Below are 72,089 nucleotides of genomic sequence, written 5' to 3'. Positions count from 1 at the left end.
ATTTCTCATTTTCTTCATGATAAATGCACTAATCATCTTAGGCTAATGCACTTGCTACAATAACATACGAGAACATTTTTATGTAAGACAATGATAGCACATTGAAATTGTCTTGATTACATATCGACTCGACGCCTTTGTCAAGTAAACAAAAAGAGAATCATCATTTGAGGATTTGCGACTTACACCTAAAATCTATTTGCACAAATTATTTCTTTACGAGTTCAATCACAACCATCAACTTACTCAAGCCAAATCTCTTTATATAAAAGTCAATTATAGAAATGATTGATCGTTCACCTTTTTTTAAAGTTTTTACGGACAAATCGACTATTTATTTTCCATAGTTGGCTAAGGCATTTGCAAAATGGAAGAGAAATCAAATGAATAATCATTACCTGTTTTCTCTTCCTACAATTTTGAAAGACCTATGGAAATGACAAATACGTACCATCATTTTCCCGCGTGTACCAGGGAATATACTGGGCTCTTGTTTGGTTCAGATAAAAATTTAAATTTTAATAGATTTTGTAGTTAAAATATTGTAAACTCTATAAAAATATGTGATTAAAATTAATTGCTGACTTTAACTTAAATTTTTATCTAACTTTTGAAATGACAGTGTTGGCATTAGGAAGACAAATTAAGGTATTTTTGGATCACTATTTGGGCCGTGGTTCCGTAATTATTGGGCTTCAGGCTTTGGGCCGGATTTAGCCCGTTGATGAAAGAGTGGGGGGCAGGAGAATGAGAAAAAAAGAAAAAGTAAATGTGGCTGGTGGGATTCGAGCCCAGGTCTCCACGGCCACAACGTGGAATTCTTACCACTAAACTACAGCCACTTTGTTGTCTCTTGGCTTGATATTATTTATTTCACACATTTCCTCCTATGCATACCGTCATTAACATCGTTACTTTCCGCAAGACTTTGTTATCCTTCCCAAACCCATTTAAAGAAATTGAGACCCAACATCTTCACCTTTCAAAATCAATGTAAAACAAGTTCCCTTCAGCTTGCTTTCATCCCTCCAATTATAGGACAATTTACTCATTCACTCTTGTCTAGTTGTTTATGTCAATGTTCTATTTTTATCTATTCCTTTCATTAATCTGTGGCATTTGATGGGCGCAGTGCATTTGTATTTGATATATGAGAAAATGTAAAATGTATATACGTAGAAAACATAAAGATGGAATACAATACATAAACACTGGTTGACTGATGTCACCCAAAGAAAACAGAAAACATATATAGAGACTGAAATGCATGAAAATCACAAAGGAACAAATCTCCTTTTACGCCAGCATGAGGTCTGTCTATTCTAATCATAGCCACCATGGGAGCATCGGGAGGTATCGAGAAAATACTACTGACAGTTTACTTGGAAGGTGGTGGAGACAAGACAGGGATGGTAGGAATCGAAGGGATGTTTGGGATGGAGGGGAATGAAGGCATTGGGGGCAATGCGACCTTGGGCATGCCGGGAATGGTTGGAATAGTTGGCTGTGTCGGGATGGCTGGAATGGAAGGCATTGGTGGCACGGCCAGTTTTGGGAAACTCGGGATGGTGGGAACTGGTGGCATTGGTGGCAAAGTTGGCTTTGGTAATGTTGGAATAGTTGGCATTCCCGGTAGAGGAGGAGGCAATGATTGCAGGAGAGTACGCGCAGCCTCGCATTTTTTATCGCTGGTGACGGCTATAACCGCGAGGATGAAAATGCAAGTGTAAAAGCTTCTAGCCATGATTGTTTGAAGATTAAAATGAAGTTTCTTTATTTTTTTTTTCCTTTATCAGTTGGGAATAGAGAAGTTTTGAATTTGATGATGGAAAACAAACTGCATTTGGAGTATTTATAGATGGAGTTCAATCCCAGGGTTGAAAATTATGTTTGATATTGGTGAAAATAGGTTCAGTTTGGTTTTGACTTTGATTTTTCATTTTGTTTTATTCTTTGGTTATGACTCTGGTTGGTTGTTTGGAAATTCTGAAAATAGCTGCTGATATTGGTGTAGTTAGCTAAATCATTTTTCCTATAAATAATAATTAATGTCTGATCGATGGAGACTTTTATTATGTTGTTAAACCACCAGTGAAATATGAGAATAAAAATTAAATAATTCTTTCTATAAATACTTTAATTTTAGTAAAACTTAAACCCAAGTTGTTCTTGGTAATAAACAATTTCACTTCTTTTACAGTATGATGTCTTTTATTATAAATTCTTTAACAAATTTTATATGCATGTTTTAAATAGTGAAGTTATTTAATAAATTTTACTTTCTATTTGGTAAGAGACAGTTAACAATTAAATTTAACTACATAGTTCACACAATTTTTGTAACGATCCTATTTTTATGCCCAAATCTTTATATCATACGTATTGTCCGCTTTAATTGGACATTTGTCCATTTATCCCCTCACGACTTTTTATCTAGTCCTCCAAGATTCAAATGTGAAATGTGTATGATCACATAACAAAATATTATACAAGCATTACAACAATCAATGCAAGTAATACAATATAATGTTACATAAAAGGATACAACATATAAAATGACGTGAAACATTACATAAGATATACAAAATTACTTTTGCCGGAAAAGATGTTAACTAAATCTTGTTATTTGAACTCGTAGTTTTTTTATTATTATTTAATATTAGGTTCATTTACTTTGATGAAAGGAAAGTAGATTGCTCGAATTTAACATATATCGATTTTAAAACCTACATCAACTCTAAAATAATTTTTTTTACTGAACACTCATTTGATTCTTTGTCTTACTTATTATTTTTTCAGTATAGTTAAAGCCGATTCTCTTAAAGTCTATCTTGAATTTGTTTAATTATTTTCTTAGTTTAGTTTTTAGAAAAACAAAACAAGAAATTACAAAATATATTTTTTCCCATGAAAGTAAAAATTACAAGATAAAGATATAAAAAAAAACGAAATAAATAAAGTTGAAATAAATGGAAACACACTTTTTAAGATTCAACTTCATAAATAAGATTTTAAGTTTCATCTTTCAAACTCATGATAATTAATTATTTACTATTTATTAAATAAATGCTATATTAAAAGAATAAAAATTAAAAACAACTCTCTCTCTCTCTCTCTCTCTCTCTCTCTCTCTCTCTCTCTCTCTCTCCCCCCAAGAATAAGAAAAAAAAACAACTCTCTCTCTCTCTCTCTCTCTCTCTCTCTCTCTCTCTCTCTCTCTCTCTCTCTCCCCCCATTCTCTATTTTGGTGGCACAATCATGCACTATCGCCATAAGAAGTGACTTTACCTTCATGCAAAGTGGCATGTACCTTCGTCGATGCCCTTGCTTTTACTGGATTCTGCAACTGAAAAACAAGAATAAGATTTTCTAAACATCGATTGAAGGCTATTTTGGTTGATGTTTGTCCATGGTTGAGGTCGTCTTGGTGTGGATTAACCACTTGTAGTGGTTCGTGATCATGGGCATCTAATGGAGGCCTAATTTTGCACAAATTTCTCTTCAGTCCTTGGTGGCTGATTTTAGCTGGAATAATGTTTTGGTTGATGTTTGTCCTTGGTTGAGGTCGTCTAGGTGTGAATTAACCAATGTAATGGTGCACGCGATCATGGGCATCACTGTGTAAGCTGGATTTTGCACAAATTCCATCCTACTCTTGGTGGCTAATTCTAGTCAAAATCTCCTGCAATTTGAATCAATTGTCGCTTTGGTGGTTTCTTGGTTGTTTTAGTCATTGGTGATTTGCTTTGGTCCTTGATAGTTTTCTTGTTTGCAATTTTGCAAATGGTGGTCGTGGTGATGATATAGTGGTCATTATGTTAGAGTTTTGGTGGTTTTTTTATTCGATGAGCTATGGTGGTGTTGACGGTGCAGGTGGTGGTGATGGCGTTGGATCTAAGTTGAATTGGGGTTGTATAAGGAGGGTTGGCGACCAAGGTCAGAGGTTCATTGTGTATAAGTCATCAATATATTTCCACATGTCAGATATCAAAGACGGTTGGGTTGGATTGGATTGTGGTTGTACAAAGAGGTTTTGTGACCAATTATTTAGGTCATTAGCGTCGATGGTCACAGGTCATTATCCATGTGGTTGATCTTGTTTTCTTTGACCAAATTTGTTATATGTGTTGGGTTTTTGTTTCTCTGACTAGATTTATTGTGTGGATGGTGATGGTGTAGGTGGCGATGTGGTGCTGGTGTTGGGAGGTTATGGGGAATTTAGGATTTAGGGTTTTAGGTATTGGAATGAATTAGATTTTGATCTAGAGTTTTGGTGGTGGTGGACTGGTGTCGACGATGCTATTGGTCATGTTTTAATTTGCACATCTACTAGGTCACATATCATATAGTCACAAATCAGTGTAAACAAGTTACATATCAATTTTAATTGGTCCGATCTGGTCACAAAACAAATGTACATTTCCAATGATAACAAGTCACATATTCAAATGTATGGTCCACAGTACATGTTATAGATCAAAGACAGAAGTTATCAAGTAGCGGGTCATATTTTATTGGTAACGGATCATTGTCAACTAGTCATAGACCTAATGGAATTGGTCATTGGCCAACTAGATTGATATCACAGGTAAATGTACAATCACCTATCAAAAATTTGACAACCACTATAGAATTTCGGCAACATCTCACCATTATCGACATTTGCACAACACCAACAACCACAAAAAAAACCCCAAATTTGGACATCATCATTGGGACAATCGTCGACAACGTGGTCGACATCATCACTAGAGTCATCATCAGAGCTGCCGCCGCTGCTATCGAAATGAAGAGGGGGAGAGAGAAGAGAGGAGATAGAGATAGAGAAGACTGTCTCTAAAAATCCAAATATGGTAATGGATGGAGTGGGCGTAGGGATGGGTGGGTTGTATATTAATTTTTGTATATTAATTGACTTTAATAATATATAATAAACAATGTTAATCATCTATTTTTGAAAGATGGAACCTTATTTCTTAAAAATGAAATGGTGAATTGTTAAGATCTTATATTTGAAAAAGGTACAGGACCCATCATTTAGCGGGCTCTTACCGAACCAAACAATATGGGCCAGCCCTTCACGAGAAAAAATTGCTTAGGAAATTAGGGTATTGAACGAAATAGCAGCTAGAAGAAATAATTCCGTTCCCTTACAATAACACCGCCAGTCTCATCTGTAGGATCGGCGCCAACAGGGAGAACCAACATGAGAGCTAAGGTTAGCGGAAATTTCCCAATTATTTTCAATACAGTCACTCTTAATGCACAGTCACTATCAATTATGTCTTATTTTTTTCTTTTTTTTTTTGTAATATAATTATCGATTTCCTAGTGTTTTATTAATATTTTTTTCTTACCGTGATCGGTGATATTTTGTTTCTACTTGTAATTTCTTAAAGATGGTTTATAGTTTTATTGATTAATTGGCTTAGAACGTTCTTGTTCTAGTTGTGCGAATGGAATCGGGCTTGTTGTGCTATATGATGTTAGACTATTCTACTTGCTAGTGAATGCGATCTATTTCATATCCTATACTATAGAGAACATATTTAGATTTGATTATTCCAAGTGCTTTTGGATTATTTACCATTTCTTGATTATGCGTAGCTCTACGTACTAATTTGGCTAGCTTTTCCCTTCTCAATCTAAAATAAGGTGTCTTTACTGGAGAAAAAAGAAGTAAAATGAGAGCTAAATTAAGAATACGTTTCACTTTGAAACTGGAAATACGAGATGTAGGTTTAACTAGATGAAATTTTTTTTTATTGCGGATTATTAAATTTTGAGTTGTTAACAATGATACTGTGGTTGGTTAGCTAAAAAGGTTGTAAATTATGTGATAGGAACAGTAGGATAATGTTTTGTCATGAGCTGGCTCTCTTATAGCTTTAGCCTTTTGTGGATGCTAAGCCAAGTTTTCATTCATTTTATAGTGGAAGAAGAAGCGAATGAGGAGGTTGAAGAGGAAGCGCCGAAAGATGAGACAAAGATCTAAGTAGAGGAGGATAGTGAGAAGGCTTCTTTTGCATGAACCATTTCTTCTTAACTGGCTGCCTAACGACCAAGAAAAGTGGAAGAAAGTTCTGTTGATGGGGCTGTCTTGTTTGTTCCTACTCTCGTGTTTTGTAGTTTCATCTTTGTGGAAGTTTAGGTTAACTTGCGAGCTTTTACTGTCTACTTTCATGTTACCGAACTAAAAGAGCACATGACATTTGTATTAAATCCGTTTATGAATAGATGCATGGGCGTTTCGGATATCATTTGTGGCTTCGTTCTTTCATTTCATTCCTTTTTAAGGCCTGTGTCGTTCTAATTTCTGATATTCTGCAGTGATTATGTCCTATTTCTTTCTTCATTCTTCCCTTCTTCCCTACTCCTGTTAGTGATTGTTTTGACTATATTAGCAAGAAGAGATTGGAAGAAGCTACTATGGTAAAACTTTAAAATGAGTGTCAATTCTGCAAATTCTTTGCGTTATAACATCAACTGAACCAGAAATGATCATCGAAATATTCTTGTTACAAATCTCTCCATCTAGCCACCTACATTTGCAGTTGTAGCGATACCATGATATAAATCCAGTGTAATCACTTGCTTCCTCTCCCCATGTTGCTTTCTGCATTCGAATTTAAAGGTCATATTGCATAGAGATCCCTTCTACTGTATCCTGACTCATGACTTGTGCTACAATTTTAAGGTTGTAAACCCAAGTGCAGGTTGTCTCAAGTAGTAAACTTGGAAGTCCAAGGTTGAACCACAGAAAAATGGAAGGAAATAAAGTAGTCTATGAGTAGTTAATAGTTGATGAAAATACGATGAAGAAGAACTAAAGCGTTGGGGATTCAGTTTGCATAAATGAGTAGAAATTACTCTTGATCTTTTATTTAACTGATATGAAAATCAACTAGGGAGTGATCTCATATGAAAGATAGAACATTGATCACAAGCATGCTAAAAGATAGTTCGTGATAATTGTTTGAGAGAATATGTCAAAATAAGTTATTGATAGGTAGAGATTATATAAACATTTGTTGTGCCAAAATTATCAACAATAAATCAAAGTTTCTAACAAACCAAAAACATTTGTAGAACATTTATTTCAACCAAATAAGAAGATGAACATTGAAGAACAAAGTGAAAGATGAAAGACAAGATTCATCAAAGTTTCACCCCTAGCTTTAGCTAAAGTTTTAGAAATATATAATGAAATGTTACAAAGAAAATGAAGGAAACTAGAATATGACAAAGAGGAATTGATGCCCCCAAACTCTTGACCAAGATCTCATTTTATAGGCAAAGGAACATCCAACATGCAAGTGAACAATGCAACTTGTTTTTGTTCAGCTTGAAGATAGCTGGAACATGCAACTTGATACCAATTTTCAGATATTGTGCAGCGAATTTGGACTTTTAATCAAAAGATAAGTTGTTGCTACTTGAGTTATTTTTCCATTAGTGCAAATATCAGGTTCATTGGATCTTTGCAACTCCAAATATGGCAAAAACAATGAGTACTGCTCATAGGTAAAAAAGCTGTATTCGACTGGTAACAACTTGGATTTTGCTCGGTAATTTTGACTACCCTATGATGCGAATTTGACTTCTTGCGAAATATAAAAGTTTTAGATACATATTTTATCTTTCCAACCCAACTTGAATCACCTTGGTTCGATAACTACAGCTCAAGTTATGGTCATTTAACCGAAACAGTTCCATCTTTACTCGAGACAGCTCACCATTCTTAACTTTCAACATTTTTTCCTCCACTTGCTCCATTTGTTCTACATTGGAAATACATGTGAAATATATCAAATAAATACTCTTTCAAAAGTATAATAGTCATGCTGACATGTATATAAATACGTATTTAGATTAATTGCACTTTTTAATCATGTATTTTTTTTATGCAAATTGAATTCATTACAAGAGAATTGAAATTACAGACTAACACTAGTGAATTTATACAAAATGAATGTAAAATGCCTTGTAAATGTTATATCTTTAAAACACTTTTGGACATTAATCAACTTGTTTTAGATGCAGCTTTTTCAAAACGACTGCCCATTTCCTTTTCTTCGTCGTGAATGATTTCTTCCACTAAAATCGTATAAGTTGTGTCATTAGGCATATAGCCCTTCTCAATTGTTTCGAACACTTCCACAGACAAGTCTGTTTTGTGAGATTCGCATAAACGGTAAACCAAGCACAAGTGCATTGACATTGTCAACATCAGGCTGGTAGCCACTTTCTTCCATTACCCTAAATACATCCACGGCAGCACCCAACATTCTCCCCATGCACAAACTTCTAATCGAAGACGAATATGTGTAAGAGTTGGGATTAAATCCAGATTCTGCGATCTCATACAGAAGCTGAAATGCTGGATAAGTGGTCTTTCCTGCATAAACTTGAGATGACATTTATGTAGAAGCCATGAATAGAGGACATCTGTTTATTTCTCAAAGTTCGGATAATTGAAAACGCCTTTTGCACCATTCCCTCCTTGCATAGCACAGCAACAGCATTATATGTTTCCTCATTAGGACTACAATGTCGATGAATCATTTGGTCCAGACTATGTAACTACCCCGTCTACCTCTCTCTCCTTGCAAAGACTAGCAATAATTGGGTTATAACTAGCTGCAGTGATTTTGAATTGTCCATCTATATATAGCCGATCAACTACCTCAGAGTGCCTCATCTGTTCGCACATGAAGCGCAAGGGAATAAATCAATATATTACACGTGACTATAGATGGCTCGCGTTCATCTCTAACCATCTGTGCAAGATGTTCATTTTGCCACCTCCCAACGCCCTTCATTGCACAAGCTCCTAAACAATCCATTATGATTTTGTAAGGTTGCTATCTTTCACTAGATTAGCTCCTTTTTATTATCTTGAGATTATCAAATCATATGATCATCATCTTGAGATCATATAACCATAAGATTGCACACACTATATCGCTCATTTATTGTTTTCAGACCATATATGAATGACTGCAAATCGCAATTTTAACAACCTTGTGTAGATGTTCCTTTGGTGTGGCTATAATAAGATCTTATTGCTTTCGAAATCAAACAAAAACAACATTAGGATTCAATTAGTCTACTGGAATAGGAATACATGAGCAAAGTAGAAATAATGAACTTATCATATGCATTATAGTAACAAACACCTTTTCGGCAACCTTGCAACCTAAACGCTTGGCAATATGGGCAAAACTATCTGCAACTGTAAATTTCTAACCTATAATTCCCCATTACTAACAGGGATGCAAAGCAGAGCATCAAAATATGATCGCGAGTTAAAATACTGACAACACATTTCGTCAATGGCCTACTTAAAACTTCCACCATCGTGCCAGGACCGATGTCCCTTTTATCTTGAAAAGATGTAAAAAGAAAAACTGAAACCTTTATCTTGAAAAGATGTAATAAGAAAAACTGAAACCAGCTGATATGTCGAAACCATGACCTTGTCTACTAAGTAGCCTGCAATTTACTTCATTTCACAGTGGAATGGGCACCACGACACTATCAAGAGCCACCACTCCCTCCGCCCTGACCCCTAAGACCCAACATGGGCATGGACCGCTGTGTGAATTCCAATAACAGTTTTCTCTGAGGCTCGCTTGTATGAGGGAGACTTGCTCGTAAGAGCTCAACCGGCATCTCTCTACTGATGGCTCTGGTTGCATCAGACCCAAGAGTAGCTGTCTCTAATGAGGCTTGGGCGAGGAAGGATTTCATAACAGAATCATATTTATTAAAGCAGTATTTCGTGAGGAGACCAAAGAATGCATCAAAAGAGGCCTGCAAAAATTCTCTGTTAGAAATGCAGCAGTTGGCCGCAGCATGAGGGTTTGTCAGGAGCTCAGTTGCCCTCTCGAGAAGAGACTTGAGAACAATAGATGCCCCATCTCTATTGAGGCTTCCAATGGGACGCAGAGGAGGATGCTCAGCTGAACAAAACCACGGATGCAAGGCAGGCCTCTCCATACTGTGGACACAAGATGACACGACTCTTGCAAGGTTGATAGTTGGTTCAGAAGCTCTAGGATCATCATGAAGGCCACCAAACAAGAATCTCAAATGATGTAAAAGGGCCATGCAAACTACTCGAGTGAGTTCGTCACCTGGAGAAAGAAGTTGAAGATACCTTGATAGGAACTTCCGGCCCTTAGGAAGAGAAACTAACCTTAAGAGGTCAAGGTCATCTTCAGGAGCCAAGTCCACTGTGTGGCCATTTTTCCCAGGAGGATCAATAAGCTGAAGGGATAATGCCAAACCTTCTAACAGGATGTGCCTCCTGTTGTCAGAAATTCGACTAACGCAATCAAAAGAAGAAATAAAATAAGCAGAAAAATAGACAGTAAATGAAGCGAGGTATGCCAATAAAGTAAGCAAATCTCCTTAAGACAGATTTCGCCCCCCAATGAAGTGCAAACGGGATTATGGACGTCTATCTCCCAAGATACAACGCTCCTTCCAAAGTCGATACTGCACAATACCAACCTTGTCGGTCGAACCAATGAATGATCGTACTTGAACGGAATAACGACGGAAGTATAAGAGATTTTTTACGAGCAGAATATGGAGATAGAAGAATTTAGAAATCAATTGAATTCGTAATTGATTTGGTGTGTCAAAAAACGAATATGGGGGTCCCTATTTATAGAGATTGAAGTGTCTCATGGAACAGGTGTGTGACATTTCAGGAACTGGTGCACCACTTGGTCTGATTCGTCTTAGCCATTGGATCGCACTATTTTTATGATCTGACGGCCTAGAATGCCTACTCATCGAGCCTTGTGCTGCCACGTCATCGAACCACGAGTCCATTTCCGAAAACTATAAGGCTCCCCAGCTCCCCGCGACGATGCGTACGTGCGAAGTGCCAAGTGCGCCTCTAAAGCGCCCAATGCGTACTTTGCGACGTGCGCGTGCCGGGACCGGGTCCGGGGAACGGTGCTAGTGGTGACTAGCCTTTGGCTAGCTAAAGTTAGCCAAGTGATAGGTAACATATTAAATTATATATTATTTACACAACCCACTATATAAACAAGACTATTTTCTTGTAAACTTTCGATGTGGGACTCCTTTCCATATAAAAACCACTTAAAATGGGCTTATCAACATATGGGCCTATATTGGAGACTTTTCCAATTCACTCAAATTAATTGCAATGACCCATATCATTAAATATTACATTTAATATTTTAAACCCAAATCAAATTCAATTAATTCCAACAATCCTTTGCCTTAACTGGGCACCACCATCTTGGAGCTGATTAAATTGTAGGAATCTATCAATATCATCAACAAGAAGGAGAAGGCAAATGCCATCCTCAATGGTCACTCTAGCCGCAAGCATTGGCTCCTGTTCCAAAGGGTTCTCAAACAGTTCAGCATTACCACTACCAGATGAATTTGGGGAATCAACTTCAAGAAGTGGATGGGGCCTGCGTATTGAAGAGAAGGAAAGCCTCCCAAGAGCATCGATCTGGAGAAAAGCATGTGGCTCTTTGTTAGAACAAGCTCCGGAAAATTTATCACGCAGATAAGATGGGCAGAAATGGTGTTTCAACTTTGCACCGGAAGATTTTTTGGCCAGACAAGCTTGATAGTAATAATCATCAATATAAGGATCATTGCTATGAGTAGTAGCAAGCTGCATTCTCACAATGTTTTCAATTTCATCGGCTGTCATGTACTTGGACTTGAACTTTGGCCACCCACTAATTCTCAGCATTGACATAGCCCTTGCATCTCTCATATCAGCTAATCCAAGCATCTCAGAGTTATTTATCAAAGGCGGTGATGCAGAAATGTGAGGATTGTGAAGTTGAGGCAGCAACCCCGATAGATGGAAAAAGGATGGCTGAAACGGATGCTGAACTCTGTGTGGCTGGGAGTGCAGCTGTGGAGGCATTAAACCATTTTGATGGGGTAACTGCTGTTGCTGAAAAATCTTGTTTGGGCCAGGACGCTCTACAGGATATAAACTAGGTTGGTTCTCCCACTGGTTCTGGAGTTGACTATTAACTGGCTGGCCATGAGTTACCTGAGGAATATTTCCTCCATACAGTGACCCGTGAGATAAGGCATTCGCATGAAGCTGAGGATTAGAGAAAGAAGAAATATTGGAAGAAGCAGCTGCCATTTGGTGCCCACCTGGGCGATATGCAAGATTAGGGTGGCTAGATTGACTACTTGCTGAAGCCTGCTGTGACCTGCCATCTGTGGGAGGATATGAAGTGAACGGCATATTTGGAACAAGATTCGCTTCAATAGAATGGTGATGTCGTAGGCGTTGCCGTTCAGGGTGTGACGATGTTCTGTACAAAGATTTGGATTCCATGAAGCTGATAAAGGAAGAATATGGCTGTGATGACCATCTTTTGCTTTCCTCAGTGCTTGCAGCATCAAAAGCATGCTGATCAAACCAAATGGGAAAATCGGACTCTTGGTCCTTTCAGTAGCAGATGAACCTGAAACTTGATAACGCGAGGGAAAATTGACAATCTTGATAGACCAACTAAACCAAATAACTACTCTTGATTCATATGTCAGATGCTAACATTTGACTTTTCTCCACCAAGTATGAACTTTTCCAAATTTGTTTCATTGAATTCCCTCGCATTTAAAGATGGCCTATAGACTATGCCCTTGTTTGTGCCTCATTTTTTTGAGAAAATCTTAAATAGTGTTTTGACATCATTTCAATCACATATTATTCAATAAAATAATATTACACGAAAATCTAAAACTTTTCTTTATTTTTTAACCACACATTTCACATCATTATACTATTCAAAAATGGGGCTCAAACAAGGGCTATATTAGAACACAGTTGAAAATTTTGCCCTATGATATAACCACACTAACATAACGTAGCACTTCGGAGAAACAATGAGCTGGCCAAAAGGCAATTATTTCATGTAATGTAGAGTTAGTGTCTTGCACATTCATACAAACTGTACAGAGAATTTCATCAACCATGAGAAATGCAACTGCAGAAATTCACCCAAACAATATTAATGCGTGTGATACAAAATTTGACAAAAAGGAAATACGTAAGCAAACCAAAGTTTCATGTCCCATTTGCACAAAAAGATAACTAAAGGAATATAATTAAATAATATAAAGCCTAAGATTTCCCAAGGGAGAAATTCAACATAAAAAAAGAAAAGAAAAAAGAGATATCAGCCCATCCATTATATGGGCAATAATAGAACTAAGTAATTATACCACAAGTAAATCTATCCAAAAATGTAACTAATTATGGCAAATATTAGAAAAATAGCAGCAGGTTTCATGACACAGACACACAATTACTACAATTGAAAATCAATTTGGTATTTTGAAGTAACAAATAAAAGGTTAGACTTCTGCAGGGAAGTCAAACATTGGTATGTTTATAGTAGGAAAAAAGCTACAGGATCAACAAAATTGTAAGATGTTTACTCAATCCAGATCTCAAGTAGATCAAAGTCAGACAAAGTTTGGAATTTCAATGTGATGAAACGTCAGATAAAAAGTGATGCAAATTCAACAATACTTTAAAATGATTCTCTTAATTACAAGTGCACAAACATGAATAATTCTACATATACATTATGGTATCCATAAGAATGTCCATAATGTACATGTGGAATTCCATGATTGGAGGGTTGAAAAAATGTTTTTCAACTCTCCAATAATGTTATGTCACTTATACATTATGGACACCCTTGTGGACACAATAATGTATATGTAGCATAACCCTCACAAACATAAATACTCTACCACAACAATTCAAAACATAAGCAAGCAAAGGAAAAGATCCTTCAGGAACCAAAAGAAGAAAGGGTACGCCATCGCACCTACTAGTGCCAGGCTCCGCTCGCAATTGAAGAACGAAGAAGATTTCCCAGAAGTAGCAATGATAACCGTTGGCAGGCAGAGGCCAGTAAAGCAGAAAGTTTCTCATTTTCAGAGCTTGATTCTCTATGTTATGGAAGTCTTTGATTAGATGGAGAAAATATATTAGACGAAACAAGAATGAGTTCTTTGTACAGCAGCATGAGTACAATTGTTCTAAAAAATCACATCAAATCAAAATTACTGAACATTGGAACCAGAAAGATCAATTTTTAGAAAATTTTGTTTATTTATTTATTTAATTTGACAATATTGTTAAAAGATCAAGATGAGGAATGATAATGAGATAAACAGAATGGTAGCAAATCAATGCATGGATAAAAAGAGTATCTAGGTATTCTGCGAATTCTTGAGTCCACTTTCTCTTTGGTCTGGAGATGATATTATCAAGTGTAGAACTGTAAAAGAACTGTTATTGAGTGCAGAAGTTCTATCCTCTTTTACAAAGAGACCATGACATTTATTATCAAGTCCATGCAGAATTCTCAAATACACACACACACACACATATATACAAAAATGAATCTCTTTATTTATTTTATAATATTTATTGAAGTAAAAACCAAATCTCATTGTACGAAAAAAAGGATAAGATTCCTATATAGTCATCCGTACAATGCCCCACCAAGCGAGAGAAAAGAACACAAGAAGGCAATGACTAGATAAATGTCGAAGACCAAAATTTGACAGTCAAAACTGATTTTAATCAATGGAGCTACGCCAACAAATTTTTTTTTTTTTTTTTATAAGTAATCAAATATTTTATTAATCATGGATAATACACAGGAAGTGTATTATCAATTAATACAAGACAGAAACGACATGAAATTGGACAACCCGTCTATACGAGTAATAGCCACATCATTAAACCAAATATACAGTATCAGATAAAACAATTCTTTAATCTGCTTTGTTGTCCGTGTATTATTGTCGAAACAGCAACTATTTATCTCCCTTCAAATACACCAGATAATGCATCATGGGACAAGGTCCCAAACAATCTTATTATCTTTATTACGAAATCTTCTTCCCCATGCCTTCAAAACATCCTTTATACGCTGTGGATATACCCAATCCATGTGTTAAGCAGCCAAAATATCGTTCCAAAGGGTGCGAGCAACGTCACAATGAATGAACAAGTGGTCAATCGTCTCTCCATTCCTCCGACACATATAGCACCATTCCATAACATAGAAACCCCTGCATCGGAGGTTATCCACCGTTAACACCCGTCCCCTCACAATCGTCCATAGGAAAAATGCCATCTGAGGGGGCAATTTACAACGCCATACCTTCTTCCGTAGGAATGAACTCTTCTCAGGTTCCAATAAAGATTTAAAATAAGAGCTTACTGAGAAAATGTCATCGCGTGGCAACCTCCACCTACTACGATCACTTTCGCCCACCCTGACGTGCACCTCATACAAAGAAGTCAGGAGTAGTGCATAATCATCCAATTCCCAATACTGTAGACCTCTCCCAAAAACAATGTTCCAGCTGGGATTCACATTATGCACCTGTAAGACTTCATACACCATAGCTTGCGGCATCAAAGTAATACGATATAGGGAAGGATACTCCGCTCTTAATGGCCGATTTGTACACTAACAATCATCCCAGAATCTGATAATATTGCCATTCCCCACCTCATACATTAATCTATCCTGAAATTCTCTCCACCCTCGTCGTATATACCTCCACAAATTCACCCCATAAAAACCACAATTCTCGGCTGAGCACCATCCCCCCTCTAGAACACCATATTTCGCCTCTAAAATTTCTCTTCAAAAGCTTTCCCTTTCCACACCGAATCGCCACATTCACTTACCTAGCAAGGCCTTATTAAACAATACAAAACTCAATTCGAGGCCCCCCATTTTTATGGAAGAACACACTACGCTCTGGTTAACCAGGTGAAGTTTCCTCCCCTCCCCTAAACCTCCCCATAGAAACTCTCTTTGAATCCTCTCTAATATTTTTACCACGGTAACAAGGATAGGAAACAATGACAAGAAGTAAGTGGGTAGATTCGATAAAGTGGACTTGATGAGTGTAAGATGGCCTCCCTTTGAGAGGTACATACGCTTCCAACCCGCTAACCTCCTCTCCACCCTTTCCATAATACTATTCCAAATGTGTATGTTTTAAAACCGTACTCCTAAGGGAAGCCCAAGATAGGACATAGGTAGTTGCGCAGTCCTATAACCCAATATGGCCGCTAACTCATCCACATTAGCAACATCCCCAACTGTGATGGCCTTAAATTTTCCCAAATTAATTTTCTATCCAGATACAGCTTCAAAGCATAGTAACACACAGCGCAAGTTCCTAAATTGCTGAGCCTCTGCATCATAAAAGATCAATGTATCGTCGGCAAATAGCAAATGGGATATCTGTAACTGGTTAATCATAAAGCCCCTTCAACAGACTTTCTCCCACAGCTTTCTCAATCATCCTACTTAAAGCCTCCATGACAATGACAAACAATAATGGAGACAACGGATCTCCTTGTTTCAAGCTTCTACTACTCCGGAAATAACCCTCAGGAGTGCCATTTACTAAAATCGAATACGAGACCGTAGATATACAAAAGTGAATCCAACGGCACCACTTGTTCCTAAAGTCACATCGCCTGAGCATATACAAAAGGAATCCTCAGTTTACGTGATCATAAGCTTTCTGAATATCAAGTTTACATAAAATCCCTGGAATCCCTCTACGCAATCTCGAGTCAATGCATTCATTTGCTATAAGTACAGAATCTAATATCTGATGCCCTTTGACGAAGGCATTCTGAAATTTAGACACCACCTTTTCCAACACCTCCTTTAATCTGTTAACCAGCAGCTTTGCAATAATCTTGTACACCCCGCTAACTAAGCTGATCGGACCAAAATCTTTAATATCTGATGCTTCTAATTTTCTTGGAATCAACACAATGAATGTAACATTAGAACTTCTCAAGAATTTGCCACACTGAAAGAAATAAGTAAGAACGTCCACAATGTTCGATCGTACCACTTCCCAACAAGCCTTATAAAATGAGAATGAGAATCCGTCCAGACCTGGTGCTTTATCATCATTCATGCTGAATACCACCTCCCTAATCTCATCCTCCTCAAATGGTCTCTCTAACCAACTTGCATCCTCCTCAGTAATAGTAGAGAAATCTAACCCCTCCAACTCTGGCCTCCAATCAAACTGCTCACGCTACAAGTTTTGATAGAAATTCACCATTTGGGTCCCTATCTTGTAGATCTTCATAAGTAACTCCGTCTACCACCAGCATGGTGATAGAATTGTTATGCTTGTTAGAATTGGCAACTCTATGGAAAAACTGAGTACATTGTCACCCTCCTTCAACCACTTAACATTAGATTTCTGATGCCAGGCTATTTCCTCCATCTCCACCAACCTCTCTAACTCTCCCCTTAATTCTCCACGTCTCACCCTTTCATCCCCTACCAATCCTTGACTCTCCTCCCTCTTATCTAGCTCTTCTATATCTAACATATATTGGTTTTTATGCCAGTTTACATCTCCCACCACCTCCTCATTCCACCTCTTTATATCCCTCCTTAAGGCTTTCAATTTTTGATCGAACACATAACTGAGAGACCCCCTGAAATTGTAAGATGCCCACTAGTCCCGTACACGCTCCCTAAAGCCTTCTATTTTTAGCCACATCTTCTCAAATCTAAAAGGTCTTCTTACACTACACCTCGCATTCCCAGCCAGTAAGATAGGGAAGTGGTCAGAATACATCCTCCCTAATCTTCTCTGGGTAACCGCTCGGTACTTCTCCTCCCATTTCCCACTAATCATGAACCAATCTATTCCCGATAAAATAGGCTACTCCCGATTAGAAGACCAAGTAAAGTCTCCTCCAATCAAAGGCAAGTCCACCAACATATTTTCCCTGATAAAATCTGAGAACTCCTCCATTGCCTTTGTTAATCTCCCACCACTTGAACTCTCAGTAGGAAATCGAGTCACATTAAAGTCACCCCCAAAATAAGTTGGAATGTTCCATCAAGCCATCATCCTCACTAATTCATCCCACAATCCACTTCTACTCTCGTCATCATTAGGCCCATAAACTCTTATAAACGTCCAATGAAATCCATTCTCAACATTTCTGAACGAAAGCGATAAAGAAAATAGTCCTTCACTAACCTCCTCCATATCAAGAGTTCTCGTGTCCCACATGACTAACACACCTCCTGAGGCCCCTGATGATTCCTTATATTGATACCCAACATGCTGTCCTCCCCATAAACTGCTCACAATAGCCCTCGAGACGAACTCCAACTTAGTTTCTTGTAAACAGACTAAGTCCGCCGTCCATCCCCTTAGCAGATTTCGAACCCCTAATCTTTTCTCTGCTACATTAAGCCCCCATACGTTCTAACTAATTATTTTTGGCATCATCTTAACGCTTTGTCATCCCTCCCAAGCAATCCTTTCTTTGACTCGACACCCTTGCCACTAATTTATTGACCATTCGAGCCACTTAAGTTCACGGTCACCTTTTCGTCTTGTTTTACCGCCTAGTATACTCATCCCCTGTCCCCTACTGGCCTCCAACTCCGTAAATAATTGTAACAGTCTACTTTCATAACCATCATAGGACACACCAACCAGCTTGTTGAAATCTTGAATTTTTTGAAGAACCCAATTTGAAGGTGGAGGACCTTCAATCGCATACACCTCCGTTGTTTCCTCTGCATGATGATATTCTAAGAAGTCATATGGGTATCCCTCTACTTCTTCCATCCGTTCGATATCACCATCAGTTCCTCTATTCTTGGCGCCATCTGCCCACAACACTAGATCTTTGTCAGTCCCTAATTCCTTTTCTTTTAGGGGCTTCAAATGCCTTCAATTATATGTGTTCTAAACTAAGGTGTTTGAACATGTCTCCTCGTACTGTTTCAGTTCAGTCAAAGCTCGACCATCGACTAATGTATTACGCCCCATTTCATACTAGTCAAAGGTCAATATTAGTTATTCAAAGTCAAATGTTTGACTGATCAAAGTCAAAGTCAAATAAGGACTTAATTGAAGTAAATCATTTTAGTGGGACGTGAACTGACCAAATTATTTTTGAAGGTTTATTTTTCAAATTGACACCATTTGAAGGTTTAAGATAGATAAAATTAAATTTTGGGAATTTACTTTTTATTAATGGAAGTTAGATGACTAAATGTCATATTTAATTGAAGAAGAGGGACTTCTTTGCAAAAATGGATTGGTGGAGTACAAGTGGCAACTTACTAGCTAATCTCCCATTTTCATATGATATATACACACCAAAGAAGGAGAGAGCTGGGAGACAGGCAGGAATAATCGAGAAAGAGAGAGAGATCGAGAAAAAAAAAAGAATAATTGCTGGCCGGATGTGTTGGAGGTGAGATACCCTTATTCAAGTATGGGGTTTTCTTTCATAGCCTCATTTCTTCTACAATCACAAGTGGGTAAGTTTTATACAAACTTAAATTTCTTATTTGGCTCCAATAAGTTATAAAGAAGTTCAATTTATTGACGGTTTAGTATGGGTAAACTATTTTTGAAGCTTTTAAGTTATGTGAATCAAATATTTATAAATTTTGGGGTTGGAGCTTTGTGAATGAAAATTTTAGCAAGTAATTGGGTTAAAATTGAAATTTAAATAAAGAAACCAAAAGGCAAGTGAGGATTTGGGTCAACTAATGAATTGTTTGGCACACGTATATGTCTAGTGGCTGAAAGTATTAAGAAGGGAACATACCTAATTGCATAGCTTGATGCCAGTGTGGAAGTAGTAAACTGATGAAGAAGAGATGAATTGTATTTAATTGGAATTCAATTTAGCCTAAATGTGGTAAGTTCTTTATTTAGTAATTTTAATATTATAGAGTAAATAAAAAGGGACAGTATTTATAGTGTAAATTCAAGATGTTGGAAGGTAGTATGTTATTGTGCCAATGTAGTGGGAAAATGAATGTGAAAAAGATATTCTGTAAATAAATCTGTAAATGGGAAATTATGTATATATTGGCATATGGATATGTGTGCCCACTTGACTAAAATGGGAAGAAAGAAATGAAGAAGTAATAGTTGAGATTTTGAGGTTTCCTATCCATGTATGGGTTAGGAAATTGGATTCAATAGTTAATAATTTGAATAAATAATTCATTTTTCAGGAGATAGTGAGATTGGGAAAGCTTGTTGGGGGAATTAATCTTTGTTCGATACATAATCCAGTGAGTGGAAAAATATAAATATTTTTAAAGTATTTATAAATTAAGTATATTGTCAAAGAACGTGCAATTATATGCAATTATGTGTTCGATTACATGATTATTTTGGAAATATTCTTTCATTATGATATTTGTGGAACTCAAAGATTAGATATGAAAATATTTGTAATGTGGAATGTGAGACATGTGATATTGAGATCGACCAGAAAAGTACTCATGATTACATACTTCTTCTAGTTCACTGAGTGGGCCTTGACCGTGTTCTATCTTACACTCAGGGGTCGACTGGGGATGAAGAGATCGTGACTCTGTACATATAGTTCACCGAGTGGGCCTTGGTCGTGTTCTAAAATTGATTACCAGAGATTTTTGAGACCGACTTTTATTCACGGAGGGGTCAAAGGCCCGTGGCGAAAGTTCTTAACTCGAGGGGCGGATTACAAATTTTAGTCAGAGGGTACATTTTTGGTGATCACATGTGATGTGATGAGATGATGATATAGATATCAACTAATGACTATATCGTGGATATGAGATGATATTTACAGAGTTATGAGAATGTCTCACTTTTTGTCTATATTCGTATGAGGCTATCATGTGAAATATTAAATTATATGAACTTGATGTTTGATAAAAATGTTTAAATGAGAAAGCATAATTATTTTCGAACTCTTCCACTCACTGAGCTGTCAACTCATATTTTTCTAAAATTATTCTTACAGGTAATATTGGTCCTTGATAGCTTGAGGAGCCTGGTGATTTCAGAGTTAGAGCTACATGACATATTGATGAGTCAATTTGATAAAACACGATGTAATTTTGGGCCCACTGCACTATGTTTTTATAAACATTTGATTTTTTCGTATATTTTATAGTAATTCATAGTCAGCTTTGGTGATAGATTTGACATCTAGTTAGCATCTATCATCGGCGCACGTCACATTTCGGGTCCACTGGGGTGATTTGGGACGGATCGTGTTAAGTGGTATCAGAGCATGGTTTATAAAAATTTGAAACCCTTCATAGTACATGCATTGGCATGTCATGCATATTCAGTGTGTATAATCACATGTCGTGATGGCAGAAATCACAGGCTCTCAAGCTCGAAAGTATGGAACCAAAAGTGATAGAAAATTATTTTTAACAGATCTAGAAATGACTAGTATGTAATTATGATAGTTGCAATGATCAGATGGTTGGAAATATTATAAGTTGTTGGGTTTATACAGAGGTGTATGTAATCTATTAAGAATTGAACGGATTATTAATTTGAAGTGAAAGTTTTGATGGTTCAGGAGATTGTTTACATATAGATATTCGAGGTGATAGATAAATGGATTGATATTATGTGTAAATCATATGATGAATCTTAATTGTCTTGGAAAACTAAATGATCATTAGCATCATCGGAGATTGTGGTAATTTGTAGCTACTCATATGTAAGACTGATAAAATTTTGGTGATGTGTCTATTCATATGATAAGAAAACTTGTGGAGGATAAATGATGATATTATACTGTATATTGATCGATAAAGAATAATATGTTATTATGTATATTATTCATTGAGGAAATTGACACTCATGTAACTCCGATCATTTTGATTATTTATGGGTTATATGATTAAAAGAGATGTGAGAAAGATATGGATAGATTTCACAAAGACTACTTATTGCCGGGTAAGTTGTTGTTGAAAGAAAAGAATTATTGGATTCGTACATTTATGTAAAAATAGGGTACAAATGATATGAATGAAGGGAGTCTACGAAACTCATATTGATTTTCATTTTTGAATTATAGAAAAGGAATCATGCATTGAAGTAAAGGAGATGAAAAGGAGTGATTAGTATAGCATCTTTCACATATAAGCATGTATGGTTTGAAGAATGAAGTGACGCTATGTAAATTATTAAGAAAAGAAGAAAAGAGTTAAGAACTATAAAGTTGAAATTAATGGAGATTGAGAAATTAGAATATGAAATCTTGATGAATATTGATATGTAAAAAGGTTCGCGTGATAAATGACAAGGTTACATGATCATAATATGATATGGTGAATAACAAGTAAATGAATGTAATTGTTGTCCTATAGCGAAATAATGGGATGATATATTTAGGTTATTAAATTAATTGGCCTTGCCAAGACCATTTGTTGGATTATTTTGTTATATTATAATAAAACCTGGAAGCTTTGAGCTAAATTTTGAAATTAAGGTGAATTTATTGAAGTTTAAGTGATTTAAATTTTGAGTTAATTTTGATTGTGTTCTTGGATTTCACAAATAAAGAATTACATTCTTCATAAGATCTATACGTTATGGAACATAAGGATGATATGTTGGATAGTTTAAAGTTTAAGACGATCATCAAATGTAAATTTTATTCATATTGTGGAACAGTGTCTTTAGGTTATAATTTTAATTGAAAGTTTTTGTGAGATATACAAGAAAGCTTATGCATTGGTGATAGGCTAATGGCCTCTTCATGGAATAAGAGTATGGAATTACTATGGATTGAATATTATAATTGTCTCCTCGTAGGAAGAAAGAGCACCAAAATTGTGTGAATTTAAGAATGTAATAAGTGTTGTTATTAGATTATATTTTAAGGAAACATTTACTCTTGTATCTAAAGTTGATGAAGGTTTGATTTGTGATAATGATTATGTTAAGGCTTAGAAAGTGTCCTGAAGTAAAATGATGAATTATGGATTATATTGTAGATTGTTGAAGGTGCTTGATTAAAACATGATTTATAATTGGGTATTTTGATGTTGAATTTAGGAATTTTGGTGTTATAACATTGCGAGGAACATCGATATTTATCTATTATCGGAGTTTAAAGTATATTTTATTAGGAATTGTGGAAATGAAAATTGCGTATATATTATCATTAGGTGATATAAAATTAAGGAAAAGAACACCATATTAAGTTATCTCAATTGTTTTGTTGGGGCTACCTAGAAATTTTGAAAATTTATGATCAATTGAATTTTTGGAGATATTGTTAATTTAAAATGGAGGTTGTTACCCTCAAATATTTTTCATTTGAGGTTTCAAATACACAGAATGGAGATAAAATGATATTTGAATCATTGACGATAAATCGACAAAAGTTACAGGATTATTTTTAAATAATACAATCAGTTCAAGAGATACGTTAATAAATTATTTATGGAAAGTCAGTGATTTATATGGTGGAGTTCGAGTATCTATCTTTGGCTGATATAGGGAGTTACAGAACTAAAGTACATTTTGCAATTCCTTTTAATAGAATGCCAGAGAATATGAAGACAAGTTCAGAAGATATGTTACCAACGCATGGTTGCTATTTAAAGGAAACTGAGATACCTATTTATTGAGACAAAAGTTGGAAAAGAAGTTATTAAGGTGAATTGGAGAATTCATTCAAGATGAGGCATTATGGGAGATTAAATCTGTGCGCTATATATTTATTGGTTTGAATCCTAGCTGAATGAATTTTAAGGACGAAATTCTTTGAAAGAGGTAAGATTGTTACACCCCATTTCATACTAGTCAAAGGTCAATGTTATTTATTCAAATTCAAATGTTTGACTGGTCAAAGTCAAAGTCAAATAAGGACTTAATTGAAGTAAATCATTTTAGTGGGACGTGAACTGACCAAATTATTTTTGAAGGTTTATTTTACAAATTGACACCATTTGAAGGTTTAAGATAGATAAAATTAAATTTTGGGGATTTACTTTTTATTAATGGAAGTTAGATGACTAAATGTCATATTTAATTGAAGAAGAGGGACTTCTTTGCAAAAATGGATTGGTGGAGTACAAGTGGCATCTTACTAGCTAATCTTCCATTTTCATATGATATATACACACACCAGAGAAGGAGAGTGCTGGGAGACGGGCAGGAATAATCAAGAAAGAGAGAAAGAGAGATCGAGAAAAAAAAATGGAGAAAAAAAAAAGAATAATTGTTGGCCGACGATGTGTTGGAGGTGAGATACCCTTATTCAAGTATGGGGTTTTCTTTCATAGCCTCATTTCTTCTACAATCACAAGTGCGTAAGTTTTATACAAACTTAAATTTCTTATTTGGCTCCAATAAGTTATAAAGAAGTTCAATTTATTGATGGTTTAGTATGGGTAAACTATTTTTGATGCTTTTAAGTTATGTGAATCAAATATTTATAAATTTTCGATTTGGAGCTTTGTGAATGAAAATTTTAGCAAGTAATTGGGTTAAAATTGAAATTTAAATAAAGAAACCAAAAGACAAGTGAGGATTTGGGTCAACTAATGAATTGTTTGGCACACGTATATGTCTAGTGGCTGAAAGTATTAAGAAGGGAACATACCTAATTGCATAGCTTGATGCCAGTGTGGAAGTAGTAAACTGATGAAGAAGAGATGAATTGTATTTAATTGGAATTCAATTTAGCCTAAATGTGGTAAGTTCTTTATTTAGTAATTTTAATATTATAGAGTAAATAAAAAGGGACAGTATTTATAGTGTAAATTCAAGATGTTGGAAGGTAGTATGTTATTGTGCCAATGTAGTGGGAAAATGAATGTGAAAAAGATATTCTGTAAATAAATCTGTAAATGGGAAATTATGTATATATTGGCATATGGATATGTGTGCCCACTTGACTAAAATGGGAAGAAAGAAATGAAGAAGTAATAGTTGAGATTTTGAGGTTTCCTATCCATGTATGGGTTAGGAAATTGGATTCAATAGTTAATAATTTGAATAAATAATTCATTTTTCAGGAGATAGTGAGATTGGGAAAGCTTGTTGGGGGAATTAATCTTTGTTCGATACATAATCCAGTGAGTGGAAAAATATAAATATTTTTAAAGTATTTATAAATTAAGTATATTGTTAAAAGTACGTGCAATTATATGCAATTATGTGTTCGATTACATGATTATTTTGGATATATTCTTTCATTATGATATTTGTGGAACTTAAAGATTAGATATGAAAATATTTGTGATGTGGAATGTGAGACATGTAATGTTGAGATCGACCAGAAAAGTACACATGATTACATACTTCTTCTAGTTCACTGAGTGGGCCTTGACCGTGTTCTATCTTGCACTGAGGGGTCGACTGGGGATGAAGGAGTCGTGACTATGTACATATAGTTCACTGAGTGGGCTTTGGCCGTGTTCTAAAATTGATAACCAGAGGTCTTTGAGATCGATTTTCGTTCACGAAGGGGCCAAAGCTTCCCATACATATAGCATTCGAGATCCTCGAACCCCACTCTGTCATCCTAACAATGCCGAGATTATTAACAGAAACTTGAAACTCCCTTGCCTCCACTCGAAACCAACGATTGAATACCAAACCGTATGCTTCCGCAAACTTTCTCCCCTGACTGTGTGTGAACAATACATCGGATGGTATTGTAGGCATCATGGCTGGTCTAAAAATGTTCTGGCGAAGGTTCTGTCTTTCTGGCGTCGGCGCGTGACGCGCCGCCACCTACCTCTCACCTCGGAATCGCCTGCACTGCGCTCCAGTCAGGCGCATCTGCGTGAATGGTGGCTAGATTTTGTGTGATCTGGTTTGCATCCCAGGTCGGTCCATCTGGGTCCGTCTACCAAAAAAGTGGTCGACCGGTGGCGATACTCCATCCCAGGTGGTTGCATCTCTAATTCCAGCATGAACTTGAGCGGCGGTGCTAGGGTTTCCACCTAGGGCCGCCGCCTGAAGGTGTGGCTGTATGTGTGGCGTGGGGCCGTATGAGTTAGGGTTTCCGTCCGACACGGTATTGCATTCGTCGGTGAGAGGAATGGTCGGAGGTGGATCGGCGGTGGATTGCTGGTCATGGGTTTGGATATTAGGGAGGTCATGGGTTATGGCAGGCTACACGCCAACAATTTTTTGTATAAGTGAACACCAAACTTTGAAAATGTTTTGGCTAGATCATCAATTTCAAATAAAGATCCCATGGATTCACCCTGAAAATAGAACACAAAAACCGCACAACATTAGCAATAAAATACTTAAAAAAGAAAACCACTAAACTTTAAAAGCTTAAAAAGCAACCTCATCTCTATCAAGTTGAAACCCTTTTTCATCGAATGCAACTGCAGGGCGATCGTCCTCTTCATCTTCTAATACCCCAAGATCAACTTCCCCGACTAAATTCATATTGTGATGCATCGAATACAGCTTGTCCTGCTCCACCAAATAGATTTGAGTTAAAAATGGGGAACTTCTAAAATCAATTCTCAAAATTGTTAAGCAATGTGGTAATAATTCATGTACAGGAAGGAATTATGGATAATCTTATGATATGTATCATTATAAGATCGACACTTAATTTCTTGAACTAAATTTGGAAAGTGAAGCCGTCTTATATTTTGCCATAATTTGCAAATTATTGGGAAATAAAGATCATATCCCCATGATTAAAATAAAAATTATAATGAAACAACTTAGACAATAATTAAATGTACCAATTTGGAAGCCAAAATTAACTTACAAGTTGGGACTAGCAGCATTTTTGGCTAAGCTCAAAGTAACTTAAAAGTTTGCTTTAAGTAATTTTTTATATCCAAACACGTTTAGATGGGTTCTCATGTTCATTCTTGTAGACTAAAAAAGTTACTAATTTGGACAGTGAAGAAGGGATTACGTCCAAAACATTGTATTGCTTTAAATATATATTCCAGCTTTGACCAATAAAGTGATCTATCTATTTTAACGGACTTAAGTAAGACTAGATCGAAATACAAAATATATAAAGCTCAGATATCCTGTTGGTTAAAATGGAAAAAAGATTCCTTCAGGGAAAAGCATAATATAACTCAGTTGCTCACGATAAATTCAAATAGAACAATTAATGCAGCCGATGACAAGAAATAAATAAAAATAAAACTTAAACACGTTAGATATCAATAATAATGAGGAGTTGGCTGTTATGCAATTAATTTATAGCTAGAACGAAGGAAATTTGAAGACCTTTTTCCCAGTTCACAGAATAAGCAGAGCTAAAGGAAACCATTAGAAATGAAGTAAACAAGCAGATAATTGACGAGAAGCAAATCTATCAAAAGCAGTGGCGGACTTGGCTATAGGCGAGATAGGAGATCACCTAAACCCCACTTTGGTGAGGACCCAAAGTATGTAAGGTTAATTGATTGGAAATAAAATTACATTTATGAAATTCTTTAAAATAGAATGATCAATATGCAAGCACAAGAAACTAATAAAAATTGAAAATACAAAAATCTTTAGAGAAACGTATAAATAGCATAAAGCTTATCACATCATATAAATATATCCAAACATTACTCTCTCTCTCTCTCTCTCTCTCTCTCTCTCTCTCACAGTAATTTGACATTTATCTTCAAAACATCCAATTTCTTTTCTTAACCAAACAAAAAATGTCTCTTTATCTCTTCAAATTTCACGTCCAACAGTGGCCCATCATAATTTTTTTTTTCAACCAAAGAAGAAATAAATTATGTTACGTTGAATAAAAATTTTGAAGATTCAATTTAATGTCTAGTATTAGGCTGTTATTATTATTGTTTAGCTGTAATCTCATTATAATAGTTTTTTTGATGTTTGTTAAAGGTACTTTGAATTTAAAAATTCTTTATCCATGCTTATACTTCTTATTTTTAAGTTGATTTAGTATAAATTAATATAAAATTAGACGCTCATTTGCATTTGATCATTATTTTGTTATACAAACTCTCGCAATCAACATTCTCCGATTTTGTACATAAATCACTCAAATACATGTTCAGTTTTATTTTAAATAGTTACAGTGTGAAAATGATCAAAGAGACGAACAGAGCCCTTGCCATTACATTGTAGTTCTATATACCAAACTTCACTTTTAATTTGTATTGCATGTTGAATTTTTACATTTTATTATTTTCCTCTTCAAATTTTGGAGTTTAATTGTCAGTATTATATTCTTCATGATTATATTAAAACTCTATGTAAAAAGGCTCAACTAAGAATACAATGATTTTTCTTCAATAGACCCCATATTTAAAGTTAGCTTAAGGCCCCAAAATATTAGGGCCGGCCCTAATCAAAAGTGAGCTCAAACATAAAAGATAATCTCGCAGGTATATAAAAAACCTGTTGGATTTGCACCAAATGGTTTACAATCCTCAAGTTTGGCGGACTCTTCATTACTGCCCTCATCTCCAAATCTATCCATTCGAGAAATCTTCCGCTAGAAAAAATACTTTAAACCACATAAGCATCTCCACTCTCAATACAACAAGGATTCAAGAATTAATTTTTTGAATCAGGATATTTAAAAATAAAACCAGATACGAAAATTTTCAGATTTTTATAAATCTCTGAAATTTGGAAAGAAGAGCTGAAATTACAAAAACCTAACTAAGAAATGAAATTGAAAGAGCTAACTACAACAGAAGAGAGACTAATCAATTAATAACAAATAAATTTTAGAGTTTCGAAGATCTGTACATTTAATTTAGGTGCAGAAAATTACAAAACCCTCTATTCCTAAATTCGAATCTACGAATTTTTATTTCTATAGAGAGATCAGTGGAAGTTGCGTCAGTGATATATGTATGGCACTGTGGGTGGTTAAGGTTGGGGTTGGAGGGCGAGGGGATATGCCTCCTCCCACAAGGGAGACAGAAAGATTATAAAGCTATTTGTAGTCTTTCACTTACCCGTTTCTTTACACGCTGACGTGGATGGTGGGTTATAAAAATAAAATAAATGGTTTAAGAACATTGCTACATGTACACTTTGGTATACACTTTAATTTACACTTTAATACGTGTCATTATCCTATTGGACATTTTAAATTTCAAACAATATTTTCATCCAATTGACACTTGACAACAATGCAAGTGTCAACTAAAGTGTCAAAAATCAGTGTACAAATAGCAAAATTCAATGGGTTAATTGTCTTGGTCTTGGGTTTGGGGAGACCCATTTCAAAAGACTTTGGCTGAAATTTAACTTTTCTATTCAAATCTTGCGTGAATTCCTTTTCTTCATTTCTGCCCGCGAAAGTGCTACTCTTCTCTTTGCCGCGATTTATGGCGTGCCATATTTTATTGATAAAGGGAAAATTATCTGACACCGGGTTCATTCCTCTCGGCCGAAAGCAATGGGCATTCAAAATATGGGTCAACTTCACTGATTTCTCTCGGCTGCGAGTTCTCTTTTTCACGATTGGCGTTGCTTGAAATATCCAACATTAGGTTCATTTTCGAAGCAAACTAGAAGTCGAAATTTGGTTTGATTCGAAGAGATTACGGACAAAGGTATTCCCCTTCCCCATTTTAGTTTGATACTGGTTTTGGGTTTAGTGACAAAGGTATACTCTATGAGATGAAAGTGTAATCATAAAAACCTCTTCTTCTTTTTTGCTTTGTTTGGAGTAAATCCTTGTTAAATTGAGTCTCAAAATAGAAATGGGTACACATGGGGAAGCTCCTCTTTCACAAACTACATAAAGCAATGTGTAAGAAAAGTGCAAGAATTTATGGGTTCTCATTTTATCTAGATTTATGGGTTTACTTATTTCTCGGAAATTAGAATTATGTGTCCAAATTTCTAGAAAAATCTCATTTTACCTAGAATTATGGGTTCACTAAAAACCCAGCAACCAAAAATTTATCTTATTAACAATAGAGGAAAGGCCACGAAATTAAAGTTGTAGTATCAAGAAAGTGCAAGAATGTTAATAATCTGCATTCAAATGTGTATTTCAAGGCCATGTTTTACAGGATATTTTTATTTCCTTCACTAGATTTGAATAGAATTAGGAATGAGGTTCACATATATAAAAGAAGGAAGATTTATATGTATTTCAAGTGTGTTGCTTGCAATTTTTTTTTGTCGCAGCAAAATGAATTTCGGAAGAAGTAGAAACGATATTTGGTTAGAATCAGATAACGAGAAGATGTTGAAAAGTGTGAATGTCATGGACGATGGAATTGTAGGACTAGATGGTATGATTGTGCCCGAAATAGGTATGAAGTTCAGCGATGAAAAAGAAGTGTTTGATTTTTACAAACTATATGCGTACAACGTAGGCTTTCCGGTCAGGAAAAGAAATTCGCAAAAGGATGATGATGGAATTGTAAGATATGTTGTATTTACATGTAGCCGTGAAGGTCGTAGAAGTAATAACACAAGCGGTTCTATGAAACTGCAAGCTACCATTCAAACGGGTTGTAAAGCTACTGCATCATTAGATGCGTGTGAAGTATGAAGAATTAACACAGTCAATCTTATTCACAATCATAAAATCAGCCCTTCGAAGTCCATGCTGTATCGTTACAACCGAGAATTGAGTGCCCATGTCAAACGACGGCTTGAAGTGAATGACATGGCAGGGATTCCTTTGCATAAAAGTTACAATTCAACGGTTGTAGAAGCAGGGGGTATGATAATATGACTTGCATCGAAAAGTATTGTCGAAATTATGTTAAACGAATGAGGTGGTTAAGACTGGGAGAATGAGATGCCATAGCAATTCAGTTATACTTTTCGAACATGTAAGCAAGGCGCTCAGATTTTTCCTTTAGCATGGATTTAAATGAAGAGTCGCGATTAAAGAATATTTTCTGGGCAGATAATAGAAGTAGGCTGGCATATAAGGAGTTTGGGGATGTTGTGACATTCGATACCACATACCTAACTAACAAGTATGACATGCTATTTGCGCCTTTGTTGGAGTTAATCATCATGGGAAATCAACGCTCCTTGGTTATGATTTGTTGTCGAACGAAAATACATAAACATTTGTGTGGCTTTTCAAGACTTGGCTTCACTGTATGCACGGACAAGTACCCCTTGGTATTATTACCGATCAAGACAGGGCTATGCAGAATGCAATTCAGATCGTGTTCCCAAACACAAAGCATAGATGGTGTTTGTTGCACAAATTGAAGAAGTTGTCAGAGAAGTTTGGACACCATAGTGACAAGGGTGAAATCTTTTCTGCCACACATACTGGTGTATGATACTAAAATCGTTAACGAGTTTGAAGAGGGTTGTAGTGCAATGATAGAGAAGTATAACTTGCATGATAATGACTGGTTGTCGGGATTGTACTCGAACAGGGGCCGTTGGGTACCTTGCTATTTGAAATGTATGTTCTGAGCTGGAATGTCAACTACTCAGCACATTGAAAGCATGAATGCATTCTTCGACGGATATGTGCACTCTAAGACGTTGCTGAAGCAATTTATCGAACAATACGAGCGAGCTTTGAGGAATAAGGTGGAAAATGAGTTCCAGACAGATTTCAAATCTTATTCACAGATGGCTCCATGTGCAATGAAATACGAGCTAGAGAAGCAATTTCAACTAGTTTAGACCATCTCAAAATTCAGGGAAGTTCAAGATGAGTTCATTGGGAAGGTCTACTACGATCTCATATCTTCGTCAGAGTGCTTTTCAGGGATGAGGTATGAGGTATTGGAAGATGTCATACTTGACGATCGAGTGAAGAAAAAGAGCTATTATGTCACTTTTCAAAAAGAGAAATGTGGAATCGTATGTAGTTGTCACCTCTTCGAGTTCTGAGGAATAATTTACAGGCATGCGATTGATGTACTTATCCATAATAACATCACCTCACTGCCCGACTCCTACATATTACGGAGATGGAGAAGAAATGTGAGTAGGGCCCACACCAAGGTCGCAACCAACTACGATGGTTTGAGTAGCAGTCCAGCTCAGTTGAAATATGACAAATTGTGTCAATCATTTGCTTCTCTTGCGAACTTTGTTGTAGAGGACGATGAGGAAAGCTGTCAGGTAATAGAGTGGATAGATTGCAAATAATGAACAGTTAACATGATGTGGTCGATTGGTGGAAGTAATAACTTATCGCAGCGGGCTTTTCAAACAACATTGGACGATAGAGCATCACAGCAATCTGTCAAAGGAAGTGTACATGACGTCAAATGCTCGAATAGAAAAGGTGCACCAAAGAAACTCCGAAGGAAAAGCTGTTTGGAATTGAATTCCAGTATAGCAAAGGTATGTTTGCAATTTATTTTGTTTTGTAAGAAAGTGATTAATGGTAGTAATTATTTATCTGTTATGTAGTCCCGTCCAACTTCAATTAAGGAAAGAAGAACTAAGGCAGGCCCAAGTAAACTGGGAGAAGTTGAATCGGTCTCATACTCCATGCAGGCACCATCTCATATTCACAACTCCTAATGGTTCGTCTCTTTCCATTGATAACTGAATATGATTTGCACTTTTCACTTACGTTATAATATAGTGCAGGGTGCTGGCGAAAGTCATGCATTTACACAACAACAATTGTTTCCCAATTTCATCCCATTGGATCCGACAAATGCTATGTTGTATGGTCCAGGTGATGATATGGTTTCACTCCGTTATTTATTTCAAGTCATACTTCGTTTGCGAAATAACTTTGATTATTTTACAGTTGGAAATGCAAGGCCTAATTACTATCCACATGTACCTCACCGACCTGGAGCGAACTTGTGATGCTAGATGAAGAGAAAGGGCTTATGGGCTATGGCTCGTTCGAGCAAAACATTCTCAGAACTGATCAGTGCTGGTTTGAACTTTGGACCGAACATTATTGTCATAATTAAGGGCCTTCGAATATTGGATTATCTTGTTCTTAATTATATATCCATAAATACTTGATCCCAATATGTTTTACTGGTTTGCTTGCTTAGAGTTCTATGACTCACTTTGTTTTGTTGGCTAACTGAGACTAATATTTTGCTAAGAAAAGATGGAAACTGTATCAATTTGATGGTCCGCATCATGTATTTTTTGTTCTTTAGTTCATTTTGTTTCCTATTTCATCCACTTGCTTAGTAATATTGTAGTTAATCATTAAAGGTTTGTGATCAATATTAATTGTGTTTGTATGTTACATATCTTGTAATTAAGGGTAATTCACACTTCTTTCTGGGAATCCTCATTCGAAACATATGACCTCAAAATGGCTACTTATAGTAATAGACTGGGAATCCCATGTAAGTGCTTGTTTGGGGAAGTTTAAAACTTGACTTTAATTTTGGTCTCGGCTCAATGGTTGCTTGGTGTAGGTTTGCAAGGCTCGAAGTTCCCTTTACAAGGCTTGGAAGAACTTGAATTTACATTACGTGTGTTGTAATATATAATACTTGGAAGTTGAAGAAAGTGCATGTAATTCTAAATGGTGGCCTATGAACAACTATATTGTTTTTCAGTGTATTTGATGCTTTGGTTCCCAATTAGCAAATGGCAGGGCCTATGACCTTTGTAATGACCAATTATATTTAATATGGTGAATTTCACTAATGTTGCTTTTTATTTTGTAAAGTGTGTTTAACAATTTACAATGTTGCCTTATTTACATTTACATGTGTGCATAATTAAAGTTGTAATAGGGTCAATTTCTCTAACTTGTCCCTTTCAGATTGTGGTAGTGGATGTAATGCTGTGATTTTATGTGGGTCATAGGAAGAGACTGGGAGTTGTTAACACAACAAAAAAAGCTCTACAATGTAAACACCAACATCATTAACATAGCGACTCAAACATCAAAAGCGAATATATTACAATGACTTCTTCAGTTCAGCAACGAGACATACTATACATCAATTGCAGATAACAGAATACATCAACTACACTAATCACTTATTCAGTTAACCACTAATCATGTTGGCCCCTTCCCTTTCACATCCATTTCTCTACTTTCGTTGGCATTCCTTATTGTCACGTTCAAAGAAATCTCAATGTTTCGTTCCTCGGAGACAACGTGACAAAGAGACTGGAACATGCTAGAGAACTGCTGAACATCTTCAAGTGCTGCATGATTATTCGAGTTAGCAGTAACATTACTTGATCCACTGCTTGATTCTCCATCACTGACCCATGCCCAATATTTACAGTTAGCACTACAACAGTCGAACAATCTTCTCTTGTTCTTTGTCTCCCTCTCATCCTCAAAGCACTTTACAAATCCACATTTACACAAGGGGCATCGCCTTTTGTTTGGGCAATCTGCAAACAAGTGGCCCTTCTCTCTACAGCTATGACAAAGTCCAGAGTTCTTTCCCGGCATGCTACACACAAACGACACACATATTACACTGCATTAAACAACTAAACAACATTTTTAACGAAATTCCCTTGCACAGTGTAATCAAGTTACTCACAAAAATCGAATTTAAAACCAAACATAAATATCAAAAACCATATCAACAGCAAACAGAAAATTCAGAATCTGTTCACTTTAACACAATTTGTGCCTATGTATATAATTCAAAACTAGCAATGATAACACAATTTAATTCAAACAGCAAACAGAGCTATTCCCATTATTAATTCAACAGTGGGTTAACACAGTTATAATTCAGAACCTCTATTACTTCAAAATTTAACACAATTTAACAGCAAACTGTCTAATTCAACACCTTATGTCTTCACAGCCGTTGGCAGTAACATAGGATTTAGAAATGACAACAAACAAGTGCAAGTTCAAATCAACAATTTCAGACAGAGATATTCCCATTATACCAAGTCCAAATAGAGTTCAAATGTCCCATTGTCTACCCCTAACCACACATAATATTCCAATGCCAACGATACCCAGATTATCATATATTCAAAACTTGTTGTTCCCACGTTCATAACAAGTCGTCGACTCTCCAACCAAGTATTCGAGCAAAGCGTACCGGAGTAATATTTAAAATTACTAATTTGGTAGTGAAAGAAGAACGATTAAATATTTATATAAAATTATCTCCTTTTAGTCGTTATGATGTCCTAATTGCTTCATTATCACATAAAGTATAAGAAATGCACATTCAAGGTCTTGCAAATGATCGTGAAATGAAGAGGCGAAGCTAAAATTTGACGAAATAGAGGCGAGGCTGGAATCCCTAGAGTTGGATATTTTGCCGGAGAAGAAGGCTTCAGCGACGAGTGATTCTACTGCGTACGTTGGGCTTCAATCTTGCGGCTAAAAAATATGGTGGAGTGCAACCTTAGATCTCCTCGCATGAGTTGATGCGTGAGAGAGGTTTTCTGCATTTGGGGGCAAGGCAACTGAGAGTGAAATAGAGGCAGGGTTTCTTCAATTTGGGCCGATTCAAGAGATTTGACCCATTCATTTATTTTTTTGTCATGTCAGCGTGTAACCTTGCAAGTCAAGTGGCATGTACGTGTAGTGGGATTGTTATGGATTAATCACTTTATGGCTTGTTCAAGATTTAGAAGCTGTTTGGAAGCGATTCTCAGTAAAATTTTGACCGTTATAGCAAAATTTGGGCCGCAATAATTGACCATTTTTTACAAAATGACTCAGGTACCCATGTATATTTTATCCATTCCATTTGAATGATGGGCATTTATGGTAATTTGGCAAATATGCAGTTAAAAATTACAGCCGACAGAGGGGACCCACATTCCTAGAACGGTCGAAATTCTCGTTAACATTTTGTGAAAATCTCCTCCAGACAAGCACTTATAATACGAAAAGAATGGTCCCACAGTCAGAAACGTTGGAAACATAAATTTAATTGTTTCATTGACCACTGTACTTTGCCCATTGTCATGAATTACCCACTAAACTTTACGATGCTTCCCAATAGCCATTGAACTTATCTCCGTTTCACCCAAATGGCCATCGGATGGATTCCGTCCATCAAAGTGTCCATGTGGAAGACAGTAGGCTGAGTTGTCTGTTAAAATGCCACTAAATGAAACAATTAACTCCAAGTCATCCAAACACAACCCTTCTTTCTATCTAATCTAAAATAAGAAAAAGAAGTAATCCAAACACACTGCCCTCTTCCTCTTTCTCCTCCCCAAACCCTAGCCCTGATTACTCTTTGCAAATGAAGAAAAACCCCAGCCCTAGCAGTCGCCCAAAATCCATTTCATTTGCAAAATGTGTTTCGCAATTCGAATTGGATAGCCCATAACAACGCCATGAAGAACCATATACTTGAAATCCGATTGACAACCCATTTCGATTCAGGTTCTGCTAAGGAAATCGCTAAACAAATATTAAACCCAAACACTCTCGGTAATCCCCAATTCCATTTCGAACCCAAACACCAAAATCATTAAGGAACCTCCATCGACAGCCTTCCAAAATAATAACTTACGAGTTGCAAGGTGTTCTACTGTATCAGAGGCGTGCTGATGGATGAAAAAAGTGAAGGTAAATTTCGTTCAGAAGTTATAATTTATAACTTGTTGTTGGTGGTGTTACAAGCATTTCGTATTGCAGCAAGTTGTTATTGTATTTTTATAGCATTCAGTTGAACAGAAAAACCAGTTCACACATTTTTGTTTTCATTATGTGACAGGTAATGACGAGGACCCGAATTTTGTAGATTCTGATAACGATGTTGTATCTGATCAAGACGACATGTTATATGATAGCAATGTAATAGATGGGATTGAAGTGGGGTTGAGTGGATGCGAAAGGGGAGTGGAGGACGAACCGATCGAGGGTAATGACATTGAAGTTGATGATTTAGAATATCCATCGTCGGAGGAGCTATTGTCCCAATGCTCTTTCGATGAAGATAGTGGTTATCGATTTCCAGAATTTTCTTTCAACTCAGGAATAAAGAATCCACATTTTGAGGTGGGACAATTATTTAGTTCCGCAGTTGAGTTTCGAGCAGCAGTGAGAACATATGGTGCCATCAATAGATATAACGTGGAGTTTAAGGTGAATGAGGATAGAAGAGTACAAGGGGCTTGCAAAATAGGCTGTACATAGAGGATATGGGCATATGCAGTTGATGCTTTTGAGCGACTACAAGTGAAATCTTACACGTTGGAGCATACATGTTGTCAGGATCAATTTAACAGACATTGCAATTACATTTTTTTTAACAAAACGTTACATTAAACAATTCAAGGTGGAGCCTAATTGGAGGATAGAACTTATTCTAGCGATGGTAAAAAATGATTTGCATACGAATATTAGTCGAAATGTGGCATGAACGATGAGAAAATATGCTAAAGAGCTTTTGGTTGGGACTATAGAAGAGCAGTTTAGGCTTCTGAGGTCTTACACAGCTGAGGTACTATGCACGAATGTTGGGTTAACAGTGATTATCGCATTGCAGCAACAGGTGTTCCAAGGGATCCACATTTGTTTCAGTTGTTGTAAGACAGGATTTAGGTATGGTTGTCGGAAGTTGGTTGGAGTAGGCGGTTATCACCTACGGGGTTGTTTTGGAAGAATATTGTTAACTGCAGTTGGGCTTGATGCTAACGCCTGTATATATCCGATTGCACATGCTGTTGTTGAAAGAGAGAACATAAGCACTTGGAGATGGTTCATGAAGTATCTTGCTGATGATATTGGGATTGACAATGGTAGAGGTTGGACATTGATGACGGACAGACATAAGGGTTTACAAAACATGACAGAGGAGTTGTTTCCCGAGGCTAAACACAAATTCTGTGTACGACATATGTATACAAACTTCTTCAACCAAGGTTATAAGGGAAAAATTCTAAAAAATTACCTATGGCGTGCAGCGAAATCAGTAACTGTCGTTGACTATCGACACTGGATGTAGCAAATTAGGAAGCTCAACGAAGATGGGTACAAATGGTTGATGGAATGGCCTCTGTGAGAATGGAGTAGGTTGCATTTCTCCGTTCATGCCAAAAGCGACATCCTTTTAAATAATCTTTGCGAGGTGTTCAACAAGACATTGCGAAGTGATAGGGAGAAGATGATTATTACAATGCTTACTTCTATGCAATTAAGCTTCATGAATCAGATCTGTAAGCGTCGAGACACCATGATGAGATGCATGGGTCGTTTATGCCCTAAGATCAAGAGAAAACTTCACAAGAATGGGGATAAGTCCCGAGAATGCACATTGCAACATTGCACTTATCTGGTGGCCTAAATAGCAGGTTGATTGCAACTTCGAAACATGTCATCGATCTACAGGAACAAACATGCACTGTAGAGAGTGGGAACTGACTGGGATTCCTTGCATACACGCAATTCTGTCATAAGAGAGTGTAGGAATGATCCAGAAGATTACGTTGACAACTGCTACACAGTCGAGACATATATGAGATGCTATGACAACATCTTGAATCCCATTAACGGGATGAGATTATGGCCACTTGTAGAAGTCATGGACATGATTCCCTCTACGTGGACTGTCCCTCGAAAGGGAACGCGGCAGATAAACAAGAAAAAAGTGGCGGATGAAGATGTGGTAGTGCATTCGCAGGGAAAATCTTACGTTCGAAGAAAGGGTTGAGTGAAAATGACATGTTTAACATGGGGAGCACGCGGTCACAATAAACGGTATCAGGATAGATCAGATGTACCTGACGTCGATGTGGGTAGAACTTTTTTGTTTTTCATTGTCACGTGCAAATGATGTAATTGTCTTCTTATTGATTTCTCATGTAACACGGATGGTTCGGAGTAGAATTAGAACCCGTGGACAAATATAGCAATTTAGTGGGTAACGAACAAGTAGTACTTTTCTAATATTGATGGATTAGTCGTTCATAGTTTTTTAATTGCCATTGATGTTCTTTCTCCACAGCACTATACCTCCACATAATTACAAAATGTTGCTATTGCCTTGTGACTGAAAGGTCATGGTACAAAGGTTGCATTCGATGTAGACTAACAAGTACTAAAATGGTTTGACATGATTCTATGATTATTTTTGTACTTTAGTTAGTTGTTAAATAAAAATCATGACTTTCAACCTTATAATGAGATGAAATAAAAAGTAAAGATTTGGCATTTTAACAGACAACTAAGCCTAACGTCTTCCACATGAACACTTTGACGGACGGAATCCATCCGATGGCCATTTGGGTGAAACGGAGATAGGTTCAATGGCTATTGGGAAGCATTGTAGAGTTCAGTAGGTAAGCCGTGACAATGGGCAAAGTACAGTGGCCAATGAAACAATTAGCTCGAAACATTAGGCTAATTTTCGCAAATAGTCCCCAATTTAATGTACAAGTACAAAACCAGAACCTAATCTTCCATTCTTAGCATGACCATCTTTAAAAAAAGGTTTTTTTTTTTTTTGAAAAGTCAATTTATTTATTTTATCAAAAAGACTATTGTTCACTTAATTTTAATAAAATTAAATTAAAAATAAAAATAAAGATAAAAATGAAATAAAATCGCATATTTTCTTAATCTCGACTTGGCTCAACTCATATCCATAGCTTTAGCCATTTTGCCCACATGAGCCCATGCATGAAAATAAAACAAAGGAAAAAAATTATAAATCGGGTATATAATTTATACCAATTCAAAAGTGATGTGTGTGTTTGAAAATTCAAAATTAAGGTAAATATATGATTAACTAAATATAATAAAAATCACAACTATACAATTAACGGTCACAAATACAGAATTATAGGTCACAATTTATTTGTTAGTTACATATTATCAAATTAATTAGTCACAAAATATTTCAAGGTCACAAATCAAAAATTTTATAGGTCGCATATTATTTTAAAGTTACAAATTAAAAATTTTATAGGTCACAAATCAAAAAAATTATAAGTCAATTTTTTTATCGATCACATATTTTCAAATTTGTTGGTTACAAATTAACGAATTTTAAGGTCGCAATTGGTCACAAAGAACCAAATTATTTGTCACGTGTACCAAACACCCTAGCTCCATCCCGATCCACCACCAATACTTGATCATAAATCAATCAAATAGTTAGTCACAAACACTATTCCACCTCGTCCCCCGCCATAACACCGCCAACAAAAAAAAAAGACCACCACCACACAATCGTCGTCTGTACCACACCACCACACAATTGCCGACCACCACCTCACTGCCGAAACACCACCTCGCCACTAGTTCCACTACCAACAAGAACCACCCAAATCCCCAACAACACCACCAAACACAACGACCACCACCACTCCAACAATAAAAAAGCGTACCACCATTACCACTTGCACCACCACCAGCATCACCACTACTCCCACTGTTGCGCCATCATTTGTAGAATAGAGAGATGGAAGGGGGAGAGAGAAGAGCGAGAGGAGTGGGGATAAAATAAATTAGGGAGAGCCGATGAATGATCATCGCTGTGAATTTGGCGGTGGTCTATGACAGTGCACGACGGCGCCGGAGGATGGGTAAAGTGGAGAGAGCGGGGAGACAAGATAAAGTGAAATGAATTTGTATTGTAGGGTTTGGAATTGGATTGGGATGAAATTAGATTGATATGTTTTACATTAATATTATTAATATTAGTAGTCAAATCAATACCTGATTTATGCTTAAAACACATTGCCTCCTGATGTTTGCACTGTATACTTGAAAAGGCCTGGACTCATATAATTTCCACTAAAACAAATAGATAATTCAAAATAAAACACATTACTCACGAGCCAGTGCATGAAAATAAAATCAATCATGCTACGTGTACAATCTCACATATACTTTTCTTTACGCTATTCTACATGACAATATCTACACTCTTGGTTTTAAACTCATCAATCACACCACCTCATAGATTTCGTCTACATAGGGAGGAATGTCATCCAAGTGGTAAGGAAAAATGTACAATTATTCAAATAAAATGGTTCTCGACTCCACTTGTTTACCATTTCTTGAATGGATAAAACCTAGCAATTCTAAAAAATTAACAAAATGATCGAAAAAATTGAGAATATAAGCCTGTTTGAATAGGATTAAAATAAGATTTTAAGTAGATTTTGATAAAAATCGATCAAATGTGTGGTTAAAATTATCGTTGTTTGATGATCATTATTTGGGAAAAATAATGTTTTAAATAATGATTTTTAGGAGAATGTTTGGTTAAAAAGTAAGAAAATTTTTAGGTTTATGTATAATATCTTATTGTGTAAATGTGTTCTTATATGTGGAAAAAAAAAAAGGAATTTTCAAATAATGGTTCTCAAATAGAAGCTTAATTGTTGACTTTGATTTAGGATTAAAATCTTTATTTTAATCAATACCAAACGAATAATGTTACTCGCATGTGAGCAATTACGTAATGATTTACACTGAGATGATTTATCGAAGAGAGTGTTTTTTCAATTGGTTGAAAAAAAACTTAATTCTATGATATCTATCTCACTACATCACGTGTATATAAAATATTAAGTAAATTTATTATATACATGTAGCACGACATATACCAAACGGGGGACTGAGTATTAATTTTTAATTTTATCGAGTAATATTAATAAAATTATAAATTATTAATAAAATTAAAACTTGAAGAATGCCAACATATATCATCTGCCGCCGCTAAGAATTAGGAGCCACCACATTATAATCAAATTCTGCACGCTCTCAGCCCCATTTCTCACCATTAATGGCTAGAATAGTATGCTCAAATCTCATTCCTTCAATTACATCACTACCATTGAAGCCTTCACTCCTCTTCCAATGGCCAAATCTTTCAAATTCTTCGCATTCGATGCTTTCCATGAACAGGCGATTTTCGTCAGCGAAAATAAGCATGAGCTTGAAAGCCGGCATTGTTGGCCTCCCCAACGTTGGAAAATCCACTCTATTTAATGCCGTCGTATGTCTTTTCTGATTCTCGATCAATTGAATTAACTATTCTTTCCTTTTCGTGCTTGTTCATTTAGGAGTAACTTTTAGCTGGAAGTGTTTTTTTTTTTGGTTAATTGTGCTGAGATATTTTGTATATAAAGTTTGAATTCTCTAAAATACTTACTTTTTTCTTTTTAGTTGAGTTAATTATATTGTTTGTCTGTACGAGTAATTATAGGATAACGAGAATTTTGTTTATTAGGTAATAAGAAATAACTGCAGAAATGTTCCTGAACTATCTTCTATTTTTAGGTGCAGCATCTATAGATTTGCTGGCAATTATCAAATGTATGCTGCTATTACAGCATTGTTATCCTTGTGTCTGTTATACTATTTATTTTTGCTGCTTCTACTATCTATGCCTAAAATATCGCATTAGAAAATAATATTCCTCTCAAGCTTAAAGAAAAGTTTTTGTTTGATGCTTTTTATTCTTACCTGCAAGAATGGCTACATTCTCTCAAGCTTTTATATTTTTTCAGATCTAATTGTATTTTTCTTACAGGTTGAGAACGGAAAAGCTCAAGCTGCAAATTTTCCTTTCTGTACAATTGAACCGAATGTAGGAATTGTATCTGTTCCTGATCCTCGTCTTCATGTACTTTCTGAGCTCAGTAAATCACAGCGAGCAGTCCCGGCATCCATAGAGTTTGTTGACATTGCAGGGCTTGTAAAAGGAGCTAATCAAGGGGAGGTGAATTGCTCTCACATGTCTTCGTGGCTGAACTTTGTCTAGCTAATCAAATATCACTTCTGCATTTTCCTCTGATTTGTTGCTTTTAGCAGTTGATTTGGTCTAATATTTGATTGAAGATTAAGATATCTAATTATGTATCCAAAATATCCGATTTCAGGGCTTGGGTAATAAATTCTTATCCCACATTCGAGAAGTAGACTCCATACTTCAGGTACTGGCCTTCTTAATCTTATTAGGATTTGTCTCTAAATTTGTTGGATTTATCAAGAACTATAAAGAGCTGCAAAATGTAGAGGCGTTTCCTTTCATTGTTTCTCTGTTGCCTTTATTTATGGACTTCCTACTTGAATGTGGGATGGAATGTGGTGGGGCATTGGCAAAACCATAAATGAAACTGGCTTTGTATTTAATCATCACAAATCTATCTCGTCTCAATGGATCCTAATTTAGCTGCTGCAACAACACAATTGAGCCTTGTGTCTTCATGATGGTGAAGAAACATGCATTTAGACTGTAACACGAACAAAATAAGAAGAGTCTTATACGTCTAATATTACCTTCCCATGGAGCTGTCTTTTGACTTCACCGTACAAACTTTGTGTTGCAGACGAGTTTCAAATTCATAGCTGCATTCTTTGACAAGCAGTTGTCTAGACATGTGGTTTTTCTTTATTCTGACTCAAGAACTCCACTTGATTCGCTTAATTGGCCATCTAGATGAGTTGTCCTCTTTCTTTTTATTTTCTTTTGCTTAATAAAATTACTCCAAGGAAAACAAATGAAGAATATGATCAGAGTTTATGTTACTATAAAGACTACAACTAATGTGGGGGGTTTGGCCCAAATTGCAAGAAATTGGAAAATTGCTCAGAAAAATTATTTTTTATCTTTTCCTTAAAATTTCCTTAGCAATTATTCACATTCTACTCCATGCTTCCTACACTTATCATTATCTTCTTCAGGTTGTGCGCTGTTTTGAAGATAATGATATTGTTCATGTGAATGGAAAAGTTGATCCAAAATCTGACATCGATGTTATCAATTTGGAGTTAGTCTTCTCAGATTTAGATCAGGTATGTTATCAAGTTTCTGTACTGCAATTGCCATTCCCTCAAGACTTGACAGGTTGGCTATTGACGGTCCTCATGAAAGCAGGGTTATTCATATGTTACGTTTAAAATATAGCTATCTTTTTACATGTGACTATAGTTATAACGAGCATGACTCTAGCATCTCAACTGACATTATTTTCAGAAGCAATGTTGTGTTTGAGCACAAATTCAATGAATACAGGAAACTAGTGCATGATTTATTGTATCAATATATTTTTCTTTTTCTATTCCCAACCTTCTTGAAAGGGTATTTCTTTAAGTGTAGAAATATTCCAGATTACATAAAAATAGATATACATATCTTACAATTCAAATTTGTAAAGTCTGAAATTTCACGAGTCGGGATTCAGCTATCAGAGGTTTGAAGTATAGTTCTCTATCTGTTCCAATTCTAACTCCATGAGCCTTGTAAAATGAATTCGCAGGTTAAACTCATTTTTATGGATTGGAGAGTTGAGAAAAGCTCTTGGTAAAACATGGCTTATGTGTAAACATAGATTCAGACTAACACTATCACTTTGATCATTCTCTTTTGAAACATCGGAACATATCTAGTGCCCTTATAGACTCTTTTATACCAATTAGTCGAACATTTCAGGATCCTTCTCTTTTACTCTTAACTAAGTCCTTTTCTTCTTCCCATGAATAACACACCAATACCTAAATACTTGGATCAATTTTAACATGTGTTCAGAATTGCTTTCCTTATGAAGAAATCAAGTAACTCGAGACTGCACATGATTTAGGAATGTTCTACTAGAAATATATTATTCCGCTGCTACACTAGGGCATCAGATGATGCAAAACAAGTGGATAGTGGGCCATCAAGTTTATGAAAGAATGTGCAAGCTCTTTCACTTCTGAAGATAGCCATCACCTGTAGAAGTGTCAAAGGCCTGGGTTGGCCAGCTCGTAAAAGCCCAAATCGGACTTGGACCAGGCCCCATATTTATAATGCTGGCACTACGTCCCATTATGTTATTATTTTATATATAATATGTGATTATATTTTTACGTATAACACGACATTATTATTTTTGAAAAATCTGATTTTGAAAAACAAGAATTATATAGGGGCCCATTATTGATAGAGCCTAAGGGCTGGATCCTTTGGAAAGAGGGCCATTTCAAGGGTCATATCTTGGCTCAGCAATTGATAGGGCCTGAGTATCACAGGTCGAGCCGGCACGGGTTGGCCCATTGACATGCCTAATCACATACATGAACAATAAGATAAACTGATGGAAAATACTCAAAAGAACATTAAGTTCCTCAAGAGTCAAGAACGTAACTGAATTCGAAATTTCTGCCCTTTGAATTGCCCTACTGGGTAATCTGAAATTATCAAATGATAGAGACCAAATGATACACCGTGTAGAATCATGACCATGACTTTCTGAAGACTTGCCATTTCCTCTCCTTGCTTTATCTAATTTTCTTTCTTTTTTCTACAAACCTATCTTGGCTGTAGACTATAGGACAAGATGAACTGATTGAACTGAGTTGTGGCCTCTTCAAGAATGCAGGTTGAGAAGAGAATGGAGAAACTGAAGAAAGGCAAAGCTAAAGATTCACAATCCAAAATGAAGGTGGAACTACTCTTGCTCCTCCTACAGTTTTCATTCTTTTCAGCATTTATTAGTTTTTAACAAAAAAAAAGTGAGGATTAATTTTGGGAATTTATGTTGGAATATGCTTGATTACAGGAAGAAGCAGAGAAGTCTGCACTGGAAAATATCCAACAGGCACTGATGGATGGAAAACCAGCACGATCTGTATCTTTAACGGATTTTCAAAAGGATGCTGTAAAGCATCTGTGTTTACTTACAATGAAACCTGTCATATATGTAGCAAATGTGGCAGAATCTGATCTAGCTGAGCCTGAAAGCAATTCTTATGTCAAAGAAGTTATGAACCTTGCTTCTGAGTTACAATCTGGACTAGTAACCGTCTCAGCACAGGTCTGCTGTTACCTTGTGGCATAAATCTTGTCACGTTACCTTCAAAGAACTCAAATTACTTTTCGTATTGAGTTTGGAAGTTCCATTCACTTTTCTCAGCACATTTATCCGTTGTTAATTTCCTTGTGGTTATTTATAACGGTTCAACTATACTTGGAATCTGTTTGCTGCAGGTTGAAGCAGAACTGACTGAACTTCCACCAGAAGAAAGGATAGAATATTTGAAGTCTCTTGGTGTTGATGAAAGTGGACTGGGAAATCTTATTAGGGCAACATATGGGCTTCTGGGACTGAGAACATATTTTACTTCTGGGGAGAAGGTGAACTAAATGCTGAACCGTTTTCTGAGTGATAAATGTTACAAATTACTCGCATTTAGTTAATTCACTTTTCTATTCATTCTTCTTATAGGAAACAAAGGCCTGGACCATACAGGGAGGTAAGCACCATTATGCTTGCAGGTTGCTATATTTCAGACTTTGTGGATTGTCCTCATAGATACCGTAGCTAGACTCACTCTAAATTTGCATACCATAGTATTTTATTTTTGTCAGGCAGATATTGTGTACAGCTCTATCACTTGTAAATATTGACTGTGGGATTATATGATAATCAGATATGTTACATGCAATACTACTACATTTAAGCATATTAACCAAAATACTCATCTTTAATGTCTGTAGGAATGACTGCACCTCAAGCGGCTGGGGTTATACACTCTGATTTTGAGAGGGGCTTCATTCGAGCAGAGACGGTGCTCATTACTATTAAAAATACTGAATGTCTCTCAACAATTTTCTAATTATCCAGTTTTGTGAAGAAAGGAGCTTTAACATGTAGATAGTTGATTAAACTCCTTTAATGCAGTTTCAACAAATATAGACATGTTCACGCTTTTCACCCGTCAGATTTAGTGACGCCCTGAAAGAAATAATTATTTTGATTTAAAATGTACAAGACAGTAGATTCTCATTATTTTCGTCCAAGAAGTGAAAATCTTTGAAATTTGAGCCAATCAAAATTCAAATATAAATCAAATGGAAGTTTTTTATTTTTTACTTTTTTCCAAATAAGATTGAAGAGGTTTATTCACTTCTGAGGACTTCCATTGGAATTATCCAGAAAGAATGTTTTTCATTTGAATGTCTTTCTTTCTAGTTGCTGCATGTTTCCATATTAGCAATAATTTTCCTGAAAACTTACGGGTATAATGGACATGTTTCAATCCATATGTTTTTGTCAGGTTGCTTATGATCATTTTGTTGCTGCTCGTTCATTTGCTGCTGCGAGGGAGAAGGGACTTGTAAGTTGTTTTCTTGTTTTTCATTATTGATCTCTTGGCTTTGAGTGTCTGCATTAGGTTTGTTAGCCGACCCCCATTTTCTACTACAACAAACAGCAATATTAATTTTTTTCTCGACTATTATGCAATCTTCGAATCTCTTAAAGCTATTAATTTGTTTAGGCATCCAGCATACTCCTCTCCTGACTGATAGTGAAGTATTTTGGAGATCTCAACATACTTTGTATGTTTATTTCTTTAATTTTTCTCATCTTGTTAATAATTTTGTCACTCCCCTGGGGTACCTTCCCCATTTTTATTGTTCATATTATGTTTGTTCACTGCAATCTTTACCAGGACCACCTACTTTATAAGCCTAGATATTTTCTGCTCTAAATTAAGGTCCCGTTTGTTACGCATTAATGTAAAAATGAGAATGAAAAATATGGTCGTTATGGGCTTCACACGAGAGATAGAAATTCAAATTTGGTGGCTTGATATGATGGATAACGGTCATATTTTTCATTTTAATGAAGGAAAAATGGGAATCACACGGGGACTAAATGAGATTTTCTAGGGAAAATGCTAGGGACAAAGGTCTGGATACTCAGGCTGACACTTTTCTTATTCTTTTTGAAGTGTTCTGTTGCTTTGCTTTCTGATAACTGCAATGAAGCGATTCACATGATTTGACTTGCGTGCAGTTGAGATCGGAGGGAAAAGACTATGTCGTACAAGAAGGGGATGTGATGCTATTCCGGTTTAATGTGTAACTGGAATATCCTCGACGGTGAAATGCCTTATTAGTTATACAATCAAGTTAGGTAGAACCCGAGAGTATTGCCAATTTCACGTAAAGACGATAAATCTCTCAAAGAGGCTATTTTTTCGAACCAAAATGTGTTTTTCAGAGACGGAATAGACAATTTTTGCTTTTTCATTGAGAATCCCACGATTCATGGAACTCGCGTCAAATGCTTCCCATTCATGTAATTTGTTTCATATATTACTGAATAAAGTTTTATTTTTATTATTTTTTCTTTTTCTGTGGACAAGGTTGTCTTCTACAACGCCTGTTCTGTGTGAGAAGGAGGGGAAAAGTTGGGTTAATTATATGAATGGTCACTAAACTTTGCCCTATGTTACTATATAGTCACTGAACTTAAAAATGCAACTCAATGGTCATCGAATTTCGTCAAGTGTTATTACTTCATAATTGAACTTTAAAATATATCTCAATGGTCATCGAACTTTGTACCGTATTATCCATTCGTCACTCAAATGAAAAAATTCATTAACTCCAACAAACGGCGTCAACTTGAGTGACAGATAGGTAACACGGTGCAAAGTTCGGTGAGCATTGAGATTCATTTTAAAATTCGGTTATGAAGTAGTAACAATCGAAGTTCGATGACCATTGAGTTACATTTTTAAGTTCAATGACTAAGTAGTAACATAGTTGAAAAGTCAAATCGACCTCAGTTACATTAACACTATTCGAACATTTTGTACTTTTATTTAATTTTTCTTTGTCAATTTCTTTTAGTGTTCTATCTGTTTCTTTTTTAATCTATTTATGCGGAATTTGAGATACGGTGAATTCATACTAGTTGATCTAAAAATCAAACGTACTTTTTCATCATGATGGATGAAAATTAGCAACAATTCTATTTTTATTTAATTTACAGGTTTCTAATTTTCTGTTTCTTCTTTTTTCCCTTCATTTTCTTTGATTTCTTCTTTTATAGAGGTCAATTTGAGAAGTTTAGCCCTTGTTTGATCCTCATTTTGAGGGTTAAAAAATAAATTTTTGAATAATATATTGATGAAAAATTTGTAGTTGAAAAATAAGGAAATTTTTTGAATTTGTATGTAATATTATTTTATTGAAAAATGTGTGATTGAATGATATTAAATCACTATTTAAAAATATATTTTTTTATTGGAAAGAATGAGACTCAAACAAGGGCTTAATAATTCAATTTAAAAATATATCTTAATGGTCACTGAAATTTGCCCTATGTTACTACCTAGTCACTGAACTTAAAAATATAATTGAGTAGTCACTGAACTTTGCCAAGTGTTATTAATTCATAACTGAACTTTAAAATGTATGTCAATGGTCACCGAATTTTGCACCGTGTTACCCATCCGTCACTCAAGTTGACGTTATTTGTTGGACTTAACGGATTTTTCTATTTGAGTAATAGATGAGTAACACGGTGCAAAGTTCGGTGACCATTGAGATATATTTTAAAGTTGGGTTATGAATTAGTAATACTTGACGAAATTTAGTGATCATTGAGTTACATTTTTAAGTTCAGTGACTAAGTAGTAACATAATACAAAGTTCAGTGACCTTCATATAATTAACTCGGGAAAAGTTTCCAAAAACGATATTTATGGATTTTGATGTGTTATCAATGTTTCCATAGGGAAATTATGGTACTAAGCCTTTTTTGGGACATTTTTTCTTGCTAAATTTATAAGTTGGTAGAATGAACGGTGGATAAGTGGATAGTTCGTGTGAGTTTTACGAAATATGTGATTAAAATTGATGTTTAACTTTGAAAATGAAATTTTTAGCCAAAAAAAAAAAAGAAAAAAAAAAAGAAAAATCTGAACACAAAGGCTAAGCATCATTAACATATTAACTGGAGATAAGTTGAACTTCAAAATCAAAACTAAGGTGCTCTTAATTACTTAAGAATCGACATTGTTTTTAAGTGCTTGTTTAGCCCTTTAGGGCTCCATTAAAATTGTATTTTACGAAAAATGTATTTTGGAATAGTAATTTTTTGAAAAATATGTGGTTAAAAATAAGGAAATTTTTTGAATGCATATGTAATATTATTTTATTAAAAAATGTGCGATTGAAAATAAAAGAGAAAAATGCATTTTTTGAATAATGGAGTCCAAATAGGGCTTTAGCATAGCTTAAAATGTTGCTAACTTGGTATAAAAGTCAATGGTGTATTCCTTGCTCATTAGATCTAACATATACTTCTAAATAATAGAATGTCGAATTATACACGTTACAATTAATTTGAATCACAGATTTTAATAGATTCTTAATTTTTTAGCTACATATTTTATTGAAATTTATTAAAATTTTTGTTAAAAAACATTGTCGAACAAACCTTAAATCAAGATCCTTTGCGGTCGCTACACTCAGAGGATTTTTGGAGTTAATGGGACATATGGCATTCGTGCACGCCATTAAACCGCCCACTAAGTTTCTTAACGATGGTATACTGTAGTAAAACCACGGGAGCAAGTTGGAAAGCGTGATTTTAACGTTGGTAAAGTGGCCCACAATACCTATACATACATCTATGGGAAAATTTCATAAGTAAGAATTTAAGTATCACGCAATTCAAAATTAAGAAAATAAGTTTCAAACTTCAAAAATCAGATTTTTATTAAAATTTATTTATGATTTAATTAGTTAATTAATTATTTTATTAATTAAATATATTTAGGTCACGAATTTATACAATTTGGTCACAAATTAACAATTTAATTAATTATTTATTATTTTTTGATCACAAATCAAAAAATTTATGTCGCAAATTTTTTTACAATCATAATTCAAAAATTTTGTTAGTCACGGTTTGTTTATTGGTCACAAATCAAAAAATAATTAATCACGGATTAATTTTTAGTCACGACTTATCATATTATTGGTCACAGCTTATTTTTTGGTCACATATTATTTTTCGATCACGAATCAAAATTTTTATAAGTCACAGATTAATCTCTCAATCACAACTCAATAAATTATAAGTCACAAACACAATTTTGAGGTCACGTATTATTTATTTATTACAAATTAACCAATTATTGACCATATTCAACTTATTAGTTGGTCACAACACATGTGACCACCACCTAGCTATTTCTTGCAATAGCCCACCTCCACCGCTTTCGTCGCTGTCGTAACTACCACCACCGCCATCTCTCGACGACAACATCACCACCTCAAATCAACAAATCGTTGTGCCATATCCACCACCACCTCAATAGACCAACGCCACCAACATATCACCATAACCATCGTCGCCATCTCACCCACAATGTCCACCACCACCGCCACCATCAGAACCACAACACCACCATATCCAACGTTACCTCTGCCATCAAAAATTTCATGGGTCACGATTCATTGATTGGTCACAAAATTAAAATTTTTATTGATTACAATTCATTTATCAGTCACAAATTTTCAAAATAACTAGTTACAATTAATTTTATAGTCACTAACTCAATAAATTATGAGTTACAATTACATTTTTTAGGTCACGTATTATTCATATAATACAAATTAACCAATTTATTTGGTCACAAACACCTCCATGTTCCATCCCACCTACCCCAACCACCTCCCGCCACGACCACCGTCGTGTCAACAAACTGCAAAACCACCACCACACACCACATCAACCCAAAATCACCGTCACAATAACCAAACCACCCCACATCAATGCAAAATCACCGTCACAGTAACAACACCAGCATTACCCACACAAACTCCGAAATCAACAACCTACACCGTCGCCAGAAACCACCACGACCGTTGCCACCAACACACTAACAACACCCAAATCAACCACATTGAAAGTAGAAGCAACAAAAAGATTAGATTCGATAGTAATCACACTCATTCTCAGCCCATGGGGACGACAAGAAATGGCAGATCTGCAGCGGCGGTGTTGCCGGAGCATGTGGCACACACTAATTCACGGCTTCTTCACAAAGCAAGTCGCCAGAGTGGTGGATCAGCTCCGCGGTGTCATTTCATCACCGTAAATCATGATCATTGGTAGGAGATGTGGGACGCTGCGCTGCGTTATGCGGTGCTACCTACATGGTGGCGACGGCGCGGTGTCATCATTTGAAGTGGCATGGGTAGGTCTCTGGCGAGCGACGAGCCGACGGAATGGAAGAAAGGGAAAAGATGGAGAGTGATGGTAGAAGACTCACTGGAAGAGAGGGAGAGTGAAGATGAGACTGTGAAAGTGAAATGAATAGGGTTTCGAATTTTGGTTAATAAAAATATTGATTAAAATAAAATTTCTGATTTTTGAATTATTAAACTTGTCATCTGATTTTAGAATGTTGGATTTTTAATGTATGATTTTGTGTAATTTCCACTACACCTATATATATAAATCCTCTGTTGTTGAATAATAAATATTTTCAGAATATGTGGTTAAAAAGTGGGGAAATTTTTTGAATTTATGTGAAGATAACAGGATCAATTATGCTAGGTGGATAGGGTTATTGACAGAATGGATACAGGGATTTGAAAAATGGTCACTGTACATTATTTAATTTATTAAAAAGTGAATAAAGCCACCAAATGCAAAATGGAGGGAAATTGATTAATTCATAAAACAAAGCTCTCTCTCTCTCCACCCACTTTCCCCAAACTATACAAACGAAAGGGAGAAAATTTCCTCCGATCGGTTCAATTGAAATTTCAACGAAAGGGAGAAAATTTCCTTCAGCCGGCTCAATTGAAATCTCCATTTCCACCCATTTTTTTTTCCAAAATTGTTAACTTCCATCTCCACCCATTTCGAGTCCCAGAAGGGAGAAAGCAACCTTCGGTCGGCACATGCTTGAAGTTCTTCGGCTGCAAACGAGCTCAAGCTCACTCGACGCTCATCTTTACTAAGTCACCAGCGGCTTTTCTTTTATTATGTAGATGTTGAATGTGGGTTTGTTAGAATTTTGCTTGCCATTTGTGTGGTTGTGGAAGCGATTTTTTTATGTTGTAATAATTTATGGTGGGCATGGCTTTGATGGTATGCTAAATCCATTGTAAATAATCCAATCACATTGGTTCACTTTGGTTGCTGGAATTTTATTCACCTCCCTCCACGTTAGTCACTGAAACTTCCATTTTTATTAAAGTTTAATTCATCCATTATATTACCCCTCCCCCATATTGGTTCGCTTTGGTTGCTAGTGTCCTGTGAGTGTATACATTGTGATAATTTATATTGATGAAGGTGTATGACATGAGATGGAGTTGAACAAGGGGCTGGCAAGTTTTTTCTTTTTCCTGGGTCTATAGTGCCAGCTACACAAGAAATAATGTAGAATTGGCATTGAATTGTATGATTAAGTGGACTACATTTATCAGAAAGATTTTCAATTGATCTTCTCTAAAGCATTTTTACACAACTTAACAAGAACACACTAAACATTGATCATTGTGCCTGCAGAATTCATCCCAGCAAATCTTAGAACAAAAATTTTCACCACTGTGCAAATCCACAATTCACGCTTATGTTGAGCTTTCTTTTACCTTGGTTGAGACATATTCAACGAGATGACAAAGTGAAGTGGAAAGGGGTAAATTCAGTGAGGTCAATGCTTACTAAACTAACAAGATGTCCTCTCCATTTTAAGGTAGTTTATACCTCAGGAGCCTATGGATGCATGCCATTCCTGAAAAATGAAGCAAATGAAAACAGTTATTGTAAAAGTGCAATTGTGTCACCATTTAGTTCTTCACGACAATGAACACAATAATTCATAAATTGAAGCGAAAATTATACTCCCTTGAATTATAATCAGTGCAACATCTTTTTATACTGTTTTCAATTAAATCTCTCTCATACAAAGCTAGTAACTCTTTCCAGCAATATTTACTTGGTGGGTTTTTTCAAATAGTCCTAACAATAGACAATATATTCTTTTTCGGCATAAAATGTAATGCCTCTTATCGTTGGGTAGCCAGTACATAAACTTACTGCTATGTTTAGTGTTCAATAAAGAAGATGGTCATAAATATATGAAGCCAAGTACAAATGGATAATCTAAAAGGTAATTTACAAGTAACAATGACATTCAAAATAAGAGTTGAAATATAGCATTTCATAAATTAGTGGAATTTACAAACATAGTTTATGTGCCTTTGCTCAAAATAATTCAACCTCATACAAAAGATTATGTAATAACTACTACTACTAATAGCTACTAATAAGGTCGACCCCTTCCCTTCTCAATTCATTTCAATGATTCCTTGCATACCTTCACATTCACTGCAATATGTAGATCTTCTTCTGCAGAGATACAAACTTGAGATTGAAACATCTATGATATTTGTTCAAATGTTTCGTTCATTGCAAAGTTAATCGAGGAAGCACTAGTTCTAGACAATTGGCCGCTTGAATCTTCTTTGACAACCCACAGTTTCCAAAATCCAAGGCTTATTGACTCCAGTAGCTTCAATAGTGCATTTGTACAAATTCTATACATATGTTTGTCTGTTTATGCATCCAAAAATGTATGAAATTATACAGAAATACACGAAATTATGCACAAACCTAGTTAGTAAAATAATAACAGATGTTTTTGTGAATTTCTATAATATGTGTAATTATGTATTAAGAGATTTACAAAAGTAGATAGAAAATTAACAAAATTATGCATACATGAGAAACACAAATACGAAAAATAACCAAATAGACTACCTCATTACTAAACTGTTTTGATGCACAACTTTAGTCGCATGTTTATAGAAAGATAATTACATTAACATCGCAAAAAAAAAATAAAAAAAAAATGAAGGAGAAGAAGAAGCTTACATCATAAAAGAAAGAGGATTATCAGAATTTGGTAACAGTATCAAGAAAATGACTTTTTTTTTTTTTAAATCAAGAAAGTTACAAATGAAAAATGAAATAAATAAAACGCAGCCGACGAAGCAGTAGTCTAATCGGTTGCTCTCTCTCTTTCTCTAGCTTGGTTTTGGTGAGGCAACCAAAATATTGTTCGAAGTTCGAATCTATTGCTCGTTCACAATAATGAAGCAAAAATCCAAACTCGTGTGCAAAGAAATTTGACCGCTACCCATTTAAATGTGGTCTTCAACATCTAATATATCAAAGATAAAAGTAACAGAGCTCCAGTAAAATCTTCAATTCAACGGAAAATAAAGAAAACATCACCGGTATATGCATTTATACACTTACTAGACGGGACTAAGTGTTAATATTTATTTTTAATCATGTTAAGAATCGATAATCACAATCCAATAAATTAATAGAAACGAATTCATACCTGCGAAAGTCATTGTTGATATGAATAATAACTGTAATAGCAGCTAAGATTTTCCCCTCCTTGTTCTTCACAAAGTATTACTTATCAACTCCTTGCTCCTCACAAAGTATTACTTATCAATAGGGCAAGCCAATAAAAAAATATATGGAGAGGAGAGGGGACCTAACCTTTGTATAGGAAATAATTGAACCGTCCCATTATGACTAGAATTCTAATTAGGGTTTATTTTCAACCCACATACTTTAAATTACCACATCAAATTAATTACAATCCGTAAGGTGTAAAAGGTCCAATTGATCACTTAATAAATTTGGCCCAAACACAAATATCATTATGAGCCATACATCTAACCCGTAAAATTTACAATTGAATATGAAGCCCACATATGAAATTATTAATTATTCCAACATTCTCCCACTTGGACAAACATTTGATTGTCATAACAAAGTTTTATCACATGGGTTAGACTACATAGGTGGCCACAAAAGTATATAGCTCCAATGATGACACCTTACGTAACATGATCCGATGCAACAAGAATATTAACACCGAACATGGAAGTCATTACACCAATTAAGCGATGTAAGATCATTCCACAGCTACAAATGTCAACATCCTTATCGACATGGACCTCCATCCTCCAATCAATGTGGTAGTATGTGATATGAAATTAGCACCAAATGTGATCAAAGTTGTGCTAATTCATATCGGTCCTCATAATGTTTCTGATCAAAATAAAGCCACATGTCTTCAAAAGAGACTCGTCTTATGTCTTTACATGTCATATCTCAAGATCACAATAATATTATAATAAAAGACATAAGTCAAATGCATGCTCAAAATAGTCCATGGATAGGGAAAAAATATTTTATTGTCAGAAAGGGCTGTACCCGAAAACATATGGGTTGTCTGCGTACCCTGCAAAGGGTTCAAGCCCAAAACGTAGTTCTTTACATAAATAACTCCCACTAACCAAAAATATCAAATGTTTCCACAATACCCATATTAGTAACAAGTGTCTTAAAGACTTTTGGAGTGAGTCCCTTAGTTAAGGGATCTGCAACCATCGTCTCTGTATTGATATGCTCTATTTTCGTCTACCCTTCTTTGACTCTGTCTCTAACAACCAAATATTTGATGTCAATATGTTTTGATCCACCAGAACTTTTATTATTCTTTGAAAAGAATACTGCTGCACTGTTATCACAATAGATGGTGATCAGTCTTGAGATGGAATTAACAACTTTCAAGCCAGAGATGACATTTCTTAACCAAACGGCTTGGACTGTAGCCCCATAACACGCCACAAATTCAACTTGCATAGTAGAAGATGCCACTAGAGTCTATTTAGCACTTTTCCAAGAAATGGCACCACCAGCTAATGTAAAAATATAACCTGAGGTTGATTTCAAATCATCTTGACATCCAACAAAATCAGAATCTGAATATCCTACCACCTCAAGATGATTTGTACGCTGGAATGTAAGCATATAACCTTTAGTTTTCTTCAAATATCTCATAACTTTCTTAGTTGCTTTCCAATGCTCTTATCCTGGATTAGACTGAAATCTACTAAGGACACTTACTACGTAGGCTATATCCGGTCTAGTGCAAATTTGAGCATACATCAAGCTCCCCACAGCACTCGTATATGGAATCATCTTCATAGACTCCCTTTTTAGCTCATTCCTTGGACATTGAGTTTTGTTAAACTTATCTCCTTTTATGATAGGTACATCACCAGGTGCACAATTTTACATATTAAACTTTTCTAGAACACGTCGTATATAAGCTTTCTGAGAAAGTCTTAATAAGCTACGATTTCTATCACGATGTATTTCAATGCTAAGTACATAGGAAGCTTCTCCAAGATCTTTCATCTCAAAATTAGTAGACAACATTTTCTTTGTCTCGTGAAGCAACCCTAAGTTACTGCTAGCAAGCAGAATGTCATCAACATACAGTACAGGGAAAATAAAATTTCTCCCATTGGTTTTAAGATAAATGCATTGATCAATAGTATTTTCAACAAAAATCAAGAGAGTTCACAACCTCATTAAATTTCAAATACCACTGTTGAGATGCTTGCTTAAGTCCATACAATGATTTGTTTAACTTACATACCAATTTTTCTTTTCCTTTCATGACAAAACCTTCAGTTTGTTTCATATAAACCATTGCAGAAAGATCTCCATTCAAAAATGCTGTTTTAATATCCATTTGATGAAACTCCAAATTGTAGTGTGCCACAAGAGCTATGATAATTCGAAAAGAATCTTTCGACGAAACAGGGGAGAATGTTTCAATATAATCAATGCCCTCTCGTTGAGTGAAACCTTTTGCAACCAATCTTGCTTTCTTTCGTTCAATATTTTCTTTTGAATCTAATTTACTTTTGAAAATCCACTTGTTATCTACAGCCTTAGCATCTGGAGGAAGTTGAACAAGATCCCAAACTTTATTCCTTTCCATGGAATTTATTTCATCTTCCATGGCAGCTATCCATTTATCTGCATCAGGACTTGTCAATGCTTGGTTATAAGTTACAAGATCAACAATATGCCCAATATTAAAATCGCTTTCCAATAAATATGTAATATAATCACTGGCCAATGCAGATCTTCTTTTCCTTTATGATCTCCTAACTTGTGGCTCAAGAACCGATTCAATCGTTGTTTGAGGAATTGGAGATTCCTCCTGATTCCTTGGTTCTTCATTAACAACTTCAATTGGTTGAGAACCAACTCTTTCCCATATAACAGGAACTGGAACAACAACTTAATTAGGTTCAACAAGAATTTCTCTCAACGTGGAACTCCCACTATCTCCAAAATCGTTCTCCAGAAATTTAGCAGTAATGGACTCCACAATTCTAGTGCCGCGATTTGGACAGTAAAACTTATATCCCTTTTATCTATCCGGATGCCCAATAAAGTAGCCAGTTGATTTAGGGCCTAATTTCTTTTCAAATGGATTATAAATCCTAATCTCAGTTGGACATCCCCAAACTTTAAAGTGAGCCATACTTGGCTTACGTCCTGTCCATAATTCAAAAGGTGTCTTTGCAATAGCTTTACTTGAAACTCTATTCAAAATATACATAGCTGTTTTCAAGGCTTCACCCAACAAATATTCAGGCAAATTTGTTCTACTCATCAGACTTCTAACCATATCTTTTAGAGTTCAATTACGTCTTTCAGAAACACCATTCTGCTCAGGTGTCCCTGACATGGTGTATTGAGGCACTATTCCACACTCTTGTAAAAACTTTGCAAAATCACCCATATTTTGACTAGATTCGTCATATTTCCCATAGTACTTACCACCTCGATCAGAACTCACAACCTTGATACTTTTCCCACATTGTTTCTCTACTTCTAGTTTGAAAACTTTGAATTTCTTAAGTGCATGTGATTTATCGTTAATCAAGTAAACATATCCATATCGTGAGAAATTATCAATGAAAGTTATGAAATATTTATTTCCACATATAGTGGAAGGTAAAGATCTACTGATATCAATGTGAATTAAGTCCAAAATTCCATTACTTCTAGTCGAACCCTTCCTCGTAGACTTAGTTAACTTTCCTCTTATACAATCTATACAGGTGTCAAAATCGGAGAAGTCTAAGGAGGGAAGTATCTCATCTTTTACTAATCTTTCCATTCTATCCTTAGAGACATGACCCAAACGCTTATGCCACAACATAGAGGATGATTCACGAATTAAAGTTCTTTTCTTTGATACATTGGTAACACATGAGACATCACCAAAAGAAGCCAAAGATAATTTATATGCACCATCACATAAAATGTTATTCCCAATCAAATGAGAATTATTAAATAACTTAACCATTCCATTACCAAAATTAAATGTAAAACCACAAATATCAAGTTTCGGTATAGAAATTAAATTCCGTCTCATCTGCGGTACATAAACTGTATTTTCCAAAACAAGATAAAAAATAGACTCTAAAGTTAACTTCACCACTCCTATGAATTCAACCTTTACTTGAAATCCATTTGCAACACTCAAGCTTACTTCATTCTCACTTGGCCTCCGTTTGCTTATGAACCCCTGCAAGGAATTCGCAATATGAATACTAGCTCCCGAGTCTAACCACCAAGAATTCAAAGGCACATTTATTAAAGAAGACTCAAAATAAATTAAGGCTAACGAAATACTTGAAGAACTCTTCTTCTTTTCCAACAAGTCTTGAACTTAAAACAGTCTTTCTGCCAGTGACCCTTCTTTTTACAGAACTTGCATTGATCATTTTTCTTTATAACTCCTTTGGGACCACTAAAATTTTTATTCTGCTGACTTCGGTGGGACTTATTACCCTTACGAAACTTAGGTTTATGATTATGAGAAGGCCCCTTATTATGTGATGGCTGAAAAGCTAATTGCACAGTTTCAACAGTTTCACGGCACATCCTATACTCTTCTTGGGCACACACTGTTATGAGGTCATTCAAATTCTATTTATCTCGTTGAGCATTGTAAGTAACCTTAAACTGATTAAACTTGCTAGAAAGGCTATTCAAAACATGATAGACCAAGAAAGGCTCTGCAATGGGAATGTCAAGAGCCTTTAGCTTAGACGATATATTTATCATTTTCATGACATGCTCCCTAACACCACTTGTGCCATCATATCTCATGCTCATCAATTTATCCATCAGATCCCCAGTTTCGACTTTATCAGACTCAACAAATTTTTTTCCTATGGCATCCATAAAACTTTTGGCATTTTCATTCAAAGTTTCAATAGCAGACAATTGATTCGAAAGAGATGAGGCATTATAAACTGTGAAACCATAAAATATCACACTTAATATCATCCAAACGTAATGCATGCATTCAAATGGATGATGTAATATCCAACTAATTAATATGTGCCATTAATTAGATAATCCGTAATTTAAATCGAAATATATGAATTTTATTACGCTAAGAGCCTAGGTGCATCATCATAAAGTCACCTTTGGGTCGACAATACAACATACTATAAGGTACTCTTAAAACACATCATGTAGCCAGTTAACAAAATTACATTGGTTTTCGAAATACCAACACCTTTGGATACAAGAAAATTTCTAGACCAAGGTAAACTCGTTAACTGCCTTATACCATTTTCAAAAAACCATCACATATAATAACACCTTTGGGTAAGAAATTATATGCAATAAATCAAAATTGTTGCACAAAATACTTATATTTTTATTGTAGAGAAAATCGAATAAATAATAATGAGTGTGCCACTTTGGCAGTTACCACCCATTTTTATTTCCAAATATTTCTCTTTGTGGGGACAAATAAGGATCGTCTCAAAACTCATAAAAATTAAATCACAAAACAATAATTACGCAAAAAATGATCGATAAAAGACAGATTCATATGTGATTGAGAGACAAAATTGACATCAAATTTCAAAAAATGAAATTTAAATGCATAAATAATGGCAATATTTAAATACATATACAATTTGATGAAAAATATAAAAGTGGTCTATTATTATTATCATCTTCGATATAATTTTAAACGGGTCAATTTTAAATATAATTTTAATTTGGGTCAAAAATTAAAATTTAGGGTCAAAACTTTAAAAGTTCAAATTAGAAGCCCTTTGGAAAACAATTACATCTCAATCCTAGATTTAAAATTAAAAATAGGTCCTTCAATATTTAAAATTGCGTAACAGGTCCTTACTTAAAAATTTGCAAAACAGGCCCTAATCCCTTAATTTCTGTATGGGACATCTAAACTCACAAATTGCAAGACTAGTCCCATCTCCAAATATATTACATATGGCCAAAATCTGAGACTATAACCCAAGACTAAAATCAAAGACTATAACCCATCCTCAAATATATTACATACAGTTAAATCAAAGATTATAACCCAATTGTATAGATTAGTAGCTATTGACATGAAACAAAACCTTACCAATCGGGAGAAGAAAGTGTTTAAATTCACGACATTTACTGCGAGTTCGGGAATGTGGGAAGAAATCCATGAACAAGAACTCGTTTGTGATCTACATACTTTTCTAAGTAGAAATACTCTACTTGTTTTCTTACGTAACTCTATGAATTGGCTTATAAAAGATGGCAGTATTCTTGCTTTTGACCGTCTTATACATATATGTACAGGAAGGAAGCAGATTTGGGGATTTGGGGTTTTGGATTTTTTTTTTTTTTTTTTGCTCCAGAACCCATCATATATAGACATGCATATACATAACCTTGAAGAAAGTTTAAAAAATTGGATTTCTCTTTTCCTCTCTCAGATGCAGGAGGGTGGGAGAGAGAGAAAGTGGTTGCAAAATTGTTTTTGATTATTTGCTCAATAATGGAGGAGACAAAGTTAATTCATTGACTTAAATAGTGTGTTGTGGATTTTTTTTTCTTTTTCAATGTGAGATAAAAAAAAATTTCATGAAGGATTTCGATTTTAACATGCTGCTCTGATACCAATTATTAATATTTATTTTTAATCATGTTAAGAATCGATAATCACAAACCAATAAATTAATGGAAACGAATTCATACCTGCGGAAGTCATTGTTGATATGAATAATAGTTGTAATAGCAGCCAAGATCTTCCCCTCCTTGCTCCTTACAAAGTATTAGTTATCAATGGGGCAAGCCAATAAAAAACATATGAAGAGGAGAGGGGACTTAACCTTTATATAGGAAATAGTTGAGCCGTCCCATTACGACTAGAATTCTAATTAGGGTTTATTTTCGGCCCACATATTTTAAATTACTACATCAAATTAATTACAACCCGTAAGGTGTAAAAGGTCCAATTGATCACTTAATAAATTTGGCCCAAACACAAATATCATTATGAGCCATACATCTAACCCGTAAAATTTGCAATCGAATGTGAAGCCCACATATGGAATTACTAATTATGAGGAAATTACAGCCACTGAGGTATTTTAAGTTCATATTTTATTATTAAGTAATTAGGTTTCATAATTCAGAAATCAGGTCGTAATTAATTATTTAGCAACATTTTAATATATTTATTATCTCTAACCCTTCCCACTTTTTACGTTAATAGTAGAGAGAGAAAATTTTTAAATAAGGGAAAGAAATCTTTCTAAACTGCTCAACCGCACTCCATATCCCTCAACGATCAACCATGATATAAGATATTTACCCTAAATCTTAAACCGTCTTCATCTATCTTTCTTTCTGTATAGTGACCCGAAGTTGAACAAAGCACTGCAAGGCTTTGGCAATGGCGAAAACCCGAAGTTGTGATCAGAAATCACAAAAACAAATAGACTGTCCCTCTGCAAGCCATCAACCGAACGCCAGAAGTCCACAAGTCGGCAAACGTGTCCGTGATGAAACCCCGAAAACCTCGATCGGGTCTCGAAGATGAAAATCAAGCAATGTAAGTGTTCTCTGTAGTATATTGAGTTAAATGAGCACCTGGGTAAATGATTTTCACCTTTTACGGACAGTATGTACATGTACGAAACTAAAACCTTACCAGGTAACCTCTAATCTTCTTGTTGATTGTGTCCAACTGTTGCATATTGTATTCAAAATCTGACAAAGTGTATGCACAAACAGCCAAATTGATGGTTGTGTTATATTGTGACCTGATTTACCAAAGTGTTATTTCAAGTTTTGTAGCAAATGGTACATACAAATTCCATGGCTTGTACCCGAATACACCCATTCGACTGCATTCTTTATACTGTTATGCCTATCTGATACAAAACAAAGTCATTTCCTATTACCATAAGTACCCCTAAGGTTTTCTAAAAATCATGTCCAAGATGCATCATTTTCGTTATCCCCAACACCGAATGCAAGCACAAAAATGTTGTTATTAACATCCTGTGTACAAGCTGTAAATAGAGTGCCTCTGTAATGCCCATTCAGTTACGTGCCATCCACAACTATTATAGGCTTACAGTGGACCCATCCTTCAATAGATGCACCAAGTGCCATGAAACAGTACTTGAATCTGTTGTGACCATCGACTTCCAACTTTGTCACCGTTCCAGGATTTGTCTGTTCAAACATATAAAAGTAGTTTGGTAGCTGGCGAAATGACTTTGTTGGATCCCCCCTGATTAGTTTCAAAGTTCTTTTCCGCGACCTCCAAGCTTTAACATAATTCATTGTGACCCCATATGTATGCAACATGTCGTTACATATATCGTTCGGAGTGTATACTGTACACGATGATGTATACTTATACTTGATGCATGAGGACACCACAGATGTTGAGACTTGCCTGTGAGCTCCTAGGACTATGTTTGAAGCACATGTGTGACCATCGGTGAGCTTTCGAATCTTGAAAATCTCTATTTTTCCCAATCTTGAAGACCTACATATCCAGCTGCAGTCATCATGTGAGCACTTGACTAGATACTCATTCTTATCTGGTCGAACTACCACGTATTCAAACATATTTTGTATGGCAAAGAAAGACATGCTCAATTTCAAAACATCCTTATTGCGAAACACTCTGCCTTCTTCTATACTCATTGTATCAGGAATGGAAACAATTGTGATCAAATTTTCATCCATGCGATGGGATGTTTCTACAACTGCATCACATATGTCAGTTGTTATATTCTGCAACGGATACACCCCTGCACTAAATTGCACATAAAGTGCATTTGGATTGTCCAACATAGAACTGAGCGATTCATGCCCTATTTTTGTAGATGTCACCTCAATGTTTATGGGGTACTTTGATGGGTCACGTTCTACAGTTTTTAGAGTCACGTATGTTCGAACATTACTATCACTACTTATTCTTACTGGAGGCAGATCAACATTCAGTGTGTAAGTCATTGTGACAGCTACCTTAGTAGGATTTAGACTGAACTCTGTCACTGCTGTTTCCACAAGTTTTATATAAGAACAATTATGATTAACCATCACCAGTGCTGACTGTGACCTGTATAACAAGCAAATGTGCACATATCCCATTTCTACAAAATTCAAAAGGAAAACCACAGGATTTATATGAGAAAATCAGTCACATATAAGTTTAAGGTATCTGCTATGGTCACATTTATATAGTTCTTGGCACTGACAGAAAGTATGATTTTATATACAACTCAAGGTCACATACAAAAAATTATGTATCATACGTAGAACTCTACCACATGCAGTCAATCCCAATCACCTATGATGGTCACACATTGAAATTCATGCTACGTATTGAGACCGGTCATATATGTAACTGTCAATAACGTAATTATTTAACGTCCACAATCATTATGCAGCTGAGTCACATAGGCTACTGTCTGTAAATCGTAATGCCCAAACATGAATTGGTTGAATTCGAACCCACACGATGAATACAGACGCTGTCATAGGATTTCAAAATTGGAATCACATACCTGATTTTAATCCAGATTATGGAAGAACGAAGGTTGCTTGATTACGGATCAATTAATTCCAATTGCTATCGAATATGATTCCGGTAATGTGAATGATTTTCGTCCTACGATTGCTCAAGCTTCTTTTTATGGGATGTTGCATTCATTTGTGACCGAGATTTCAGCACAAATTGTAACAGATTACTTATTTTAAGGAGCCATTTGTAATCATACCATATATATATATATATGATTTATGACCTGATTTGTGTATATTTAAACCTTGATTCTTAAAAATGAAATGGGGTACTTTAAAAGCCTGGGTTATGTATTGTTCCCATTAATTATTCCAACACTAAGATGATGTCGATGGAGATTTGTGGACTTCGTAAAGATGAGCACCGAGTGCGCTTGAGCTTGCTTGCGGCCGGAGAACTTCAAGCATGTGCCAATCGGAGGTTGCTTTCTCCCTTCTGGGATTGGAAATGGATGGAGATGAAAGTTAAAAAAAAAAAAATTGGGGAAAATGGGAGGAAATTTTCTCCCTTTCGTCGAAATTTCAATTGAGCCCCGATCGAAGGAAACTTTCTTCCTTTCGTTTTTGTAGTTTGGGGAAAGTGGGTGGAGAGAGAGAACTTTGTTTTATGAATTAATCAATTTTCCTCCATTTTGCATTCGGTGGCTTTATTCACTTTTTAATGAATTAAATAATGCACAGTGATCATTTTTCAAATCCCGGTATCCATTCTATCAATACTCCTATCCACCTAGCATAATTGTAACAGGATTGTATGTTTTTTATACACATTAAATTTTGATATTGTCTTATATTAAATTCATTCATTTAAACATTATAAAATCCACACTATTTTTATGTATCCAGCACATCATAATTTTTTCAATATTTTCATATATCTATCCCCACAATTTTTATATATCTACATTCACACCATTTTTTATATACCTAATGGATGAAAATACTATCTGTAAAAGATCGGTATAAGCTCTAGAAACCTGCTCAGGGTTTACAAATGAGTACAATGAGAAGCTTACTTGAGAGAAAATGCAAATGCATAAACATAGATTAAAAGGACAGAAGAACGTCAAACCAGTAAGATGGTTGAGAAGGAAATCAGTAAAGAAAATAATAATACGAGCTCCATAGACAAATTATACAGTAATCAAAAAATGAGCAAAAACATTTTTTTTTTTTAATTATTAACACCATTTTCCTCTATTACAAAGTTCCTCTTTATTACGCTTTGCTCTTCAGCACTCAGCAATGACGTGATCCTTTGACCCACCATCTTTTGACCCCTCTCTCTGTGTACTGGAAATGTGCAAAGACTATTGTTGTTGTTGCTGTTATAATTAATAATAGGATAAGATAGAATAAAATGGGAGGTCCTTAACCTTTCACAAGTGTGCCGTCATTTTCCTAATCTTTTAAAGCGCTATATTCTTACTTACAAAATTCGTAGTAAAACAGTCACGTATATCTGAGTGAATAAGTAAAATTATCGAAAAATGATTTTTCTCTAATTTAAATTGTAGGACCAATACCTTGAAGCAATTAGTCTTATGAAGAAAATATGTTGTGTAGCCACGTATTTTTATAAATGTTATCGAACCTTTAATCATTTTCATATTTATGATCATAACTTTTTTTCTTCATTGACTTTCATTATGTAGCATATCTTGTTCCTTTCGATCTTTTTTTGTCCAAAAAATTTGCTGGTATGCTTTAAAATGAGGAATGTATATTTAATCGTATTTTTTATTTGTTTCTTTTGTTTACTAGGCAAATAAGTTATTTGGCCCAAAATACCTATACATACCCATAACATTGTATGTACTTGTATTCCCTCTCAAATCTATACAATTTGAGGTGATTTGATAATAAAAGCAGTGTCAACTCCTACTACTATATGAAATCATCCACTTCTTCGAGATCTCAAAGTACAAATCGTCCATCTTGTGAAATGCAAAAAAATAAAATAATGAATATTACTATTCAGTTAATGATATTGGTATATGTGTATTAGGCCCCGTTTGGTAGGGATTTTTTGCTCCAAAAAATTGATATTTTGACCGTTATTTTACTATTTAAGCCGTAATTTTTGACTTCTTCTCTCACATGTGGACCCCACTTTTCTTCTAACGGTCAAAAAATCAATTCTCAAAATCTCTACCAAACGGGCCCTTAGTATACTTAAAAGTCCGTTCTTATCTTTTCATTGGGCATGTCAAGTCGAGCGATCAAACTATCATAAATAATTTGAAAGATCATACCGTATTTAGAGAAGCTAAAATCATTATAATCAATTCAATAGATCACACAACATCCGAAGGTCATAAAATATAAATGAAATGGGAGATCATACATCATAATGAATTGTCAACTATTGGGAGATCAAAAGCCTCATTATATTGTAAACAAATCAATTTTCAGGTACTTACTCATTTTCACATATATGTTGGGTTTCTTGAAGTACATGCCATTTTAAAATCTTAAAATCATGATGTAATGACACAATCATCAAATGACTACACATCATCTTCGTGCCATACCTATTAAATACATCATTCAAGTAAATAAAGAAATTAAGTACGTGTTTGGGGTTCTGTTATGATCTTTTTGCCATTATATGATGATTTTTATAATTTTAAATGACATGTTTAAAAAATTCAAATATATGTGATAATGAGTTAGAACCTTGAAATGGATTTGTACACCACATAATGAGGGCTTCGGGTGCTGTGTGATCTCTCTAGAGTTTGACCATTTCGGATACTATACGATCTTCTAGCTCAGTTTAGGGATGTCAACGATCCAAGTCAAGCGGGCTTGTTAGCCGAAACTCAAAGTTCGTGCTCGACTTGAGTAAAAATAATTCCAGATTTTTTTAGCCCAAACCAAGTCGAGCTTTTGCTCGGCCAAAAAATATAGGCTTAATCTGAATTTTTGTCTTGGGCCTTAAACTCGGATCGAGTCGAGCCAAGCCAATTCGCTCTTTTTTTTTTTAGTAAGTTATATAGCTATCTTTTAGACAGCTAAAAGCTGCCTTAACAAGGCAGTTACATGTCTTGTATAGCTGGCAGCTAATTTTATTTTATTTTATTTATTTATTATTATTATTCTAAGATTTTGCAATTTTTTCTTATTTATTTTTCAGGTTCGACTAGTTCCGAGCTGCATGGGCTAGCTTGGGTTCGAGCCGATGTCCCAAAATGGGGCTCTGCCCGAGCCTCGAGTCAGGTTCTATCGAGTCACGAGTCAGGCAGGGCCTATTCGAACTTTTCCCAAGATGAGCCATTGATTACTAGAGTCGATGGAGCCAAATTGACATCTCGAGCTCAGTTGAATCTAGTTATATTTCATAGCCTTCCAGATGCCGCGTTATTTCGAATTGATTATAGTGATTTAACTTCTTTAGCTTGGTACTTAACATACGACATATTAGAGAGCCCTTGTTTGAGCCCCATTTTTGTTAAAAATGTATTTTGAAAAAGTGATTTTTTTGAAAAATGTGTGGTTGAAAAATAAGAAATTTTTTTAATTTATGTGTAATATTATTTTATTAAAGAATGTGTGGTTGAAAGGAAAAAAAGAGAAAAATGTATTTTCATAAAAATGGGGCTCAAACAAGGACTATATGTTAATTTTTTTAAAATCAATTGACCACCATTGAAGCTATTATAAAATAATGATTAAGCCCATGTTTGGGATAAAATAGTCAAAATCAACAATTAATTTTAATAATATATTTCATGATATTCATAATTTTTTAATAAAAAAATTGATGTTGGCTAAATATAAGAGTGTCAATGAGCCGAGTCGAGCCAAACCGAAAATCGATGAGCTTTTTTAAGATGGGTTTTTTTTTTTGCCTGAGAATTGAGGCTTGACCCGAGTTTTCAGCTCGGGCCTTATTGAGCCGACTTGATTTTTTTCCTCTCTCTCTCCCATATGAAGGCAAGCTGCCAGCTACCTTTTAAAGGCAGCATTCCAACAGCCCGTTGGCACGTTGCCTCTCACAAAAAGGCAGTTGATTTTATTATTATTATTATTATTTTTAGCCAGCCCATGGGTCGGCTCGGCCTGACACCCCAAGATGGGGCTCGACTAGAGCCCACCGAGCCCAGAGAAACTAGTTTATCTCTATTGCTTTTAAGAAGTCAAAATGAATATTTGAGATTTCAAAGTTACTTTCGAATCCGAAACTATTTTAGAAATTAATTTCCACACATCAATTAAAGTATCTTCATCATGAAACTTTTTTATAAGAAATAAAAGCAAAAGTAAAAACATTATCAAAGAGGCGCTTAGTTAATACAAATTCGTTGGTATAATTTCCAGATGACAGAAGTAAATATTATCGACTTGCTTGCCAAACGTCGTCGTAAGCAAAGCGTAACATAATTACTTTATGTGGTCTGTAGCGTTTGCAAAACAAAATCGCTTATGCCTCCAAGCAAAAGCGTTGTTGATTAATAAAGTGGCAATTTGCTCATTGGAGCACTGCAAACAATTGGAGGAAAGGGATTGGAGACAACTCTGTGAGTTCACTCTCTTCTCTGTCACTACGCCCACTCACGATCGCATACACCCCACTAAAAAAGCACGCTTGGAGAAGCCAAAAGTCTCTTGCTTTCCTCATTTATATGGAACTACGATGTTAGTTCACGCCAGGGGATAGGCCACTCATGGGTTGGGTTTTTTCCGTATTCCAGGACTTCAACGATTTTGCCACGTGCTTGTAAGGTGAGCTCTTGAATTTTTAAATTACTCTTTTTAATTTCTCTTCTTCTTCTTCTTCAAATTTTATTTTATTTTTATTTTTTTCACGGAATTGATTAGCAAATAGTCTTCTTTCTAGAACTTTTGATAAACTGAAACTTGAATTCTTTTTAAAAAAAATATTATCTTTCTTCAATTGTTTAGAGCATGATTTTGACAAGTGGTTGAACAGTGACGGCACTGTCATGCTCATCCAATCTTGATCGTAGGAATATATTTATTTTCTGGGGTGTACTCATCCGTGTGCAAGTGTGTCTTTGTCTATTGATTTCTTTACTTATTTGGTGTTGGGATTGTGGTTTGGGATAATGCTAAATATTCGAGTTTCACATTCTTCTGCAAGATCACTTCTTTTTTATTTTACTCGAAAAGATAGATGTGCTACCTACGTGATTGCTGCATATTAGTAGTAAAGATATTTACACGGTTGATGGATCAAGCGAAGTTAAATTCGAGAACTCGTTGCTCGGGCTCAACACCATCTGAGGAATCAGCTATGGACCTTGAAAAATACTGTTGCAGTCACTCATGTCGGCCTTCATTTAGTCCACCGTCACTTCAACCCCATGCTTCTGCAGGACAACACGGCGAGAGTAGTGCTGCTTACTTTTCATGGCCTTGTCGAATAAAAGACGATGCTGAAGAGAGGGCAAATTACTTTGCTAACCTACAGAAGGGGGTTTTACCCGAGTCACTTGATGGTCAATTTCCAGAAGGTCAGCGAGCAAATACCTTGCTTGAGCTCATGACCATCAGGGCATTTCATAGCAAGATCTTGCGCTGTTATAGTCTTGGCACAGCAATTGGTTTTCGGATTCGACGTGGCATTTTGACGAATATACCAGCAATACTGGTGTTTGTATCACGAAAAGTCCACAAGCAGTGGCTTAGTCCAATCCAATGTTTACCAACTGCTTTGGAGGTAACAATTTACGACAAAGACGCTCATGCTATCCTACCATTTTTGTAAAGTTATAATTCTTACCTGGTAAAACAAACCAAGTAGGAGAGGGTTAATTCTGAAACATTGTCTACTTTGTTGACTTGCTATCCTACTTATTTTCTATAATAGTATTTATTAGTATTATGCATTTAGTGGATTTACATGCCAAAGACATGAACTATAAGTGCCCTCGCCCAGGAGGGGGTATGGCATGGTTAGCTTGCAAATATTTTATCTATCTGAATTCTGACTCTTCCCGTGTTATGCTTTAAAGTTGAAATGCTATTTACATCTTCAGGGACCAGGAGGGGTGTGGTGTGATGTGGATGTGGTGGAATTTTCATATTTTGGTGCTCCAGAGCCAACGCCTAAGGAGCAGTTGTACACTGAGCTTGTTGATGACCTGCGTGGGAGTGATCTACGTATTGGTTCAGGTTCTCAGGTATTTTGAAAACATGTTGTGACCTTCCACTTCTATAATGCCACTAAAATATGATGTGGTTCTCTTAGTTCAATACATAGATTTCTCACCATTCAAGTTAAACCGTAACTCAACAATATCTCTTGACGGTAAAGTTTCTCTAATTTGAATAAATTAGTATTTAGGATTCCAATATCTGGAGCCATATGCTTTTATTACCTTTCGAAGAAACTAAATGTTATATTGCATGTGGAAAAGAAGTGAGTACTTGCCAATGGGGGAATGGGAAGTTTTGCTGAATGGCCTATTAACATAAATATTTCTCATCACAACATTTGGGCTCTAGGATCCATATGATTATATTGGAATATGCTTTCCATTGTGCCTGAAAAGGACCCTCTTCTTGAATCTATGAATGTTGCAGAGTCAATGGGTCATCTTCTGACTGTATTAGCAATCTATGCTCATGTATGGTCATCTTCAAGCTATCCACTGTGTAGAACTCAGATTGCTTTAGAAATTCTACAAGTTTACATATCTCCTAAGAAGGCAATTTAAGTAGGTTTTCTTCTTAACTTCCGAAAGACACATGCTGTTGTAAAGTGGCCATATCATGAACATACTCTAAATGAAAGATCACACGGGAAATTTTTAGAAATTAGACAGATTTACCTTCTACCAGATAATTCTTTACAGCACCGTTGTGTTTTCCCTGCAAATGTCAGGTTGCAAATCAAGAAAACTACGGGACCTTGGGTGCTATTGTAAAGAGCCAAACAGGCAATCGGCAAGTTGGTTTCCTGACAAATCGACATGTTGCTGTTGATTTAGATTATCCAAATCAAAAGATGTTTCATCCTTTACCACCAACACTTGGACCCGGTGTTTACCTTGGTGCAGTTGAAAGAGCAACTTCATTCATCAGAGATGACCTCTGGTATGGAATATTTGCTGGCATAAATCCAGGTCAGTTTTCAGTATATGTTGGTTTATGATCAAGAAGTAGGTAGTGTCAAATGCTGGCGTTATCAGGGAAATAATTGAATTAGATGAAGTACTACCCATAGATGTCAACCCTATAACTGACAATTTTGAATGTTGTTTTTTACCATTTTGCTTCTTTCTCCCTCTTGAATGTTTGTCCCGATACATGGCCTTTTGAGTTGAGAGCCTAATTAACTAAATATTATATTTATGGAGCGATTGCAATCTTCAGTTATTTCCTTCCCCTTGCAGAGACCTTTGTGAGAGCAGATGGTGCTTTTATCCCTTTCACTGACGATTTCGACATGACTGCTGTAACTACGTCCGTGAAAGGGATAGGAGAGATTGGAAATGTTAAAATTATTGACTTACAATCTCCAGTTGACAGTCTTATTGGAAAGAAAGTAATGAAAGTCGGAAGAAGTTCTGGTTTGACTGCCGGAACTGTATTGGCATATGCTCTTGAGTACAATGATGAGAAAGGGATATGCTTCTTGACTGATTTTCTTGTTGTTGGCGAGAACCAACAAACATTTGACCTTGAAGGAGATAGTGGAAGTCTCATCGTTTTGAAGGGTGAAAAAGAAGAAAAGCCACGTCCAATTGGGATAATCTGGGGTGGGACTGCAAATAGGGGCCGTCTAAAACTAAAAATTGGCCAGCCTCCAGAAAACTGGACTAGTGGAGTTGATCTTGGGCGAC

The 72,089-nt window shown here is 35.5% G+C and overlaps 3 protein-coding genes, 1 long non-coding RNA gene and 1 other non-coding gene across 11 annotated transcripts in view; 3 read left to right on the top strand and 2 right to left on the bottom strand.

The window, feature by feature from the left end:
- Window positions 1-770: 770 nt before the first annotated feature.
- Window positions 771-842, bottom strand: TRNAH-GUG. The gene has a single exon. It is a non-coding gene; the product is annotated as a tRNA-His (tRNA).
- A 4,217-nt stretch (window positions 843-5,059) lies between these two features.
- On the top strand, window positions 5,060-6,260 carry LOC111370724. The gene is made up of 2 exons (XR_002698485.1): window positions 5,060-5,218; window positions 5,934-6,260. It is a non-coding gene; the product is annotated as an uncharacterized LOC111370724 (long non-coding RNA).
- A 3,280-nt stretch (window positions 6,261-9,540) lies between these two features.
- Window positions 9,541-13,975, bottom strand: LOC111370136. Its single transcript, XM_022991835.1, has 3 exons — window positions 13,787-13,975; window positions 11,258-12,475; window positions 9,541-10,314 (listed from the first exon to the last, which is right to left on the bottom strand). The coding sequence occupies exons 1-3, from the start codon at window positions 13,973-13,975 to the stop codon at window positions 9,541-9,543; spliced, it is 2,181 nt and encodes a 726-aa protein (XP_022847603.1).
- Window positions 13,976-41,427: 27,452 nt separating this feature from the next.
- LOC111370723 (ribosome-binding ATPase YchF) lies at window positions 41,428-47,832 on the top strand. 2 transcript variants are annotated; one of them, XM_022992570.1, is made up of 12 exons: window positions 41,428-41,711; window positions 42,249-42,437; window positions 42,598-42,651; window positions 43,403-43,513; window positions 45,079-45,141; window positions 45,259-45,513; window positions 45,687-45,833; window positions 45,925-45,952; window positions 46,197-46,267; window positions 46,757-46,816; window positions 47,332-47,392; window positions 47,500-47,832. In XM_022992570.1, the coding sequence occupies exons 1-11, from the start codon at window positions 41,499-41,501 to the stop codon at window positions 47,356-47,358; spliced, it is 1,218 nt and encodes a 405-aa protein (XP_022848338.1). In that variant the 5' UTR covers window positions 41,428-41,498; the 3' UTR covers window positions 47,359-47,392; window positions 47,500-47,832. The 2 variants fall into 2 exon arrangements, with proteins under 2 accessions (XP_022848338.1, XP_022848337.1); XM_022992569.1 differs by lacking the exon at window positions 47,332-47,392 and having other exon boundaries at window positions 41,429-41,711.
- Window positions 47,833-68,750: 20,918 nt separating this feature from the next.
- Window positions 68,751-72,089, top strand: part of LOC111370721 — a 4,248-nt gene continuing 909 nt past the window's right edge. Inside the window, exons 1-5 of one of the 6 annotated variants that reach the window (XM_022992562.1) lie at window positions 68,751-69,003; window positions 69,412-69,961; window positions 70,281-70,424; window positions 71,129-71,369; window positions 71,640-72,089. The exon at window positions 71,640-72,089 is cut by the window's right edge and continues 51 nt beyond it. In XM_022992562.1, the coding sequence (XP_022848330.1) occupies window positions 69,416-69,961; window positions 70,281-70,424; window positions 71,129-71,369; window positions 71,640-72,089 (1,381 nt within the window). In that variant the 5' untranslated portion in view covers window positions 68,751-69,003; window positions 69,412-69,415. The remainder of the gene's footprint in view (window positions 69,004-69,411; window positions 69,962-70,280; window positions 70,425-71,128; window positions 71,370-71,639) is intronic. The other 5 variants (XM_022992567.1, XM_022992566.1, XM_022992565.1 and 2 more) reach the window with 5 other exon arrangements.

This window comes from Olea europaea, chromosome 21 (genome assembly GCF_002742605.1).
Source record: "Olea europaea var. sylvestris chromosome 21, O_europaea_v1, whole genome shotgun sequence".
NCBI lineage: Eukaryota > Viridiplantae > Streptophyta > Magnoliopsida > Lamiales > Oleaceae > Olea > Olea europaea.
Note: the sequence above shows the minus strand (reverse complement) of the source record. Positions and strands in the feature narration are given on the sequence as shown.

Coding starts and splice junctions, on each gene's coding strand:
- LOC111370136 (XM_022991835.1), bottom strand. CDS start 13,975: ATGAGAAACTTTCTGCTTTACTGGCCTCTGCCTGCCAACGGTTATCAT. Junction 12,476..13,786: donor TTTTGAATTGTTGTGGTAGA/GTATTTATGTTT, acceptor TGCTACTGAAAG/GACCAAGAGTCCGATTTTCC. Junction 10,315..11,257: donor GTGCCCAGTTAAGGCAAAGG/ATTGTTGGAATT, acceptor ATTTCTGACAAC/AGGAGGCACATCCTGTTAGA.
- LOC111370723 (XM_022992569.1), top strand. CDS start 41,499: ATGGCTAGAATAGTATGCTCAAATCTCATTCCTTCAATTACATCACTA. Junction 45,514..45,686: donor TAGTAACCGTCTCAGCACAG/GTCTGCTGTTAC, acceptor TGTTTGCTGCAG/GTTGAAGCAGAACTGACTGA. Junction 45,834..45,924: donor ATTTTACTTCTGGGGAGAAG/GTGAACTAAATG, acceptor TTCTTCTTATAG/GAAACAAAGGCCTGGACCAT.